The sequence below is a fragment of the Mya arenaria genome, chromosome 3, assembly GCF_026914265.1.
Source record: "Mya arenaria isolate MELC-2E11 chromosome 3, ASM2691426v1".
Classification (NCBI taxonomy): Eukaryota; Metazoa; Mollusca; class Bivalvia; order Myida; family Myidae; genus Mya; species Mya arenaria.
In genome coordinates this window covers 26,874,695-26,946,783 of record NC_069124.1, presented here as the reverse complement: position 1 = coordinate 26,946,783, position 72,089 = coordinate 26,874,695, and the positions used below count along the sequence as shown (strand labels likewise).

At 33.7% G+C, this 72,089-nt stretch overlaps 3 protein-coding genes across 3 annotated transcripts in view; 2 read left to right on the top strand and 1 right to left on the bottom strand.

Annotated features, from left to right (window-relative positions):
• LOC128225900 (uncharacterized) overlaps positions 1–11,711 on the bottom strand; it is a 108,475-nt gene extending 96,764 nt beyond the window's left edge. Inside the window, exons 1-4 of the mRNA XM_052935799.1 lie at positions 11,561–11,711; positions 11,289–11,379; positions 10,942–11,137; positions 1,642–2,029 (exon numbers count right to left, since the gene is read on the bottom strand). Coding sequence (XP_052791759.1) covers positions 1,642–2,029; positions 10,942–11,137; positions 11,289–11,379; positions 11,561–11,711 — 826 coding nt within the window. The remainder of the gene's footprint in view (positions 1–1,641; positions 2,030–10,941; positions 11,138–11,288; positions 11,380–11,560) is intronic.
• Positions 11,712–21,556: 9,845 nt separating this feature from the next.
• Positions 21,557–42,363, top strand: LOC128225899 (interferon-inducible GTPase 5-like). The gene is made up of 17 exons (XM_052935796.1): positions 21,557–21,563; positions 23,432–23,476; positions 25,428–25,472; positions 26,244–26,288; positions 29,045–29,089; positions 30,658–30,702; positions 31,435–31,479; positions 32,485–32,529; positions 33,261–33,305; positions 35,033–35,077; positions 35,855–35,899; positions 37,208–37,252; positions 37,977–38,021; positions 38,714–38,758; positions 39,370–39,414; positions 40,471–40,508; positions 40,839–42,363. The coding sequence occupies exons 1-17, from the start codon at positions 21,557–21,559 to the stop codon at positions 42,054–42,056; spliced, it is 1,893 nt and encodes a 630-aa protein (XP_052791756.1). The 3' UTR covers positions 42,057–42,363.
• An 18,598-nt stretch (positions 42,364–60,961) lies between these two features.
• On the top strand, positions 60,962–61,447 carry LOC128225898 (interferon-inducible GTPase 1-like). Its single transcript, XM_052935795.1, has one exon. It carries the CDS (start codon positions 60,962–60,964, stop codon positions 61,445–61,447), a length of 486 nt encoding a protein of 161 aa, XP_052791755.1.
• The last annotated feature ends 10,642 nt before the right edge of the window (positions 61,448–72,089 follow it).

Genomic DNA, 72,089 nt, shown 5'->3' with positions numbered 1-72,089 from the left:
CTTAAAGGGAGGCAAAATCGAACGCGGTTTAGAAAGACATGTTAGTGTTTGATAACTTGTGTGGACCGTTAGGGTGGCGTTTTTCATTCTGCGTTGACATTCAAAAACAAAACAAAGGAAGCGGCAAAATTGAATTAACTTGAAAAACAGCAACTGCTCATATAGTTGACATCAATAATACGAGGTATTAGTTTATTTAAGTACAAACAGTCGTTCTACTTGCTAAGTGTTCATGTTTATTGAATTGAATTCAGTTATTCAGGACATAAACAGACATATGTCAGTGATTCGTACAGAAAAGTTTGCATAGACGTTGTGGATTGTTCAAGTGGATCAATTGAAATTGGAATGGGAACATAAACATGACAACAAAATGTTGTTTGCCTGTTTTGAGTTAAGTCATCGTTGTCAAGCCAGAACGAAATGAGAATGCACAACTGGATTGCAGGTAAACTTTAAAAAGCAAACTTTAAACTTGCAAAATAAAAAAATAGTAACAAATGTATTAAAGATACTACGTCTCAGGCCATTATGAGTCACTCGGGCCAATTATCACTCAATTATCAATTATCACTCGGCTACGCCGTGTATTAACATCTAGGTAAAATACAGGTCAAATAAAATGTGATCTTATTAATTAACTCAACAACCGTGTGCAGTCTTTTACATTTGGCTGTACTGTGATTATATGTAACGTTAATGTTCTGATTTATTAAATGCCATACCCTAACCCAAATCATGTACATGCATGTTTTAACTCATGGAACATGGATATTTATTAACCTTCATATTAGTATAATTTAGAATTTTCATTTTCTTGAAAAACACTTTTTTCTGAGAAATACTTGTTTAGAAGTGTTATTAAACGTGTTGTCGCATAAGTTTAATGTCGAGTAAGGAAACGTGCCCATGTAAGCCATATTTATTTACTTTGAAATATAAAATCGGGCAGCAGATCTGAAATTTGTTTATTGATTTCCTGTCTCTCATTCAGTTTGTGTTCCGGTCCTGCACCAAAGTATCCTGACTGTGACAAGGATAAACTCCAAATATGATTTCTTAATTCTTTTGAATCGCTCAGACCCGAGTCAGCCATAGCGGATTTCCTCCGCACTAAATGATGTAAAGCCCCTGACCTAGCAACCTGGTCGAGGGATTTAGCATTTATGGCAAAAATGTCCCGCACACAATGGCACTATCAATGTTGCATTGTTTGTCTGTAAGTTTAGACAACAAGTTACGCAATGCTTGTTGTATGTATACATTGATGACAATACCCATTCTGGCTGCATGTTACCCCTGATATGCAATTTTCTCCAAGTCATTCATTGGTTGAGAACACAGATATTGTGATTTTACTGCTTTCTGTCCTTATTTCTTCAATAGTAAATTTCCCACAATGCTGTCAATACTCGTTACTGCTAATATATTCTCTCCTTTGTCTGATATAGGAAAAGCTGACCTGTAACTGTCTTTTTAAGCTTTTGTTGGTTTTTCTGTTCTCCAGGACAATTTAAAAACAGATATTTGACTGTCATCTAGAGAAATACCATTGTGTTTTTTTCAGACTTTGTTGTGGCGCCAAAATTTCTTGCAAAATATTACAAGTTTTCGAACTATACGTTAGAAAACGATCATCACTATCATCACTATCAGAGTCAATTGGTACTGTGTGTGCCTTGCGACCGTTGGTCTCCGATGCGCCATCCTCGCCTAACAACTCCGAACGTTCTCTTTCTCCAGGCATCAACGATAAAGTGTCATCATCCACATCATGTGTAAACACAGTATCCTGTATCGGTGAGAGGGGAATACCCACCAATGTGGCAACCCTCTTTGGGTTTGTGTTACCAGTTACTGTACAAGTAGTAGCAATGGTTACTGGTCTCTGCCTGGCGGAGATAGCAGTATCCACTATACTGAAAAATCTGTCCAATTTCGAGCCAATGCTCTCGAAACATGACTTAACATCTTTCCTCAAGGAATCTAGCTCTTTCCTGCTTGCTCGCGGGGTACGATAAGATTTCTTCTGAGAAACATGTGACCGAACCGATTCAGTGTCAAACTAGTTTTCTTCCGTTTCTTCTAAAAACAAGCTATCTTTCTCAACACTATCGTTGCCTTACGAAGTGTTGGCCATAATAATCCATAAAAATCCAATTTATAATCCAAAAAAAAACTATAAAATAATTGTTAAAGCACTACTAAATTGTCGTTAAATTATAAGAAAACTAAACATGCTGATGTTTCGACGCCGGAAGTAAAACTGAAGATATGGGGTTTACAGGTGTTTATATAGAGCGCTTGTATCACGTGACCATGGTAAGTCACATGATCGCTGTATATAGCGTATTGTTGATGTTTAAAGGAGGTAATATCCTTATGTTTATTTCACCAGGCAAGTATAAATCATGAAAAGAAAATGCGGTATTCATGAGGTTAAAGGCTATTAGGAGATTACAAATTGAACAAGTTATCAAACAAAGTCTATCTTTATAATGGATATTGACATGGTATTTGTATATGGCAAATATGGGCAAAAAATAAATAAGATAAAAAAATATATTGGAAACATTATTTTGCAAGTGCCGACTGGGCTTTTCGAAACAAAATAAAACTGGGATATATGATTATATCTAAATCACGTTTGAGACAAGTGAAAAGCGATTGTGAATTCTGAACTTCACCAACAGTATCTGCGCAGAATAACAATTTAAACAGATAAAGCCGACATCGAAAGACAGGGAAAACCCACGAAGGAAAATGTGAAAAAATAAATGTTTTATCGCACCAGCGTTCAGGAAATTGTACGAAATAAGACATGTACACGTAAGTTAAAGTTACATTTGAACAATTCAAACGTTAAAAATGTCTTTACAACATCAACTAAAACCTTGACAGTGATGGGCTGGGTAATGCCTTCAGTAAATTGCGCTTTTGATAAAAAGTCACTTTTTATGTTTTTACCCCTCGTAGATCTTCCGAACAAACGATTATGGAATGTGGATAGTACATTTAATCACTTCTTTTGGTTATGAATTGTTAATATGTCCGACTAAAGTAAAAACTATATTTGTACAGACATTTTCAGACACGCTTATCTCCAAAGGGATGAAGGGATGATAGCCTTGACAAGCCATATGATAAAATGAGATTCAGTCTTTTTTGTTAAAGATCATCAAATATTTCAACAAATTAAAAGTTATTATATTCCGGAGTCCTGAGTAAACAAGTGTATGTCGGGGGGTTCCATATTCAATTCCTGCTTTCAACGGCTTCTTGCTTTTACTGAATACTAATGTTCGTTTTGTCTGCGTTAATCTCTATGTTTCACGTCCGGAAGTGTTGGTAAACGATATTAATTAAGCGCTGGAAGCAATAAGGTGATGTATAAATTAGGTATAAGCCGGGCTACTACTTATGGTGGACATGACCTTTGACCTAAATAAAGCTTACATTGAATTTTAAAAGGAGTTTATCAACATAAACAAGATATGATCACTTCGACAATATATCGAATTATTTCGGCTTGGCTTGATACATGTCCTGCATATCTGACGAAATCAGAAATCAAAATATTATAAGACGTTTGAATTATTTAAAAGATATCGGTTTATTCTATTAAGAATAAGTTGCTCATTCTATTTTGAAAAAGGACCGATAACCAGTGGGGTCGGAAGCCTTTATAAATAGGATGATTATTCTCGTTTGTCCTTATATGGGGACTCTCATGAACGGTAGGGTATGTTATTTAACAAGATAACGGGGATCAAAGAAGATACATAATTCATAACAAGTTCATTCAGTATGCAGTCGACCTGATGATTGGTGCAGCCTTATATTTTTTTAATCACTTCGGTTACTTTGTCGAAACTTAAAGATTCAGAGACGCCAGTAAGTATAATACTTTGCTGATTTTAGTATTCATCTAACTCCAGCGATGAGTCTAAATCCTTTGCGTTCTGTACAATTGCATTACTAAAATACTTCGAGATGAAATATTTGTAGCATTTAGTAACGTTTTCATCAGTAAACAAATTTTCCATCGACAATTAGCGTATTGAAAAAATCTATAGTATTGCCATTTTGCCCTCTATGTAGCTTCTAAAAGGTTTTATAACTAGGTTCTGTGGTCGTATTAATATCGTCGTAAACTCAATTTCCATGATCTCATCTACACTGAAGATTTATTTGATTGAAATTACGTTTTGCATTGGTGTAATAAGTGCATGAAAATTGGATTGGGCCACGTGGAATGCCTTTATTAACCCAGCTCTGCTAATTACACATGACCATGTATAGGCGTGCATATGGCTGGGCGTGCTCATTAAATATTCTAGTCGGAAAGTATTGTAAAGCCTCATGCAAGATAGTTTTCAGATGTTCATTGAGTGTTCTCTGTTGATGCACGTACATACCCTGTACATTACTAGGAATATGCGATGCACGTGCGAGAACTGCCAAATGCACCCTCTTACACTTAATCCAGGATATACTGTGACTGCGTAGAGACTCTTGAGGGTCCGATGTTGTAAGCAGTCTCGACAACGATTGTGTAGATTGTCAACAACATATAGAACATAGACTTCTCGATTAGCACATGGCCAAGAACGTTGTGTAATCGAAAAACCGTGTAGTATCAAATTGTCATACTCAATAAAAACAACAAAAAATGTCCAGTGAATATAAAAGCCTTTATAACTTTCGCTACATGCTTATATTGCGCGTTACCACAAAATTTTATTGATCACTGTGATTATATATTTTTTACATTTCTTGACAGTTTCATATTACATTACTTACCAATGGTAAGTCGGCTTTTGAAGTAGAAACGAAAGACCTAAAGATGACTATCCAAAGGTCAGGCAGGAAAACCTTGGTTAGTCTGAAAATCCCGTTAACATGAGTATATGTAAAGGATTAAATCGGTGAGGGATCTAGATTCCCTTTATTTGTTTCGATATCCTTTAATTAAGTATAATTTTTATTGACTTTACGTTCTAACGTGCATTTCCATCCATTGTAAGAGTTTAAATGTTATCGAAACAAATACTTGCTTTCCACCATCCGAATGTCCACTACTTGTTATTACGACAACAGCAGCAACATCAACCCAATCAAGATCTACTGCTGTTACAAATAATTGGGGAGTTCTCAATCTAATCAAAAGTACACGTTTTGTCATTTTTTGGCAGAGATAGTATTTTATATATATCCATGGCCTTTACCAATACAGGTCATTGGTAGATTCAATGCAGAGAATGAAGTGGCGCAATATGGTATGCAAGCGGCAGAAAAAATATCTGACAATAGTAAACCTAATAAACGTTTTTAAGTGAAAAAGGTTCCTTTTTCAATTAAATAGAATGATTCGAAACTACGGCTAGTCAATTTGAGTCAAAATGTAAAAGTCCTTGCTTTAACTTAATTAGCAATGCCATGAATAGCAATTTTGGAAATCCAGATCATTCGAAATATTATACATTGAATAGTGTATTAATATATAGTCACCCTAAAACAAAAACTCAATAACTGCACAAATAAATAGAAGCATTATTATTAAATATTGAGTTTCTGCACTAAGGTGACGAATTATGCTAACTTAAAGCAAAATATCAAGTTCTTAAGTCACATTGGGGGAGTTCTTAAACTAATTTTTGAAAAATAACAAGGCAAAATAAGTTACATAATTGTGTTTAATCTTTCCTGAAAACACACAGGAGAAGGACATATTCACTGTGTCAACTCGTTACCAGGTGAAATGGTTGACATATGTTATTTGACTCGTCCCTTCAATGACGTTGGCGCAAGGGTAACGCACCACGAGATGAGGCGGACGGACCTGAACTACTTCCAAAACGGATTTTCAGTTGGTATGTTTTCAGTTTACTATATCCGATGTTTATTTCCTGGAATACATATCATATATCAGTCATATTATGAACAAAGCAATTGAATTAATGGTTGTTAATCTTGCATTAGATGCCAAAGTGAAGAAATTTTCTGGATGTCGTAATATGAAATACTATTCTATCTTAGTTTTTAATGAATGCGACCGATAACAACCATTAAGTTAAAACAGACATAAGCTCAATCAAATCTATTCATGCGAATGCTGAACGTAGTTGGATATCTTACCTGAACTATGAATTTAACAAGCATGAAGTATTTTATTCAATACTTTGCTTTATGACATCGAGTACTGAAAACAAGAAAATCAGACATCAAAATTTTAGTACATGTATGAAACACATTTTTTTCTTAATTATGCATCAACAAAATAAAGAATGCCATTACTATTTGAGTAGATGATTAAAAAAACAACACAATATTGAGTATGATTAACTGGTTTAATTTCAATATATTCAGATGGAGCAACTGTGAACATGGTTCACTATTAAAAAGCAAATGTTTGACTGAATTTCTTTAAAAATCATTCTTAATTTTATAACTTAAATAAAGCTATGATGTACTGGTTTAGGGCAGAATGAACTACAGAACAAGAATTTAAAAAAAAAGATGCAATTTGCGTTGCACGGCAACACAAATACATCACAGCGAATAATTGGTGATTAGCAGGATTGCGGAGGAAATAAAATTCATACATGGAATCAATGATATAGATGGTCATCTTGCACATATCTTTGTAAAGAAATCATTTCAAATGTTCGATAACATAAGTGAAATTAGCTTTCTCTGGTTTGGTTTACCATCACAACCCTTAGTTATTCAACCACATACTAACGCTTCTTCGACCACATCACTTTAAATAATACGATTTGACACGATGAAATTTAAAAAAAACTTTTTAAACATTTTTTCTAGGATTAAGCCTGAAACTCGATACATATTTTATATCTGTACGTACATTTTCCGTAAAGGTCTGAATTCCATGTATTTTAGCGCAAAAAGCGGGTATATGAAACAAATGTCTACAAAATATTGATTATATTTGCAAATGTATACTTCGTTGTCATTTTCAAGTGATAGTTCCGTGTTTAACAAAAGTTCATGTAAGTAAGCACTATTTTATATGTTTATTATGAAGTTCCTTCGATGTGTATTTTAATATAAATATTCTCTTTTATAAGAAAACCCCTTTACATCTTTAAACAATTTTTGATGTGCAAAGTTAATGGAGTACATTTTTGTATGATATTACATGTACTATGTATTGTATATGTGGTATACTATACATACAATAATAATATAGTACAAAACATATCCTATATTCGATTTATATTTTAGAAATCCAGTAATTTTAGTTTATTACTACATTATACCTGTATCCCAGCAGGCAAGGCTCAATGGGTCCCATATGGGCTGAATCTGGGCAAAAAGCCCATATGGGGCCCATATAGGACCCATAATATGGTTAAGAATGCCCAGATGGGACATTTTGCTCACAAACACTCACCTAGTTTCAAGAATTGTCGATTTTAAATAAGTGATTGTTCGTACAAGATATAGACCCAATATTCTTTTATTTTAAAAGGGAGTTATCGAGGGTATTTACTACAAGCAAATATGGTACAGACAATATTTCGACATACACTGGTATCATGGTTTATCACGATGGGATTATAAATAATCTAATTTTTGTCTGTTCAAGGTTTTGGCTGACTCACCCGCCTCCGAACGTTACCAACGACAAATGATATAATTATCATAAGTCGCAACTTTGAATGACACAAAGGAAACTAAATTACTGTCGCCTAAATGTAAAACAAAATTGTTGAGATAACCCCTGTTTTTCACAGGTATCATGGCAGTGATTTACATGCGAATGGGGGTATATATATAACCTACATCACGAACGCCGCCTGTAACCTGACTTGGAGTGACGCTTAAAAGGAAACACAGATATATTCCGTGCAAAAAGTAAGTTATTTTACTGTTGTTTAACAATTATTTTGATACTCATTCGTATTTATCATTAAAGAGAATTGGGGAATATTAAAACTCGGCTCATAAACTTACATATTTAGAACACGGAAGTAGTGTGAATGATTAGTAAAAATCTCATTGAAATCTTGACTATAAATAGTCGGTGACAATCTTGGTAACATTTTAATGCAAACTTTTGTGTAAAAATGAATGTTATTTTACGTTGATACTCTCTTGCATAGCTGAGAAAAAAAACCAAGATGACGTGTAAGAACGCCGTCATTTCAGCATACCATCAGTTGATATAAAGGACAAATGATATATTTAAGTTGAAATATGTGTGGTGTGAACTTTTTCAACATATACAGTACATTGCAAAAGAAACTATTTGAGTGGTATGGTCATTTAAAGGTCAACGGTAAAATTGTAGACCCAAAATACTTAATTTAAGCTAAATCACTATTTATAATTAGTTATTAGTCTACTGAAAAAAAAGTTATTGTAACCTTTTGTCTATGGTATTCACTAAAATAATGAGGCTTCAAAGACACGATTGTCTTATTGTATGTTTTCTTAAAATAACAACATTCCAATTATGTTTACGAATGTAATTTAAGCCATTCTATCACTGCACATGTAAAAGCATGTTGAAAACAGTGTACTTAATTGATTGTACAGTGTTTAATATGCACGTATACATGTTAAATTCATAAAAGTTTGCAGCTGGTTAGATTAGCCCTATCCAACGGCTGTTGGGTAGATACTGTATTTCAACAGGCATTTAACTGTATATGTCTTTATTGTTAATGGTGGTATATATTTGTTCATACTGATAAACGTAATATTGTAATTTTTTCAAGAGGGGAATTTGAGTAATTAGTCTGTTTTTTGTTTTTTTTAAATTTGACAATGATCTCAATGATCTCTTGAAAGCTGTAAATGATTTTAGTCACCATAGTGTGATGGGTATCAGTACAGTTCATTTAGAAAGAAGCATTGCGAAGGTCATTTAAAGGTCAATAGATACATTTAGTCCCGAAATGCTTAAATTAAGCTTCATAACTGATATATTTAGCCTTAAATCAATGGACATGTAAAAGCATGTTGACAACAAAGTATTTAAGTTATATGACAGTGTTAAATAAGCATAAACACATGTTTAAAGGATACATAACTGGTGAGATTTACCCCACCCAACGACTTAATCATGTTGGGTAGGTACTGATAAGTCTAAATGCTCTTCCAATCAGTATGCATGATTATTTGAAAGTATGAAATTGATATGTTAGTGGCATAGTTGAAACTAAAACACTCAGTTTACCTGTTGATGTACATACGTAGTTGTTTGATATGGTTATGGTTGAAATGGGAACCAGCACTATTGAAAAAGAAAGGATTTATTCCTGAACATTATTTTTTGGGGTAGATTTGGTAAACAAAACAAAACGAATACAATTTTATAACAAACTGTATAATTTACATGATAGAAATATTTTACATTGTGAATGAGTTGCCAAGATAAAAAAAAATCCTCCCGGAGTAGGAATGTTTAAAAAAACTGCACAGTGTTTTAATAACTTAGTTTGTGAAATTGGATTGAAATTAGAAAATTATTTTTGATGAAAATTAGAAAAGAGTCAAGAAAAGGGTGATTTGTTTTCTTTTTAATTGTAGTCATTTTATCGCTTAAAGTCACAAATATGTTAAAAATAACCATTATTTATCAAAGCATTTTTTACTTTGAAGACTTAATGATTAAACTAATGAAGATATGTTGATTAAGCTACGAAGATATGCTTAAATCATAATACCGAAATTTTATTTTGTCTTCTTGCTTATTCATATAGTGTCTTTTTTGTTCTGTATTGACTTAGCGGTGAGTATGTATGCTCATCCTTCAAGATTTTCATCATTTTACCATACGTTTAGAGTACAAAGACAAGCTGAAACTTGAAACTTGGTTTTGAAAAACTTATGTGCGTAAAACGTTTAACATTTAGATCATATATCAGCTCTTCGGTTGGTGGTCGCTACTTTAAAGCGACATTGTGCTACCATTTTAGTTGAATTATTGATGAGAGTCCAATAAAGTTAGACTTGTATTCGACAGATCGTTTCCTAACAGTAAACCACATGAAAAAGTTAATTGTTCAAATAATTAAAAGGTTGTTAAACACAAAAATATCAATTTCTGCTGACGAACACGTAACCGCACTTTTATCAGTCATCATTTTAATATATCATCGATATAAATGCCTGAAGTGAGCAATGGCCAAAAATAGCGTTCCCGTATATAAACGTGCCAAAAGTATAAATTCTGAAAATAAATATGATTGCAGTTTATTTTCTGTAAATTCCTTCAATTGTAATAAACTTTACCATTTTATTCTTACATAATTCATTCATTTTACGAACTCTTTAAGCGTAAATATGCTCCGATCGAAAGCTCAGTAGGGATTGCCTGCCCAGAAACATTGTGACGCTTTTATAATCTCTCAGGAACACTACAATGACTTACCTTTGAATAACGAAAGTGTCACTTAAAAGGAAAGCATTAGACAAAATAATGATGACAGTGCAAATCAAATGAAGTGGGGGTCAAATGATTGTCTCAGAAAGGAATGTTATGAAAACAAATGCCAGCCATATTGGAAAAAGGCTTTAATGAATCCTTAAAAACTTTTGAATGTGAACCAAAAAAAAGGTCTCTGAATTATGAGTCGTCGTCTTCTACATTTAGAATCTAGACCTTCACCAACGGATGTTGTGCCGATTTAAACAGATATGGCCAAACTATTGTGTACAGTCATTACCTCCTCAACAATGAATACTAACACGAGTGCCAATATATCATATTGGTTGAAAATGTCCGGCCATATCATTGTGCTCAATCCCGGCCAGCTGTTTCGTGTTTTCGTCAATAGTCAAGTGTCAGACCAGCTATTTTAGGAAGGTGTGCAAAACGTGCCATTTAAAACATTTTTAGCGAACCGGTGGTTACAAAACATTCCTTTCTTACGAAGCCACAGAAACCATTAAGTGTATACTGCTCACCAGTGAACTTCTTTCGTCAGTTACCATCTTAGCTTTCTTATTGCCTGACGCTGTTTCGTCTCGCCGTTTTTTCTTCTTATTCCTCTTCTCCGTAGCTACACAGCTTCCTAAAATAGCTGGTCTGACAAGTCCTACCTGGTAGAAAGGTGGAGTATGCATTGCTCTTTTCTGTTGGAACCCTGAAGCGTCTGTGTCTCTGATCATTCAGAATATCAAAAGTCTTTGACCGGCAGGCATTGACATGTTAGAGCACTTTCAGATGCCGGAGTGAATGGTAAGTGATGGGGCCTGTGTCGTTAATTCAGCCTATCGCACAAAGAGTTCAAATATGTTCGGTTGTAACTGACCTGTCATCTGGTTCGTAGGCATTGAACACACGGCATCTCTCATCTGCAATATGGTGGTATTGGAAGTTGGTTGGTTGTCTTTCTCTTACATCTGGACAAAGCCATCAGCTATGGTTTCATAGTGTGCTGGCAGATAGATGTCGTTGGCGTCCACTACTTTCCTTCCCTTTTGTTGGTTATCCCGTCGCAAGCTACTTTTATTTTTTAATTACGACCACTGTGAGCTTTTTTGATGTCCAGGCGACCAAAGGTCACTTTGAATGTTTCTTTACCTAACTTTCGAATTGAAGCCCCGCGAAGACAGGTTAATCCCATCAACACCATATGATTGTCATCGTTGTCCCGTGTCTGCTGGAAAGTGACTGGAACGCCGTCCACCTGGCCGCGGATGTATATACCGTCGCCAAGATCCCTGGGCGTCATATCATATTTATGAACCTCGGACTCCGTGCTTGCATCGCCAACAAAAGTTTGACCCGTGACAGTATTTCACTCAGACTCCCTGCCTGTTTAATGGCACGATTCATACTTCTCATTGATCAATACACTCTTCTCTTGTTTGGTGTTACTTTTGTTTTGGCACTCCCTTGCGAAAGGACCCCGCTCGGGGCAATGATGGCAAAGTTGATTCTTCTCGGCAGCTTACCTTACCAAGCCTTTTTTTAGTGTTTCTAGTTTTTGCAGCAAGTGTTCTAAAATTTGAAAAAGATGTCAGGCTGGGCAGTCGGAATTTCCTCATTTATGTAAGCCATCTAGACTGCGACTCGCGGTCTCTTCAGGACTGAACACGTCTTAGTTGCTCATCGCTGTTCACTTCTGGTTTCCGGATTTCGACGTCAAGTGCGTCTAGCTGCATTACGGCACCTTAATCCAGCTTTTACCTTGGTACAGCTCACGACGTTGAACTTGGCCTCGTCTTTGTTGCGCGCCTCCTTGTTAAACAATACCGCGTAAAGAAACGTATTGTAAAGTTTTTGTCTCTCGTCCGTCTATTCCAGTGCCGAAGGGTCTTTTCATACAACCTTTTTTCAATTCTGTTGAGAAGTCTCCAGCACTCTTACAATGTTCATTTTACCTTCCGCTACATTTAACTGCAAATAATTGATTTGTTACAATAATACGGTACCTACCCGTCAGTTCAGTAAACAAGGTCTCTTGTTTGCTAAACACTTCTGCTATAATCTGGGAAAATACGAAATCACTCGATGCCCCTCTATTTTCGGCAATGACTTGTTTAAACGCTTTTCACTATACAAGGCGTGATTGAAAGCGATTGATTCGAAGTGCGCCAACCAAACGTTTCAATTCTCTATGTGTTATAGGGGCCACGACCTACCAACCACCTTATATAGATCACCACTTTAGGAAAACTCCTAATCACGCTTAAAATACACTCAAAGTTGGCCATAAAAAGATAAATAAAGAGTATCATGGCTGGGTCTAGTACTCACTAGACTGTAGAAGGCTGGGTGTTGTAGGGAACATTACCTACCAACCACCTCAAATAGGTCACCACTCTAGGCAAACTCGTTCGCTCGCTTAAAACACACCCAAAGTTGGCCCCAGTAAGATATAAAAATAGCTTTATATAGTTACGTGATATTTTGGCGCGACAGTTAAACCGTCCAGTTTCATTAAATTAACGTCGGGTGATAGTGAACTTTTTCGGGGTTGTGAGTTATAAAAGCAAATAATATGGATTGACGTTTGTACAAAAAATAGAAAAACACCGAAACATGGTACTATGTTGATATTGTTGATATTTAGATTGATATAATAACCTAGGTATGTTTGCAAGGTTTGAATATTGATACATAAATATTTCAATTTTGCACTGAATAGTTGTCAAAATGATTTGATCTATTTCAAATTCGGGTTAATGACGTTAGCTTTAACTGCCTCCAGACATGCAACCTTTAACTGTCAGTCATAGTTATTTCGCGCATGCGCAGATGGCAGAGCGATCTATGAAATGTAGACGACTAAAGTATTTAGACCGACAAAATACTCTCTACGAAATAATGTTGATATTCATCGTCAATTCCGCTCTACACGATATGGATCTTCAGTTAATAGGGTTAATCCTCAATTGCAATTGACCCACAAATAAGTGCAAACACCAAAGTATAAAATTATTTAACTCATTTAGACGAAAAAAGATCACTACTGATGAACGGTCAACCAATACAACTTTGATTTAATTAGATCTTTTTCTCGAAATTTGTATTTGCATAAATTTTAATACTGATTAATGTGACCTGTCTAAAACAGCATGTGAACAAATAAATATGAAATAAAGTGTTTTCAGGTGAGGCATATATTTAACAAAACTTAACAACCTAAAAAAAAAATATCGATAAGCATATACTTCAACTTTAAGTTCTATTAATTGAATTTACATGTCAATAACTTTATATTTATAATCACTAATAAGTGGAAATAAAGAGTATACACATTAAATAGTTGTTTTATGATGACAGATATATTTGGAAATATTAGACATCCTACATCGGACAACCTATAAAAAAGGAATATAGGGATACTAAGGTTAATCACTTAAACATTAACATTTACTTTTGTAATAATAGCCTTACCTAAATCATGTTAGATTAGTTCGAAAATGTGTCGCATACTACAGCAAATTGTTGAATATGAAACTTTGAGTACATATTCAGTGTAGTTACACTACTGACACAATGTATGTGTCAAAGTGAAAAGTTTTATTTAAAACATACCTATAGATTTAAGCAATCATGCGTAATTTTAAAAGCGTACTCATTTTGATTCGGGTAAGAATTACTACACCAGAAGTATTTCCATACACTTTTTGCCGAATTAGTTTTACTAAATAATTAAAGCTGAATACTCACTTATGTAACAGTATATCATAGATGTTTGTAAAATAACTAAACATTCGTAACTAATGTAATAATACAAAACGTTACATGATAAACGATAAGACTACAATACACATGTAATAATAAGAACGCATACATGCCAGCTGATCTAACTAAAATGCATTGTTAATTTATATACTATTCTTTATATTATTAAAAGGTCTTCGTTATCAGATGTAATTATTTAGATAACAATTTGCATGTTTGGTCGACGTCTATAAAGTAGTGGTATATATTTACGTCTTATATCAGAGTAAAGGACACATTCCATAACAAAGTGATAATCGGCTTTTTGACATGTGTTTAATTTCCTCTCATTAACGGGTATAGTTGCTATTGCCTATCATCCACTCTCGATCATAAGTCTTTGTGCAGATACATGTAGCCTTGATAAACTTAATTGAAACCTTTTAATACTTCGTGAGATTAAGTAAGGTTGGAGTTTAAAACGTGCTATATTGTTACAAAACAATGCTCTACTGGGGACTTTTAATCTTCTATTCCAGTTTTGGATGAAATTTTCATTAAGTCTCTGCTTAACATAAACAAAAACCTAATTATCATTCCCTACGTCTTTGAAGAGCCATATATCAAAGAAACCGAGTGAACTTTGCTTGTTCCCAATGTACCTTAAATTCACACGCTACATTCACTACCTCAAGGACAAGGTCAGGAACATTATAGGGTCAAGGAACGAAAGTTCCACAACATTCGATAGTTGTGTGCATCCTATTTGAGATGACAAAAATGTAAATTGAGTACTTGTATGTTTTTATTTAAATCAGCTTTCTTTTTCTTGAATCGTTTACATTATTAAGTAAACTTCAAGTGCTATGGTAAGAGCAAGAACCCTCTCGGGATATGTCCACCAATCTAATACGACCCCAATGTTTAATTGACTACTTGTGTTAATTATAGAGTTTCACATTTGTTTGGTTGGCTTTAAATGGCCTTTATGCTTGCCAAATATGTAGTTGTTGGCTATGAAAAGACCTAATGTGAAACAAACATAGGTTACTTTGGCTCTAAATGAGGTAAATTGCCAACATGTGTTCTAAAAACTGAAAAGGATAAGTGACAGCTGCATATGAGCTTGTTTGGCTTAGAATGGGCATCATGGCTGCCAAAATCTGGACAACCCAGCACTGACTTGTCGTGATAGACAATCGGCTTGGACTCTCATAATCGGTAAATCGGAGGCCCTGATCGATCGATGATCGGACAGTATCATTTTCTGATATAATTCAATAAGGGCCTAAATTTTCCCGAAGTCCGAAAATAGGTATTACTTCTGGGACATTGAATAATTCTAAAAAAAAAATATATATTCTAGGGTTTATGAACTTAAAAAAAAGAAATTAAATTGAAAAGAAAATAAGACACAACAAATTGGTTTTGGATGGCATTAGCTATCAAAAATAACGAGTAATTGGATTTTAAAATAGCAAAGCTTTTCTCACGTATTTTTTGGAATAAGAAGGCAAATATTTCCATTCTTCAAGGGTTTCTGTTTTTACATCGACTGACCCTAACGTTCATTTCAATATGTGAGCTAGGGTCGATCAAGCCTAGTTTAATAAGATTATGAGCTTGAATGACCCTAACCATTTCGCTGGAAAATAATTGCACTTTTCCAGCACCTGTACGACCGATTACCAGGGTAATCAAATATGTTGAGATCGGGGTGGCTGACTGGATTGTCTGCCATCATAAAGCGATTTGAACACAATACAAAACTTAAGGAAAGAACTGTTAAACTCAAAGTAGCGGTTACTTCCCTTAGCACTAAGTTAATGCGCTATATGAAGTTGGAAATTTACAAGATTCAAGCAAACATTTTTTTATTATCTGATTATCGAACGATGAAGGTCGCCGATCGCCGAGTTACGAATGTCTGCCGATATTATTGATTATCGGCTATCATCGGCCCATCACTAATGAGTAGGCTGAAGAGAGCTGCACATAGGTTTGTTTAGCACTGAAAGGCCAGAAATGATTTGATCTTTAAGTCTTAATCAGAGCTGCAAACATGTTTATTTGGCTCTGCAAAGGCGCTATGGTCGCTAAAATTAGTTTAGTTGACACAGAATATGCTTAATAAGAGATGTGCATGTGTTTGGTTTGCTCTGAATGATCTTCATCGTCTTTGCCAATATATGATATAATTAAGTCATTATGAAAGAGCTGCATACATGTTTGTTGGGCTCTGAATGGGCTTTATGATTGTCAACTGTGTAATTTTGCACTAATTTTGCTAGATATAGGTTTCATATGTTTTTCTTTGGCTCTGAATGGGGTTCATGGTCGTCAAAGAGTGTCGCTTTTAGAACTGATTAGGCTTGATCAGAAATGCACATATTATTATTGAGCTTTAAATAGGCTGGTGGTTCCCGACCTGTAGTTTTGGAATGATAAGGCTTAATTAAAGCAATTCATAAGCTCGTTTGGCTCTCATTGAATGCGCTGTATTGTTGCCAAAATGGAATCTGCTTGACGACGAGAAGGCTTTATTGGAGCTGCATATGTGTGGTTTTGGTCTGTATGTGGGCTGTTTGACTGCCATCGTGTGATCCTTTTGGTACGGAGTAGTCTTAATTAGAACATGGCATTGTTTTGCTCCAAATGGGCTTATAGTTACCACATGTAGATTTTCTGGCACTGCAAAGTCTTTATAAAAAAAAATCTTGTTTTATTTTGTGTGTACTTCAATCTAGCGAAAATGTGGTCAATTTGGCACTGTGAAGTTACAGCCAGCTGCCTTTGTTTTGCTCTGAATGTGCTTTTATTGTATCAACATTGAAATAAAAGAGAACTGGACTGACTTAAGTATAGATCCTCTGAGGTTTGTTTATATATGAAAATGATTTACTGTGATCACAAAGGGAATTGTCAGACGTTGAAACATTTTGCGAAAAAGCCTTATGTGATTTAGAATACCGATATAATCGTGCTTTGGTGTTTGCCTGACACATGGTGGACTTAACTGTAGCTGCATTTGTGTTTATTTGGAACTGATATAGATGTGGAAGAGCCCTCCTGTGGTATTTTTTACTCTAGATTATTTTTTGCAGCATATTTTGGATTGATTGGGCACTGAAAACCTTTATAGAATATATTTACATTTAATGGCCACAAGTTAAGCAAAACTAGTCTTATTTGGCCCTTGATAGAGCTTCATAGCCTCCTTGTTATAAGTTCGGCACAAGTTTTTTGGACACACAATGGACTTGAGAACAATCAGTATATGGTGGCTATATAGCAGAATTTGGTAGATTTTGCCAATACTGAGGTTGAATGAGCTCTGACTTAACTTTTGTACCCCCCAGATGGTGCTTGTTTGATAATGTGTAAGCTTGACTGTAACCTTAATAGGGATACAGAGGAATACTGGGGACCCTACTCAGGGGAGATACAAACACTATTTGGCTTTCTAAATATTTATTTGACCTGGAATAGATGTTGTTTTGGGGTTGTTTGGAAGAAGACATCAGGTAGGGAAAATACTGAATAAACTTCAAAAGTGATAGTGGATAGGACTACAGAAAGCTCACAAAATACGTTTTATATGAAGCTTACTAAGCCCTGCATGCGCTGAAATAGGGCCATTGTGTGGTAAGCCTGATTTTGATGTTACAAAAGAGATAAAATATAATTAAAACTGGTTGACATTTTAATAATGTTTAGACATTTTCAAATGAAATGTAGAAATAAGTAAAAACGCTGTCGAAATCGGTCCTATTTGCATTTTGACATTCAAATGATTTTGAACTTGACTTTAAAATGCGTAAGTGCATCATCAAACAGATATATCATATATCCATAAAGATATATTTTAATGCCACATGGGAAATTTTGCACCTAAGGTATTCTTTGGGCGCGTTCATATGGTAATTAGGAACATTAAATTCATTTAATAAAATGCAAATAATTTGTGTTGGAAAGAACATTAGACATTAATGAAGCTTATATTACTAACGTACAATATCAATGTCTGTATTTAATACCGTTCTTATTCACTAAGCGATAATACGTTGCAGTAATTTAAATAAAGTAAAAAGGATATATGTCTTTCTAAACAGAAATGTCATAAAAACTGCACGTATTCACGTTAATATTATTCTTAACGAAAAAATAACCAAGAATTTGTTTAAAGTTATCAACTTCTGAAGTATCAGGTGAAAAAGGATTGAAATACCTTTTATGATTAAAAATATTTGATGTTTAGAATTCCATTTTGATAGCATATGAGCGTTCAAGAAAAACCAAATAGCTAAACTTGAAAACAAAATATTTATATAAATTATTGACATGATATTTCCAACATTTCAGTCTTTTGTAGTCTTTCGAGAAATTTCAAAAAAAAAGTTTTACAGAAAAAGTTGTATTAATGGCAATTCCCCATCTTTACTTGTTTACCGTAAATCCATGCGAAGTTAAAATAAATAACCCAAAATCATTTGTTATGCTTATATGACATGACATACCTGGGGTAAACAAGATCCCATCTCCAGACTTGGGGCAAGTGTGTTCCCATTGCTAAATTTTCGCTGTATTTATTTACGTTCATATCATCATATTTTATGTTTTCATAAAATCTTAAAGGCATTTCATTGTAAAATACTCAATATAGAAAAATATTGAAAATTTCACTTTGTGAAGGCAAATAAACAAAAGAAATCTCAGCTGTTTGCCTTTTTCGTATTGAGAGGAAAGTAATGTAACGGTCCCCTGTAGGCGGCGGATGTGCGTTCATAATAATGTACCGGTCCGCTGTAGGCGGCGGATGTGCGTTCTTAGTATAACATTTCGTTATAGACGGAAGTACTTATGTTTACTTGGTTGGTAGTATGCAATTTAGCAAAGCCCGGGCTCTGTGTGGATTGAGAATTTACTGTATATAAAGTACAAGCAGACCCCTTCAGGGTCGAGCATGCTTTTCTCTGAAGGGTTCTGTTGGTGTTTGTTGGTCTCGCACGTTGCAAATGGTGGCAGCGGTGGGATGTTGACAACTGCCGAATCGGAGTTGCCTTACTCACGAGTTTCCCAGACCAAGACTCTGAACGAGTCTTTGCGGAGAGAAAAGTAATGTAACGGTCCGCTGTAGGCGGATGTGCGTTCTTAGTATAACATTTCGTTATAGACGGAATTACTTATGTTTACTTGGTTGGTAGTATGCAAATTAGCAAAGCCCGGGCTCTGTGTGGATTGAGAATTTACTGTATATGAAGACCAGCAGACCCCTTCAGGATCGAGCATGCTTTTCTCTGAAGGAACTGTTGGTGTTTGTTGGTCTCGTATGTTACAAATGGTGGCAGCGCACGTTACAAATGGTAGCAGCGGTGAGATGTTGACAACTGCCGATTCGGAATTTCCTTACTCACAAGTTTCCCAAACCAAGACGAGTCTTTTTGGAGTGGAAAGTAATGTAACGGTCCGCTGTAGTCGGCGGATGTGCGTTCATAGTATAACATCCCGTTATAGACGGAAGTACGTATGTTAACTTGGTTGGTATTATGCAAATTAGCAAAGCCCGGGCTCTGTGTGGATTGAGAGTTTACTGTATATAAAGTCCAGCAGACCCCTTCAGGGTCGAGCATGCTTTTCTCTAAAGGGATCTGTTGGTGTTTGTTGGTCTCGCACGTTACAAATGGTGGCAGCGCACGTTACAAATGGTGGCAGCGGTGGGATGTTGACAACTGCCGAATCGGAGTTGCCTTACTCACGAGTTTCCCAGACCAAGAATCGGACGAGTCTCATTGAAGCGGAAAGTAATGTAACGGTCCGCTGTAGTCGGCGGATGTGCGTTCATAATATTGTAACGGTCCGCTGTAGGCGGCGGATGTGCGTTCATAATAATGTTACGGTGCGCTGTAGGTGGCGGATGTGCGTTCATAGTACAACATTCTGTTATAGACGGAAGTACGTATGTTTTCTTGGTTGGTAATGTGCAAATTAGCAAAGCCCGGGCTCGGATGTATATGGACGGTTTACATTATCAGAAATCTTTATAATAAACTAAGCTGCATGTAGATCGCATAGTAATTTTAATTCAGCAATTATACTTTTCACTGTACTCATGGGATTTTAATTGTTTATGCAATAACTCACTTCTCTATTAATCGATTAAGACTTAATTATACAAAATATTCCTTAAAACCCAACAATAAAATAATACTATTATTTAAAGTTTTATGCTTCATATTATGTACCGGCATATATCCGAGATAAGTTTCAATGGTAAATGGTCGAGATGTTCCGAATGAGATAGAATAAACATGAGACGTTTGTTTATGTTCAATTTCATAAAGGAACACGCAGCACCTTTGTAATTGTTACGCGGTATGAATATTAAAGTGTTTGATAATAATTGATTTTAGCATGACTTTTAAAAGGATTATTTACTTAAGTCTTTCGATGTAAACAATGCTGAATAGACTGCAAGTTCGCTATACAAATGAGATAACATTCATAGCGCATTTGAAATGAAAACAAAGGATTTAACTACAAATACGCCGTCTTCAATTTTATTGGTTGATTGATCTGCTATAATGGAAATACTGGAATTGAGCCGAGCTATATCATTTTAAAATAAAGACGATTTTGTTGCCAAAAAGGTGAACACTATCAAGGTGCTTTTTCAAATTTATGCGGAATATTATGAATACCCGTAAAAAAATCTTTACATTTATACAGAAAGAGAAATTCGGAAATTGTTCTAACTGATTCTGGTTTCATTTAGTAGAAAACCGTACTTAACAGACGTAAGTTTTTACATTTTGTCACTTTTATTTTAAGATAACCTTTCCTTTTGCCTATGTTCGATTGCTCATGACGGAACATATTTCTCAAGCTGTTTCGCATAGTAATGATGGCAAGTTTCTGAAGTGATTGTCGTTTTCAACATAAAAGAGCAGACAAGCTCGGTTGTCGTTTCCTAAGGTGGCACTATATCGAAAGATAACGATCTATATAGAGTATAACGGCTAAAAATAGGAACGGGTTTTGCACATATGTATAATATACTTAACAATTCCACAATGGAATTCCACATGGACGCAGACTTATTTTTTGCTCAATGGGCGAACACAAGACGAGAAGATTCCACAAGCTTGGCAGCAGAAGCATAGATTAAAAACAATATCCAAACGGTCTAGAAGTATGGCAACGGTATCATCGGCTTGCTAGATAAACTGTAAAAGTCTGATTTGCTTTCAGATAGATCAACTTTAATTATGTTATTAAAAAGCTAAGGCTGTCACTTAACGTATATTTCAGATGTTCGAGTCGGTACTGTTGACACTTTTATTTGGAATTATCGGGTTGGTTTTATACGTATGGCTAACAAAGAAGGACAATGCTAGAGAGTCACCTATGCCAGGTAGGTAACGCCCTTTATATCACAAATCACACTCAAAATGAGTGCTACTCCTTTTAAAAGCAAAATATATTATACTGTCATAAATACCAGACAGACAACACATTTACTTTCATAGAAATCTTTATTGGTTATACCCAAGGGACAAAAGTAGTGCACAGCCTTTATTACACTATGTTAGCTTAAATACATAATCCATTAATTATTGATATTGTATTATATTTGTTCGTTTCAAAGCGGGTCTGCGTCTTGAAATACGTTCAAGGAACACTTTTTGTTTTCATAAAACGGTAGATACCTGACTTTGCTACAAACTTTGGCGAGTTCAAACCATGCCGTATGTCGAGAGTGAGTGGACGCGACATCGCTATTATCCGTGTCAACGGTAGTATCGTAAATCAAACAATGTTCTTTGGAAGCGGGAACGAAATTACTTTGTCCTAGTTAGTCGTTGTTATCCATCTTGCACGTCAATATAAGAATATGTAGGACGTTAATAATTGTAATGAAATGGTTTAAAATGATCGCAAGCACTTCCAGCTATACTTGTATGCGAAACATTTCAAACAAGTTTGACTTAAAATATCGCATCTTGTCGTCAATGTGACAATGTGACAGTCTATTACGCCGTTAAGCTAAGCTATCATTGTCAGGACACTGATCATAATCGAGTCTTCGATCAGTCGTGGAAGTGTTAATCCTGTTCAATGAGGTGGTCATGGTCCATACTTTCATTGCTTATGGATAAATACTTAATCAACGAGAGTACGAAGGGAATCTAAAAGGTTCGACACAAGGATACGTTTGATCTAGTACACCCATAGTCCATTCGGAGCTCCTCGGCAATATTTTGTGTATGCCGGTACATCAGTTAAAGAAGTTCGTAAATTTTGAATAATATCATTAACTAAATGTGGTGTTTAAGAGTTGTATTTATTGATTTTAGTTTAAATTGATTGCCAGTGAATTGTTTTATTGCAAACATAATTAAGATTCCGAAGAGTTAACTCATAAATTTAACTGCTTAATAAGATTACTACGCAATCTTTTTGCAGCGGATTTAAACGTACATATACCACTTTTTGAGTATGTAAACCGTAAAAATACATCCGAGGTTGTTTTCGATAAAATGGCCGAGGAGTTCTGAATGCCGAAAGTCGGGTTAAACACGTTAGGGTATTCCACTATCATACTTTGCCAGCGTTTTTAATTGTTTTTGATTGTATAAGACTACTTACGACCTATATCATTTCAATCATTCGAATGCAATAGCCTGCGACTTAAGTACACATTTTGGGTTGTCATATTGCAGTCGTTACAAAATTCACTCCATTCGCACACAATCTTATACAATATAAACGTCGTGCTACAAACCGAATAAACTGTAACAGTCCCAGGTTTGGCAGCCATGTTTCTTGACGAATCGTTATGACGTAAACAGCTTTTTTTATGGACGGACACCCAATCCAAGTTTTACTAGTTAATATATACATCTTCTAAACGACATCTTAATGTACTTTAGATGACAGTAGTGCAAAGTGAAGCACTCATTTACTGATTTTAACCCCCAGTTTTCACTTAATTTACACTGAGCGTGCCAATGCAGTTATAACCCCTACATTTACCAACGACTACAGTTTGGATTGTGTGTTTGATCCAGTTTGTGTTTGTTGTCTTGTTGCTTTGTATGTGTCTTACTTAGTGTTTGTTTGGCATTGATCCTTGTGCGTTAGGATCATTGTTATATTTTGAGGTACTGGAGTGTCCCTGTTGTTTCCAATGGTAATTAATTGCAGAGTAAAAGATATGAAATTACAAACATTAAAAATAAGTTAAGCAATGCGTTGATAATGAGGACGTTTTCCTTTCAGCTCACTATCAAGTAGACACTGAAGCCATTCATAGCTACAACGAAGGTATGTATAATACCACTTTACCAATATAAGTGATCCTGTTTGCAACAGAAAGGCAAAATAATAATGCCACTGTGTAGAGTAAAATATACTGACGGCATAATGTTGTATCAAGAAAAATGACGACACTACGTATAATAAAAGAAACAAGAATACTGACGTCATTATGTAAAATACAAAAAAACAGACGCCATATATAGATTCAAGAATACTTACGCAACAATGAAAAATGAAAATACCGACGCCACTGTGTCAAATTAAGAAAACTGATGCCACTATGTAAAACAAGAATACTAACGCCATTAGGTACAATCAACAATACTGACGCCACTATGTAAAATCTAGAACGTTGACCTAACAAATTAGTTTCCAAGAATACTGACGCTAATGTTTGTCGAATCAAATGTTTTAGCTCGACTATTCGAAGAATATGGAGGGACTATACTACTCGCCAAATCGTCGTCACCTATTTTTAATTCACTTCATACTTCACACAGTTGTGAAGGACCATTACACAATTAAGTAACATATTGCCATCATCCGTTAATGCACGAATGACACATTATTTACTTACTAACAGTTTAAAGTTTAGGGGCACATTATGTCTGGTTTGAACATGCACTCATACTCTCAAAAAAGATTTACCAAAATTAGAATTATTGTTTAAACATTCAAAAAAATAATAATAAATGTCGAAAACAATGGTTGGATATCGAGTAAATTTGAAAGAAAAACGCATAAAATACGGTATTTCAACCTTAACTGTCCATAAATGCAAAATTTATTGATCAATTAAAGGTTCATCAGTCAAAATTGATGTTTGTAATACATTTGAATGTTTGATTTTGAATAACAGTGTCACTTTAAGTTATATGGCAAGTTTGAGGTTTCACTAATAAACTACTATTTCCCTTCATTCAATTGACTTCATACTTCAAATTATTGTTAACGGCCATCACACAATAAGGTTAAATAACTCAATTATCCTAAATACAATTTATGGCCCTTGATTGTCTTCGAAAGTTAAGTTGATATATAAAAGCAACTTATGTCTTTTAACTCAGATCTCAAATTCCTATCAGTCAATGGACTTCATACCTCATACAGCTTTGCACGGCTATCAAAAAATGGATTTAATTACTTCATATTGCCCTATATACAAATCAAATTATTGATCGACTTACAAAATTTGGTTTAAGTTGTATGGCAGCTTTGGGATTTAATTCTGATCCAAAAAACGGTAATTCAATTAACTGCATACTTTACACAGTTGTCCACGGCTTATACAAAATAAGATAGCGTAACTTTATATCCACTCAAATTATATTCCATGATTTGTTTTCCTTTTCTTTCCTTTTCAATTGATATTGACAGGCACATATTATATTATTGATGTGTTCATTTCAAGGAAAAGCGGTGCATAGTTGAGCGCGCTGTCCTTGGATAGCTCTTGTTGCAATTATTCTTCTTTCTAACTTAAGACTAAATCTTCAGCTTACGACTTATTTGTCACGTCCAGTATTGGAAAATCTACATCAGTATCAAAAGTCCATTTATCAAACTTTCATCAATCACTTAAGAAAAGAAATAAATGTGTTTAATAACCTAGAAGAAACATATCTATTCTATTATTATTTGGCTGGCAATTGATAATATTTGGTTTCGTTATATCTCCTTTTTTCATATTTAGGTAATAACTGGTACATTCAAGATAAAGATGTCAAATATTGAAACGGTGTTTACGCTTTTCTCTACAAAATTCATGCAAACCATTTGCAATCGTGTTTTACACGAAAAATAGGTGAATAGATGTCACATTTTCAAAAACCATTTAAAACATATTAATATGTAGTTTTTGTATTGGTTTGATAAATCTCAGTATTCCATTCAATCAACCATTAATACCATTTGATGAGGATGTTCAACTTATTTTTTAACATTGTTTTCTTTTAAGGTCGTAAAGAAGTAGTAACTGAAGACGTTCGGACAGTCAATGGAGGTACATGTTATATTCAATACCGATATACGTTATAGTTGATTATGGTAATATGAACGAGTAAAAACAACAGAATAATAAGTTAATTTGAAATGAAGCATTATGAATAAAATGAGCTAAGTTCATGTTTATTCAACAGTTATCAACATGTTTTGGAGATTATTCATCCGAGCTTGACAATCATTAACTATTTATCATACAGCACGGGAACATGTCGGCGGTTTTTAAACTCACTAACAAAGACGATTGTCGTGTGATTATCGCCACTCATTTAGCAATTGTTCGGCGGTAGTCCACAACATATGTCGACAAATGTCCGATGATACTCGGTAGTATGTTATTTTATACAGCTGCGTCGCTTTTTTCAAGTTTTGTTACCAGATCCGGCGAGCTCTCGTCCCGAGGAAGTCGAATACCTTTCGCTATATGTCGTATAAATTTTAAGTAATGTCGCATAAGGTCAGATGGTGCCTATGTGAAAATTTGCTGTTTAAAAATTCTCAACATCGATTAAGCCTCACGTACGATGCAACGTTGTCTTGTTGCTTTGTATGTCTCTTACTTAATGTTTGTTTGGGATTGATCACTGTGCGTCAGAATCATTGTTATATGTTGAGCTTCTGAATTTGTCCCTGATGTTTCCAATGGTAATTTATTGAAGAGTAAAATCCTGTGCGAAATGATAGGAAGTAACAAACATTAGGCATACAGAAAGCATTTTTATACTATTCTTTATATTATTTAACAATGTATATTTAGGATGGTCTTTTTCAGCTCAAAATCAAGAAGTCACTGAAGCCGTTCAGAGAGACAAAGAAGGTAAATGTTATAATATAACATCGGTATAAGTGATCCTTTTTTATTAGTAATTGTGTAGTTGAATTGTATAGGATCACGACTTCTGACGCCGCTACGTAGAATGAAGAATTCTGACAGAACGATGTAAAATCAACGAAAAATGACGACACTACGTAAAATAAAAGAATAGACGATACTATGCAGAATCAAGAATACTAACGTAACAATGTATAATCAAGAATACTAACGTAACTTTGTAGAATCAAGAATACTGACGTAACTTTGTAGAATCAAGGACACTGACGTAACTATGTAGAATCAATAATACTGACGTAACTTTGTAGAATCAAGGACACTGACGTAACTATGTAGAATCAATAATACTGACGTAACTTTGTAGAATCAAGAATACAAACGTAACTTTGTAGAATCAAAAATACTGACGTAACTTTATAGAACGAAGAATACTGACGTTACTTTGTAGAATCAAGAATACTGACGTAACTATTGAGGATCAAGAATACTGACGTAACTATGTAGAATCAAGAATACTGACGTAACTTTGTAGAATCAAGAACACTGACGTAACTTTGTAAAATCAGAAACACTGACGTAACTATGTGGAATCAAGAATACTGACGTAACTTTGTAGAATCACGAACACTGACGAAACTTTGTAGAGTCAAGAACACTGACGTAACTGTGTAGAATTAAGCATTCTTACACAACTATAACGAATCAGGAATACTGACGTAACTTTGTAGAATAAAGAATACTGACGTAACTTTGTAGAATCAAGAATACTGACGTAACTTTGGAGAATCAATAATACTGACGCAACTATGTAGAATCAAGAATACTGACGTAACCAAGTATTATCAAGAATACTGACGTAACTTTGTAGAATCAAGAAAACTGACGCAACTATGTAGAATCAAGAATACTGACGTAACTTTGTAGAATCAAGAACACTGAAGTAACTATGTAGAATCAAGAATACTGACGTAACTTTATAGAATCAAGAGCACTGACGCAAGAATACGGAAGCAACTATGTAGAATCAAGAATACTGACTTAACTATGTAGAATAAAGAATACTGACGTAACTTTGTAGAATCATAAACACTGACGTGACTATGTAGAATCAAGAATTCTTACGTAACTTTGTAGAATCAAGAATACTGACGTAACTTTGTAGAATCAAGAATACTGACGTAACTATGTGGAATAAACTGACGTAACTATGTAGAATCAAGAATACTGACGCAACTATGTCGAATCAAGAATACTGACGTAACTTTGTAGAATCATGAATACTGACGTAACTATGTAGAATCAAGAATACTGACGTAACTTTGTAGAATCATGGACACTGACGTAACTTTGTAGAATCAAGAATTCTTACGTAACTTTGTAGAATCAAAAATACTGACGTAACTTTGTAGAATCAAGAATAATGAGGCCGCTAGGTAGAATCAAGAATACTGACGCCAATATGTAGAATCAAGAATACTGACGCCAATATGTAGAATCAAGAATAATGACCAACTATGTAGAATAAAAAATACTGAGGCCGCTATATAGAATCAAGAATACTGACGCCATTATGAAATATAAATAAACCATCACCACTGTGCAAAATAAAACATAATCCCGCCACTATGTACAATAGAGATACTGATGCCACTATGTAAAGTTAAAAACAATTTGTTATTCAAGAATACTAACGCAGATATGTGTATAATCAAAAACAAAAATTCAAATTCATGCAAACCATTTTCAATTATGCTTTGACATGAAAAATGAGTGATTAAAATGTCACGTTATCAAAAGTCATTTTAAACATATAAATGTGAAGCTGTTGTATTGGTTTGATAAATCTCAACATTCCTTTAAATAAACCATTAATACAAATTGATAAGATGTTTGATTTTTTTTAACATTGTTTTCTTTTAAGGTCGTAATGAAACAGCAACGGAAGAACATCGGACAGAAATTGAAGGTATATGTTATATTCGATAACGATATACGTTATAGTTGAATATGGTAATATGAACGAGTAAAAACAACAGAATAATAAGTCAATTTGAAATGAAGCCTTAACTAAGCTAAGTTCATGTATTTTCAACAGTTATCAAACATTTTTTGGAGATTATTCATACGAGCTTGACAATCATTAACTATTTATCATACAGCACGGGAACACGTCGGCGGTTTTTAAACTCATAAGACGATTGTCGTGTGAATATCGCCAATTATTTAGCAATTGTTCGACGAAAATCCACAACATAATTATATCGACAATTGTCCGATGATACTCGGTAGTAGTTTATTTTATACAGCTGCGACGCTTTTCTCTAATTTTGTTACCAGTTGCGGCGAGCTCTCGTCTCGAAGAGGCCGAATACCTTTCACTATATGTCGTATAAATTTGAAGTAATGTCGCATATGGTCAGATAGTGCCTATGATAAATAAATTCGGCTTAAGAATTCTTAACATCGATGAAGCATTACGTAGGATGCAATTTTGTCTTCTTGCTTTGTATGTGTCTTAGTTAGTGTTTGTTTGTCATTGATCCTTGTGCGTAGGGATCATTGTTATATTTCGAGCTACTGGATTTGTCCCTGTTGTTTCCAATGGTAATTTATTGCAGAGTAAACTCCTGTGGGAAATGATACGAAGTAATAAACATCAAATAAATACATGTAGCAAACACTATTTTTATTCTAGATTTTATAGTTTTTAACAATGTAAAATCAGATCGGTTTACTTTCAGCTCAAAATCAAGTAGTCACTGAAGCCGTTCAGAGAGACAACGAAGGTAAATATTATGATATAACACCGGTATATGTGATCCTTTTTTCATAGAAAATCGTGTAGTTAAACAGTATAGGATCAATACTTATGACGTCAATATATAGAATAAAGAATGCTGACGCCAATATGAAGAATCTAGAATACTGACGCCACAATGTAGAATCAGGAATACTGACGCCAATATGTAGAATCTAGAATAATGACGCCAATATGTGGAATCAAGAATAATGACGCCACTATTTAGAATCAGGATTACTGACTCAACTATGTGGAGTTAAGAATACTGACGCCGTTTTGTAGGATCAAGAATACTGACGCCACTTTGTAATACCAAGAATACTGACACCACTTAATCGAATCAAGAATACTGACGCCATTATGTAGAATCAATAATACTGACGCAACTATGTAGAATCAAGATTACTGACGCGACTGTGCAGAATCAAGAATACTGATGCAAATATTTGGAACCAAGAATACTGACGCCTCTATGTATAATCAAGGACACTGACTCAAATATACGGAATCAAGAATACTGACGCCACTTTAAAGAATCATGAATACTGTCGCGCTTTTGTAGAATCAAAAAAACTGACGCCACTATGTAGAATCAAGAATACTGACGCACTAAGGTTGAATGAAGAATACTGACGCAACTTTGTTGAATGAAGAATACTGACGCAACTATGTAGAATCAAAAATACTGACACGACTTTATAAAATCAAAAATACTAACGCAAATATGTAGATTAAAGAATACTGACGCATTTATGTTGAATGAAGAATACTAACGAAACTATGTTGATTGGAGAATACTGACGCAACAATGTTGAATGAAAAATACTGACGCCACTATCATGTTGAATGCAGAATACTGGCGCAACTATAGAGAATCAAGAATTCTGACCTCATTATTTTAATTAAGAATACTGACGCCACTATGTGGAATCAAGAATACTGACGCAACTATGTAAAATCAAGAATACTGACGCAAATATGTTGAATCAAGAATACTTACGCAACTATTTAGAATTAAGAATACTGACGGAACTTTGTGGAATCAAGAATACTGACGCCAATATGTAGAATCAAGAATACAGACGCCAATATGTGGAATGAAGAATCCTCACGCATTTTTTTAGAATCAATAATACTAAAGTTACTATGTGGAATGAAGAATATTTACGTCCTTATGTAATATCAAGAATACTGACGCCGCTATGAAATTTAAATAAAATATCGAGACTTTGAAAAATTAAACAGTCTGCTGCCATTATGTATAATTAAGAAAACTAATGCCACTATGTAAAGTAAAAAACAATTTGGTATTCAAGAATACTGACGCAAATATGTGTATAATCAAAAACAAAAATTTAAATTCATGCAAACCATTTTTAATTATGCTTTGACATGAATAATGAGTGATTAAGATGTCACATTATCAAATGTCATTTTAAACATTTAAATGTGAAGCTGTTGTATTGGTAGATAAATCTCAACAATCCTTTATATAAACCATTAATACCATTTGATGAAATGTTTGACTTATTTTTAACATTGTTTTCTTTTAAGGTCGTAATGAATCAGTAACTGAAGAAGTTCGGGCAGAAATTGAAGGTACTTGTTACATTCAATACCGATTTACGTTATAGTTGAATATGGTAATATGAACGAGTAATACAAAAGGATAATAAGTTAATTTGAAATGAAACCTTAAATGAGCTATGTTCATGTATTTTCAACAGACATCAACATTTTTTTGGGAGATTATTCATACGAGCTTGATACTCATTAACTATTTATCTTATTGCACGGGAACATGTCGGCTGTTCGAAACTCATTTAGCCATTTTTCGGCGATAATCCACAATATATGTCGGCAATTTTCCGATGATACTCGGGAGTAGTATATTTTTTAACAGCTGGGGTGCTTTTTTCTACTTTTGTAACCAGTTACGGCGATCTGTCGTCTCGAGGAAGTCGAATACCTTTCGCTATATGTCGTATATATTCGAACTAATGTCGGCTATGGTCAGATAGTGCCTATGAGAAAAAGTGCTGCTGAAGAATTCTCAACATCGATAAAGCCTCACGTACGATGCAACTTTGTCTTCTTGCTTTGAATGTGTCTTACTTAGTGTTCGTTTGTCATTGATCCTTTTGCGTAGGGATCATTGTTATATTTTGAGCTACTGGATTTGTCCCTGTTATTTCCAACGGTAATATCTTGCAGAGTAAACTCCTGTGCGAAATAATACCAAGTAATTAACATAAAACAAAGAGCAACAATCTTTTTTATTCTAGATTTTATAGTTTTTAACAATGTAAAATCTGATCGGTTTACTTTCAGCTCAAAATCAAGGAGTCACTGAAGCCGTTCAGAGAGACAACGAAGGTAATAGTTATGATATAACACCGGTATACGTGATCCTGTTTTGATAAGAAATTGTGTAGTTAAACAGAATAGGATCATACTTCTGATGCCACTAAGCAGACTGAAGAATTATGACGACACAGTGTAAGATCAAAGACAATTGATGCCACTAGGTAAAATAAAACATAGAAGATACTATGTGGAATCAAGAATACTGACGCCACTATGTAGAATCAAGAATACTGACGCCACTATGTAGAATCAAGAATACTGACGCCATTGTGTAGAATCAAGAATAATGACCTCACTATGTAGAATCAAGAATTATGACGTTACTATGTAGAATCAAGAATACTGACGCCACTATGTAGAACCAAGAATACTGAGGCCGCTAAGTAGAATCAAGAATACTGACGCCACTATGTAGAATCAAGAATACTGACGTAACTATGTAGAATCAAGAATACTGACGTTACTAATGTAGAATCAAGAATACTGACACGACTTTGTAGAATCAAGAATACTGAGGCCGCTATGTAGAATCAAGAATACTGACGCCAATATGTAGAATCAAGAATACTTAGGCCGCTATGTAGAATCAAGAATACTGACCAACTATATAGAATCAAGAATACTGAGTCCGCTATATAAAATCAAGAATACTGACGCCATTATGAAATATGAATAAACCATCACCACTGTGCAAAATAAAACATAATCCCGCCACTATGTACAATCAAGAATACTGACGCCACTATGTAAAGTCAAAAACAATTTGTTATTCAAGAATACTAACGCAGATATGTGTATAATCAAAAACAAAAATTCAAATTCATGCAAACCATTTTTAATTATGCTTTGACATGAATAATGAGTGATTAAGATGTCACATTATCAAATGTCATTTTAAACATATAAATGTGAAGCTGTTGTATTGGTTTGATAAATCTCAACATTCCTTTATATAAACCATTAATACCATTTGATGAAATGTTTGACTTATTTTTAACATTGTTTTCTTTTAAGGTCGTAATGAAACAGTAACTGAAGAAGTTCGGGCAGAAATTGAAGGTACATGTTATATTCGATAACGATATACGTTATAGTTGAATATGGTAATATGAACGGGTAAAAACAACAGGATGATAAGTCAATTTGAAATGAAGCCTTAAATAAGCTAAGTTCATGTATTTTCAACAGTTATCAACATTTTTGGAGATTATTCATACGAGCTTGATACTCATTAACTATTTATCATACAGCACGGGAACATGTCGGCTGTTCGAAACTCATTTAGCCATTGTTCGGCGATAATCAACAATATATGTCGACAATTTTCCGATGATACTCAGGAGTAGTATATTTTTTAACAGCTGTTGTGCTTTTTTTCTACTTTTGTAACCAGTTACGACGATCTGTCGTCTCGAGGAAGTCGAATACCTTTCGATATATGTCGTATATATTCGAACTAATGTCGCATATGGTCAGATAGTGCCTATGAGAAAAAGTGCTGCTTAAGAATTCTCAACATCGATAAAGCCTCACGTACGATGCAACTTTGTCTTTTTGCTTTGTATGTGTCTTACTTAGTGTTTGTTTGTCATTGATCCTTTTGCGTAGGGATCATTGTTATATTTGGAGCTACTGGATTTGTCCCTGTTATTTCCAACGGTAATTTCTTGCAGAGTAAACTCCTGTGCGAAATAATACCAAGTAATTAACATAAAACAAAGAGCAACAATCTTTTTTATTCTAGATTTTATAGTTTTTAACAATGTTAAATCTGATCGGTTTACTTTCAGCTCAAAATCAAGGAGTCACTGAAGCCGTTCAGAGAGACAACGAAGGTAATAGTTATGATATAACACCGGTATACGTGATCCTGTTTTGATAAGAAATTGTGTAGTTAAACAGAATAGGATCATACTTCTGATGCCACTACGCAGACTGAAGAATTATGACGACACAGTGTAAGATCAAAGACAATTGATGCCACCAGGTAAAATAAAACATAGAAGATACTATGTGGAATCAAGAATACTGACGCCACTATGTAGAATATAGATAACTGACGCCACAATGTAGATTCAAGAATTCTGACGTTACTATGTAGAATCAGGAATACTTGCGTTACTATATAGAATCAAGAATACTGATGCCACTATGTAGACTCAAGAATACTGAGGCCGCTAAGTAGAATCAAGAATACTGACGTTACTATATAGAATCAAGAATAATGACGTTACTATACAGAATCAAGAACACTGACGCCATTTTGTAGAATCAAGAATACTGACGCCACAATGTAGAATCAAGAATTCTAACGTTACTATGCAGAATCAAGAATACTGACGTTACTATATGGAATCAAGAATACTGACGCCACTATGTAGAATCAAGAATACTGAGGCCGCTAAGTAGAATCAAGAATACTGACGCCACTATATAGAATCAAGAATACTGGCGTAACTATGTAGAATCAAGAATAATGACGCCACTATGTAGAATCAAGAATACTGACGCGACTTTGTAGAATCAAGAATACTGAGGCCGCTATAGAAAATCAAGAATACTGACGCCACTATGTAGAATCAAGAATACTGACGTTACTATATAGAATCAAGAATAATGACGTTACTATACAGAATCAAGAACACTGACGCCATTTTGTAGAATCAAGAATACTGACGCCACAATGTAGAATCAAGAATTCTAACGTTACTATGCAGAATCAAGAATACTGACGTTACTATATGGAATCAAGAATACTGACGCCACTATGTAGAATCAAGAATACTGAGGCCGCTAAGTAGAATCAAGAATACTGACGCCACTATATAGAATCAAGAATACTGGCGTAACTATGTAGAATCAAGAATAATGACGTTACTATGTAGAATCAAGAATACTGACGCGACTTTGTAGAATCAAGAATACTGAGGCCGCTATAGAAAATCAAGAATACTGACGCCACTATGTAGAATCAAGAATACTGAGGCCGCTAAGTAGAATCAAGAATACTGACGCCATTATGTAGAATCAAGAATACTGACGTAACTATGTAGAATCAAGAATACTGACGTTACTATGTAGAATCAAGAATACTGACACGACTTTGTAGAATCAAGAATACTGAGGCCGCTATGTAGAATCAAGAATACTGACGCCAATATATAGAATCAAGAATACTGAGTCCGCTATATAAAATCAAGAATACTGACGCCATTATGAAATATAAATAAACCATTGCCACTGTGCAAAATAAAACATAATGCCGCCATTATGTACAATCAAGAATACTGACGCCACTATGTAAGGTTAAAACAATTTGTTATTCTAGAATACTAACGCAAATATGTGTATAATAAAAAAAATCAAATTCATGCAAACCATTTTTAATTATGCTTTGACATGAATAATGAGTGATTAAGATGTCACATTATCGAATGTCATTTTAAACATATAAATGTGAAGCTGTTGTATTGGTTTGATAAATCTCAACATTCCTTTATATAAACCATTAATACCATTTGATGAAATGTTTGACTTATTTTTAACATTGTTTTCTTTTAAGGTCGTAATGAAACAGTAACTAAAGAAGTTCGGGCAGAAATTGAAGGTACATGTTATATTCGATAACGATATACGTTATAGTTGAATATGGTTATATGAACGGGTAAAAACAACAGGATGATAAGTCAATTTGAAATGAAGCCTTGAATAAGCTAAGTTCATGTATTTTCAACTGTTATCAACATTTTTGGAGATTATTCATACAAGATCAACATTTTTGGATATTATTCATCCGAGCTTGACAATCATTTACTATTTACCATATTGAACGGGAACATGTCGGCGGTTTTTAAACTCATAAGACGATTGTCGTGTGAATATCGCCAATCATTTAGCAATCGTTCGGCGATAATCCACAGCATATGTCGACAATGGTCCGATGATACTCGGTAGTAGTTTACTTTCATAGCTGCGACGCTTTTTCCACATTTGTTACCATTTGCGGCAAGCTCTCGTCTCGAAGAGATCGAATACCTTTCGTTTTATGTCATATAAATTTTGAAGTAATGTCGCGTATGGTCAGATAGTGCCTATGAAAAACAGTGCTGCTTAAGAATTCTCAACATCGATAAAGCCTCACGTACGATGCAACTTTGTCTTCTTGCTTCGTATGTGTCTTACTTAGTGTTTGTGTGGCACTGATCCTTGTGTGTATGGATCATTGTAATATTTGGAGCTACTTACTGGTAATTTCTTGCAGAGTTAACTCCTTTGCGAAATGATATTAAGTAATAAACATTAAATAAAAACATGTAGCAAACAATATTATTATTCTAGATTTTATAGTTTTTAACAATGTAAACTCGTATCGGTTTACTTTCAGCTCAAAATCAAGTAGTCACTGAAGCCTTTCAGAGAGACAAAGAAGGTAAATATTATGATATAACGCCGGTATATATGATCCTGTTTTCATTAGAAATCGTGTAGTTAGACTGTATAGTATCAATACTTCTGACGCCACTACGCGGACTGAAAAATTCTGAAGACTAAGTGTAAAATCAAAGATAATTGATTCCACTACGTAAAATAAAACTTAAAATCAAGATTACTGACGCCACTATGTAGAATCAAGAATACTAACGCCACTTTGTAGAATCAAGAATACTGACACCACTATGTAGAATCAGGAATTCTGACATTACTATATAGAATCAAGAATACTGACGCCAATATGTAGAATCAAGAATACTGACACCAATATGTAGAATCTAGAATTTTGACGCCACTATGTGGAATCAATAATACTGACGCCAATATGTAGAAACTAGAATACTGACGCCAATATGTGGAATCAAGGATAATGACGCAACTATGAAAAATCAAGATTACTGACTCAACTATGTGGAATCAAGATTACTGACGCCACTATGTAGGATCAAGAATACTGACGCTATTTTGTAGAATGAAGAATACTGACGTAACTATGTAGAATCAAGAATACTAACGCGACTTTGTAGAATCAAGAATACTGACGCAAATATATGTGGAATCGAGAATACTGACGCCACTATGTTGAATCAAGAATACTGACGCAAACATGTAGAATCAAGAATACTGACGCCACTATTTAGAATCTAGTATACTGACGCCACTATGTAGAATCAAGAATACTGGCACGACCTTGTAGAATCAAGAATACTGACGCAACTATGTTGAATAAAGAATACTGACGCAACTATATAGAATCAAAAAAACTGACGAGACTATGTAGAATCAAGAATACTGACACACTTATGTTGAATGAAGACTTCTGACGAAACTAATAATATGTTGAATGAAGAATACTGACGCAACTAGTTAAATAAAAAATACTGACGCCACTATGTTGAATGATGAATACTGACGCAACTATGCAGAATAAAGAATACTGACCTCATTTTATAGAATCAAGAATACTGACGCCACTATGTCAAGTCAAAAACAATTTGGTATTAAAGAATGCTAACGAAAATATGTGTATAATCAAAAACAAAAATTCAAGTTTCATGCAAACCATTTTCAATTATGCTTTTACATGAATAATGAGTTATTTCATGTCACATTATCAAAGTCATTTAAAACATGTTAATGCGAAGCTGTTTTATTGGTTTGGTTAACCTAAAACTTCCTTTAAATTAACCATAAATGCCATTTGATGAGGATGTTTTACTTATTTTTAACATTGTTTTATTTTAAGGTCGTAATGAATCAGTAACTGAAGAAGTTTGGACAGTAGTTGAAGGTACTTGTTATATTCAATACCGATATACGTTTTAGTTTAATATGATTATATGAACGATTAAAGAAAAAAGGATAATAAGTTAATTTGAAATGAAACCTTAAATAAGCTAAGTTCATGTATTCTCAACAGTTATCAACATTTTTTTGGGGAAAAATCATCCGAGCTTGATAATCATTAACTATTTATCATACAGCACGGGAACATGTCGCCTGTTTGAAACTCATTAAGCCATTGTTCGGCGATAATCCACAACATATGTCGACAATTATCCGATGATACTCCGGAGTAGTTTATTGTTTAACAGCTGCGACGCTTTTTTCTACTTTTGTAACCAGATACGGGGAGCTCTCGTTTCGAAAAATTTGAATACCTTTCGCAATATGTCGTATATATTCGAACTAATATCGCACATGGTCAGATAGTGCCTATAAAATTTACTGCATAGAAATTCTCAACATCGATTTGACAATTTGGTACTCATGAATACAAACGCAAATATGTGTATAATCAAAAACCAAAAAATCTAATTTTATACAAACCATTTGCATTTATGCTTTTGCATGAATAATAAGTGTTTAGATGTCACATTATCAAAAGTCATTTAAAATATGTTAATATGTAGCTGTTGTACTTGTTAGTAGATTACACAACGACTATATATAACCCATTAATACCAGTTGATGAAGATGTTCAACTTATTTTTGTCCTATTGTTTTCCTTTAAGGTTGTAATGAAGCAGTAACTGAAGAAGTTCGGACAGAAAATGGAGGTAAATGTTATATTCGATACCGATATACGTTATTGTTGAATATGTTAATAAGAATGCGAAAAAAATAAAAAGAGAATAACTTAATTTGAGATAAAGCATTAGGTAAGCATAGTTCTATTCAATAGTTATCGACTAAACATAAATAGAAATGGATATATTGGTGTGAATTTTTTTTTAATGTATAATAATATAGTCTTAATGGAGATTTAGGCCAATAAACCTAAAATAAACAATTTTGACATAGAATCGAAACAATAAAATAGAAAGGCAGATGAGCGTGTTTCATGCAAGATGCGTATGAATTATAGAAGTATGAAGTGAGGCACTCGTTAATTGATTTAAATCACAGTTTTCCCTTTATTGCACTGACCGTGCCAATGCGGGTATTACTCCAGCATTTACCAACGACGACAGTATTGGATTGTGTCTAATCCAGTTTGAATTTGTTGTCTTGTTGCGTTGTGCTGTCTTACTTAGAATTAGCTTGACATTGATCCTTGTGCGTCAGAATCAATGTTGTTGTTTTTTTTGAGCTACTGGGTTTGTCCCTGTAGTTTCGAATGGACTTTATTGCAGGGTAAAATCCTGTGTTAATGATGAGAAAGAAAAGGGATTTAAAACGGCAAGCAATCTCTTGACACTTGTCTTTATATTTATAAAAAAAATGTATAATCAGGACGGTTCTTTTTCAGCTCAAAATCAAGCAGCCAGTAAAGCCTTTCAGAGAGACAACGAAAGTACGTGTTATAATATAACACATATAATAATACTTGTATAAGTGATCCTGTTTGCAACAGCAACCGTGTCATTAATTATACTGTGTAGAATGAAGAATAATGACGCAACTATGTAGAATCAAGAATACTGTCAATACAGTGTAGAATCAAGAAAAATGATGCCTTACGTGAAATGATAGAGTCAAGAATACTGACGTCATTTTGTAAAATCAATAATATTGACGCCACTATATAGAATCAAAAGTACTGACGCCACTATGGAAAATGAAAAACCACTGCGTAAAAAAGAATACTGATTCCACGATGTAAAATCAATAATACTGACGCAACTTTGTAAAGTCAAGAATGCTGACGCAACAATTTAGAATTCAAGAATATGTGTAAAATTAAAAAGATCTCATTTTGAAATTCATGCAAACTTTTTGTAATTATGCTTATACATTAATACAAAGTCATTATATATTACAAAATCACAATATTACAAGTCATTTAAAACATGTTCATTTGTAGCTTTTGTATTGGTTTGATAAATTTCACTGCTTTTTTAGATAAATCATTAATACCAGTTGATGAAAATGTTCAGCGTATGTTTAACTTTTTTTTCTTTTTAGGTCGTAATGAAGCAGTAACTGAAGACGTTCGGACAGAAAATGAAGGTACATGTTATATTCGATACCGATGTACCTTTAAGTTGAATATGGTAATGAAAACGCCCAATCCAACAGCTTCATAAGTTATCCTCTACAATTCATAATATAACACTCTTTTCATTTTTGAGGATTTATTCATCCGAGCTTGACCACCATTTAGTCATACCTAACGGGGACATGTCGGTGCTATTTAAAGTCATAGGACGACTTTCTTGTGAATATCGACAATCACTTAGCAATTGTTCGGCGATAATGCACAGTATATGTCGACAATTTTCCGATGATACTCGGCATATTTTTATTTTGCCACCTGTTGTGGCGAACTCTCGCCGCGAGGGACTCGAATATTTTCGCTATATGTCGTATGACATCGAACTAAGGTCGATGCATATGGTCGGATAGTGCCTATGAGATGATTTGTTGCTTAAGAATTCTCGCCATCGAGGAAACTCTACGCAAAAAAACTACTATACACATTTGCGCATGAAGTAATCAGTTTACCCAAAGTTCCTATTTGCCCAGCAATAAAAGAATCTTGTCATGGAATATTGAAGAACCATTTTCGTCATTAAACTATTCATTCTCGAGAAATACCCATTCGAGAAAATGCAACAGAATAGTTCAAATAAATCTACAATTATAATGTTAGTGTGTATGTCGCAAACTGCAGTATATAATAGTATTATCTTTAAAAACAACATAACTGATACCGGATCATGGTAAAGCATTATCAAACGACAACACATATGCATGAATATAGAAATTAGAAACTAAAACATATTTTCGTGAACTATGGGGCGTGGTCATCAATTTGTTCGCCAAACAACGGTCGTCGAGTGGTTGAAAGTCACTTGCAAAGTGGTTGTTGTCGGTTGTCCTTGTTTGGTCTGCTATTAACTGATGATGTTTGCCTCGTCATGTGCAGTCAAAGGTGGCGAATATCCTTATTTAGAAACGAAAGTGCTTAACGGAACGCTTAAGTGCATGTAAAAATGTGCTACATAAGAAAAGTTTATACTATTCTAATAACATATCTTCGCATATGAATGTTTTCTATTTTAGCCAATGCCGTGCTGAATGCTTTTGATGAAGATTCAATGGTAGGTTAATATTGTTGCTATATAAACACCTTTTACACGTAAAGTTTCAGTTTATCTAGTTTTTCATAATTTAACCCATCGCCTGATACCAACGGTATGTAATTACGCACTACCAATGTAATGTTAACGGGGCGTGCCGTTTTTTATTTTCATATCCAAGTAAATATACAGATTTTTATTTATTTAAATTTTCCAATATATATTGAAGCCTTTCTGTTTTGCTGTTTAAATTAACACCTCATCCTTACTCTAGATAACTAATATAGCAATTGTAGATAACTGACACATAAACGTGCCAATGTTTATTTTTAATGTTCCTACAATTTTTAGGATTCCTTCGAGGAAATAACAATGACGGAAGAAATGCAATACGAATATGAACAAACGCTAGGCAGAGGAGGAATTGTCGCTTTGCAGAAAAAGATAAACTCGCAGTTGAACGATTGGAAAAATACAGAGATACGGTTTGCTATCATTGGTGAATCAGGATCAGGCAAGTCCTCCTTTATAAACGCAATGCTTGGACTTAGTGGGGACGATCCTCAAGCGGCAAAGGTAGGCTGCAATGAGTGCACGACAGAATGTCAAGAATTTCAACACCCTCAAAAGAAGACATTATTTTTTAATGATCTTCCTGGTGTAGGAACCTCAAATTTTAAGAGAGAATCTTACCTAGAAACGGTGCAGTTTCAACGTTTCCACTTCTTTATATTGATAACAAGTTGTCGGCTTAAAGAAAACGACATATGGCTAGCTGAAGAAATCCTAAAGAATAAAAAGCACTTCTATTTCGTCAGAACCAAAATAGATGCCGACATAAGATCGGACAAAAAAGCCCATCCGTCAACACACAATCAAGACAACTTGATTCAAGCCATTCGAACCAAAACAGCCGAACATTTGAAAACAGCACACATGAGTCAAACCAATGTTTTTCTGATAGACAATTATGATACAAGACGTTTTGACTTTGATAAACTGAATGAAAGATTCATTCTCGACGCATCGTCACACATAAAGAAATCAATGATCTTTTCGATATCGACAGTAAGTTCTGGCATTCGAAAGGAAAAGGTCGCTGCTCTTCGTTCGCGGATAAAACGACAGGCATTGCTTGCTTCGATCGGCTCACTTACCCCGATTCCAGGAGTTGGATTAGCTTGTGAAGTTGCAATACTTATGACGGAAGTGACATTTTACAAATTACAATTAGGAACTGATGCAGAAACCATGGAACAGCTGGCAGCAAAGATGCGTATATCTTTGGAAGCGTTGTACGCGAAAACCGGTACGACTTCACACATTCTCTTAGCATCAAAAGAAAGCTTTCTTAGAGTTTGTGCTGAAATTGTTTTGTCTGAAACGTCAGAGACCCTACTTAAACTGACTATTCCTATTTTAGGAAATTTAGTGTCTGCAGTGGGTACCTTTCCTGTGTGTTGCTATACATTGAACAGCTTACTGAACATGTGCAATAAAGAGGCTAAGAATGTGAACAAGGCGTTCGAGGAAAGTATGGTTAACAAAACATGTATCGAAATCGAGTGATTTTAAACGAACCAACACTGTCAAAAACAAACGTGTACAATGTATCGCGTTCATCAGCCCGGGATTATTTGGTGTTTGCAAATGGCTCTTAAGCAGCAAATCATGAGATCTTTTTGGACAGTATAAAGTACTGTCGTATGAATTATATTATTTTTTGGCATGCAAGTATAACATTTCCCCCAACCTCATATCAGTAGATCCAATAATTTAACCGTGCTAGAAATTCTTATCTTGCCCACGGACGAAGTCATGGAAACCTTGTCTTGTGGCAATATTTAGAATGCTTATTGATATTTCTCGCTTCAAGTGTCACCATTCAATAGTTTTCACGCATCTTTCATGAAAAAATGCTTCTCTCTCTTTGAACTATTTAAAGACCGATTTGCCTATTAACATAACCTGAATCAATGCGCGCACATCCATGACAACCACGAATTATCGCATTTACTTTTATTTATTTTCACAACGCACAAAAGAGTTCTAGCAAAAATACATTTTACTCAATTTTTTGTTAAGCTGGGAGATAAAACATCTACCATAGCCGCTTGTGATATACATGTTTAACCCAACCCTCGCGCAGGGTGTTTAGCGGAAACTCGGTTAATCTCGTTTCCGCAAAACACCCTACGCTCGGGTCAGAATGAACCTATCTTACACTCTCGGCCATCGAATATACTTAAAGAATAAACATTTAACCCCCCCCCCCCAACCTATATATTAAGGAATGAGTGCGAACGTTGGTCGTAAATCTGTTTGTACCATTATTTTATTTGCGTTTGCTATTTAGATATGTTTGATCTTTGTCGTGTTAAAAAGTGTAACATTCATTGAAAATGGGACATAATTCGGCTTTTAACATGTTCTATTTGATTATCGTCAATAGATATGTTCAGCATTAATGTGTTTTTGCACGAGTATGATGCCGCCGCCGACAACATTACCAAGATTATGAACTACTTTTACTAGTGTTTTAGTTGACGCCCGTGCCGTTTAGCTACCAAGATGTAATGTTTCAGTACCCGGTCTTGAACAAATCAAAATGAACAGGGTATACAGCTAATTGAAGCTATTTTGTAAGGTACAACCTATGTGCATTAATATATCTTATTATGTTTTCACAAAATGCACAAAAAATCACATGTGCATGCCTGTTTTAAGAAACTATTATTTAAAGTTTGGACCAAAAATGTGTCAGTTATCTACAATGCTGCTTCATATATTTGCACTAAGTACACTCAAGTGGAAATGCTGATAGAACAGACACCAGCAATGTTACCGAACAACTGTTTATATAACTAAAGACCTAACAAGAACAGTTTTGATATGTTTAAATAGAAATACCTGTCCTGAATATATATCCGTTACTGTAGCTATTAAAAACAAATGAATTAGATGATAAATTCCATTTCTACTTTAATCGATGGAAAAACAACAACAAATTCGTAGACTTAGCTATAAGACGTTAAACGTGTGATGGCATATCAGTGTTTATAAATGATTTAATGGCGTTACTAGTGACGGTCTTGCTGCTGCTGTCGTAAGCTGATATTCATATTTTCGTAATACCACAGCACCACTCATTTACCATGGAACGTCGCGTATTTCATGCTGGGAATTAACCGGTATTTGTTTGCCTTTGTTATCAAAAGACAACTTAAGCCTGGAAGATAATATGTGACTTATTTGTACTCATGACACGATATCGTGGAATTCGGATACCATAACTAGATAACCTGTTAGCGCCTGAATGCGGAATGTCCTTAGAGGTAACTGGTAATAAGAATCTTATCTAGTTAACCAGTTAATGCTGTACGGCTTAAAAAGGTAACAGGTGGCAGTACTGGGCACTTTCAAGCCAGTTTTTTGTCGTATGATATTTATCTTACCGAATCAGTTTCGCGAAGATTAACAAGATAGCTAGATAAATATCGCGATGATTTTGTTGTTAACACGAAAGAATTCGCGAACGTTTACAGAAAAGATAAGAAAAAAGGCTCGAAAACAAAATTGGTAGGTTTGGAAACATGAAACACGTATTTTTTTACAGCTTATATAAAAAGGTCACAAGCAGTATTGTAAAAAGAGGATGTTTATTCAAACAAGCATTCTTTAAATGTTTAAGCAAGAAGTGATATCGTGAAGCATGAATTACTTAGTCTCTACTAGCGGGAATATTTACAGGAGTAAGATCAGGAAAAACAATTTTATAAATATTAAAGAAATCATGAAGTTCGCGACATTGGTACATATATGCTAGTTCTGAAAAAAATGTTAATTAGACTCTGACATTGTCAACGCTGATTAGTTTTTGTTTTTAAATTAGGTTCTCTTTGGCAATCTTCAGCAACAAGATATGTTGAACCATAAAACACAGTGACTATAGAGTCTAACATTAAAATGATGTCCTCTACAAATCTTGGGAAAATGTTGTGAAATAAAGCCGAACTGGTTTAATAGCTGTTTCATCATTAACAGCATCTATAAAAGTGTAATGCAAGTTTGGAAACTTGGAACTAATCAATTCTAATTCCATTTTCATTGAATTAAAACTTTGACATTGTATGCTTCTGAAGTAGGTTATTGCGGGTCGAAAAGAACTAATCTGAGTAGGACCCCCAAACGGTTAATTTACTTCTGTATGGGTAGGTCTAGTTACAAAGTGCCTTCCCTAGGGGGTAATGTGTTTAAATGGAAAAGTCATTGCCCTGAAGCGATCATACAGCATAAGAAAGCAAGAAAAATGCGATCAATACTTATATTCACATTCTAAAAGAAATATTCATTGTGATTAAAAACATTAACAGTAGTTTCTGCAATTGCGTATTGTTTTTTAAAGAAGTGTAACATATAAGATACGTTTGTATAAACGAATGGATTATTTTGTAACGTCGTATACCATTGGTTAAATGACGTCGTGCTTATCCAACTTGAGCGTAATATCAGAATAAACAATAACATAAAAAAACTTGTGTGTTATACAATAGGCACGTCAAGTTTTATCTAAACAAAGGACTAGGCGAATGTTTATATTTATTATACATTTGTGTACCTCACTTCTACAGAACATATAGTAAAAACGCCAGGGCAATATTTTCGACTTTCACCCCGCACTATCACCCTCTGACGTCATGAAATTGAAAATACGCTACAAATACGCCGCCATGTTGGATTTGAATCTGAAAAATTATTATTAATATAAAACTGGCATTGCAACCTTAAATGCACTAATTATAAAACCTCACTTCTATAGAACATATGAAATTGGCAATACGGTACGAATACGGGATTTACTGATAGTATTTAACTTAAAGTCTGTATCACCTGAATGCTTTGTTTACCAGCCGACAATTCTTGCCAAAATGGCAGCAAGATTCGCAGCTGTCAGTGAAAATGGTCTATTAAATGAAAATTTTTAATCTTTAAAATACTACAGTTTTTGTTCGGTATAATAAAATAGATATTGACTGCCTTGAGAGTGACAGGCTTCGCCTCGGTCGACAGTATTTACCTCAGGTTGACAATATGCACTGTCACCCTCAAGGCAGTCAATATTTATATAATATTAAAAGATGCATGACGTTGATGTAACTTCCTTTCTATGAGATTTCTCTTAGATTTGATCCACTTCTTAAGTTTAACAAGATTTTTTCAAGGGCACATTGCTTCGAACCACAGTGTGAACAAAGTCTGATCAATCAATACCAATACTTGGTTCTGGACATGATTCATCAGTTTTTTATCTAGGAACTTAGTGTCTGACCCAATGTATACCAGTTTCAATTTAGACAAAGGATTTCATGAAGGAAAAACATTCTGATTAAGTTTCATATGATATTGGAACCAGAATTAAGTTTGTCTAAGAGAGCATCAACCATTCTTATTCTGTTTGATAGAAAGTGGACCAAATACAATGTCTCTAATGTGTTCCAAATAGTTTTTTAATATTATACCTTGTGACCTATATTTTACCCTATGTAACCTATTTTGCAAGCAGTCGATACTTGATTAAAGGGATAATTCTGACCAAGTTTAACACTTATCTGACTGATCCCTATCAAGATATGGCTCCAGAAGGACTGAATCCCAACCCGAAACCTTCGATGCAACGGGGTACAAGATAATACCAAGTAAAGTTTCAAAACAATATAACTACTTTTCAAAACTTTCATTATAATTAATTAAATTGAATTAACATTAAATTAAAATTAAGATTAGAATTAAATTCAATCTCTTTTTTTTAGATAAATTAAATCAAATTAAATTAAATCAAATTAAATTAAATTAAATTAAATTAAATTAAATTAAAATTAAATTAAATTAAATTAGATTAAATTTTAATTCTATTTTAAGTAATTATTTAATTTAATTAATTTTAATTATAATTTAATTTAATTTAATTTTTAATCTAAATATTGTTTTGAAACTTTACTTGGTATTATCTCCCTCCTACTCTAATAAAAAAGTCCTCTCTTTATATTAGTTTTTTTTCTTTTTTTTCAAGTAAACATACCGTTGAATAATATCAAAACACAATAACTACAAACCATTCCCGTTATATAATTAAACACATGACAAAATGATTTTTTTTTCTTTTTTTTTAAGTAAACAAAAGTAAAAAAGACTTACAATCTGTTAAGTATTCTTTCTATTTTCTTTTTATTTTAATCTGTATGATGGATTAATAGTTTTCTGAAATCAATATTTCGATATTTATTTTGCAAATTTACTATATTAGTTCTGCAAATGTGTTTCTGGCGGTTTGATATTTCTATGGAATTATTACAATCATTTGTTAAATTTGCGTGACATGCAAAACAATGTTTGAAAATCTCGACACATTTTTTGTAACAATTTGCATGAATAATTGAAAAGCAGCAGCTAGTAATTTTAAAATGATTTTTAAATTTGGAATAATGAAACACTTTTGCTACATCCTTACACATAACACAACTTTCTTTTACTATTTCACTGTGGTATTTTAATCGTCGTGTTTCATTTCTAATAAAGGTTCTTACTTGTGTAGCTGACGTTTGAACAAAATATTGCAATGGAAATGTTTTAATGTGTACTGGCAAAGGAATGTGATGCAAAAACGCTTTAAAATAAGATTCCATAATTGGTGTATTTTCATAGAAGTAAAATAACTTCTTTAGTATTAAAATAGAATTATAGTGATTGTTGACCATGTGATCGTATAATTGTTTATGCAAAATGTCAAATTGATAAAAGACAATTAAATCTATTAATACATCTAAAGGGATTTCAACAATCATTTTCAATAATAAATTCAATTGGCATTCGTAGTCTAACTCCTCTGAAGAATTGTTAAAAATAAAAAAGAATTGCGAAATAAAGTCTAACATTTGATTTCGAGTAAAAGTTTTATTGTGATATACGCATGAGACAGAGATTGTTGGTGGTATCTGAGTTATATGAAGGTTAGTTGGTCTTAAAAAATGCGTAAAATAATTAGAATACTTAGCAACCTTTTCCAAATCAATCAATATAATTGTTTCATTCATGTTAATATTTCTAGTGCACTCCGATACCGGATGCTACACTATAGCATGAATGAAAACAATAAATAACAATATTTAGTGTGATAGCCGAATTGATTTTTGAACAATTATAAACATCTCAAAAAATAAATAAACAATATGATAACAACATGAAATATAATTCAGATTAAAAAATAATATAAGGTATTCCTTTATATTAGTAAAACTAAGTTATGGTTTAACATAAAATATAATGAACATATTTAACAATCTAATTGTAAATCCGGATGTCCGTGATTTTGAATAAATGTATTTATTTTTTTTGTTTTTTATTTTTTTTTTTAAGATGTAAAAATGAAGGTATGCAATGATCCTTAATTGAATCTAATATAAAATGAAGAATAAAACGTTGTATAACACTATCAAACATGATATCATAAAAACCGTTAACAATCCATCAGAAATGCGAATATCATATCTAAATAATGAAAAATATACATTATCATGAAGTATGTACCTGAATACTATTGTTTTGTATTATAATGATGTGTGAAGAACAATCATGGGTATTTAATTGAAGTCCATATATCTACCCCAGATTTATCGTACCTTTTATCATAATTATTTAATTCTTCGTCTGCAATGTAAAAACGATAATCAAAAGAGCCAAAAGGTTCTGTTTGCGAAGAGTGTAATTTTGAACAAATTGGACAAGATGGTAGATGCTAAATATATTTCATACAACAAATATGGACCGTCTGTAAACAACAGTAGGTTTTGGCGAAAATACGTGCAAATTGATTTAAAATAAATAAATAAAATGTTTTTTTTAAATGAAAGCTTAAATATTATTTAGTGAACGACTTAATGTTATTCTGGGAAAAGCAACCATAACAATGAATCGATAGTAAAGCATAAGTATTTAATAGCTCTCTAAGATCTTAGCTTAGTAACAAATTCGTAAGACTGCTGAAAAATTATTCAATGAATAATAATATCTAGTACAGGTTAATAATCTCTGCCCGCAAGAAAAGTTCTAAAACAAAATCATATCCTGACTAAGCAAATTTCATCTATCGTCCAACCATTTTTGGTTAGGACGAAAGAAGGTTATGACTTACTTGTAAGATCTGCGCTCTGAGAGTAATTTACACCAACACGGGTTAAGTATAAAATGACCACTCTCGCGCGCCCACTCCAGAAGTCATTCTGGTTATCTTACAGGTAAGAGTACATTTTATTATTTTAGGAATATATTTCATTATTTTATTTAGATTCTTTTTCATAAATTGTTTTAAGTCTTTCTTATGAAAAATGTACTGAGTTGTTTATTGAATAAGATTAAAAGAATTATTTCGTCAATATGTTAAGTATTTTATTTGAATTTATGTTTGCTTTCATATTTCTTGAACTTATATAATTTTAGGAATTCCTCAACAAGTATTGATATGTTTTAGAAAAAATCATTTATATTTATTCTATTCACAATAATGAATTTTGTAATTTTTCGCTATGTTAAAAATTGTATCATGATATTCATGTGTTGCTTTCAATTAAATTCGTTATTTTATTGTATAAGGTGTTTATCACAAATTGTTATCTATTGTGATTTTTCTAATAAAGAAGTCATTCTGGTTATCTTACAGTTTTGTCTTCTGGTTGTGTTTCGGATTGAGAGACATAACCTGGTACCTCTCAATGAAAATTGAAAAATGAATATGAGCTTCGCTTCCCCAGTTGGTACGAACACCAACATCAATAACGAAACCAATCCGTAACAAATAAATAACAAAAATGTAAAATTGATAATGCTCTCAGGTCAGCCTCTATGAATCTGTATTTGAGTTTTCCATACACATGTTCACGATCACTGAATGTCTGGTGAAAGTCACTCAAATGAGCTATAAGGCAGAGAAAGCAATTAACAACCATAATCGTTAATTTTAAAGAAACGAACATCAATATTTATTTCAAGTCCACTCGAATTTTTATCTTCGCTCTTTCCTTAATAAACTGACATACTAGTCTGAGGGCTGCATGCATCTCATGCTTTTTAACGGTTCTGGAACCCGAGACTTCTATCTATGCCCCGAAATGGGTGGTTGCTTCGATAGGAATTTGTGATTGCGGGGGTGACATTTGCATTTACGATGGTAAAGGAATGGCTCCAATGTATTTCCGCAAGCCTTGCCCCATATCGTGAAGATACATGGTAAATTGCAGCTCGCCAACGAGCATTCCAATTTATTAAAGTCAATGCAAAAATATCGTGTAGACGATCGTGTTCGACCTGTTTGCCGCCATGCACGTGGCTGCGTCTCTTCCTGAACATTTTCTACTTTTTCTACTCTCTTTTGTCTCCCTCTATGGTGTCCTCGACCCGGCATTGTTTAATAAGGCATATTAAATTAGGCATATTTATAATTTAATAATTAAATAAGTCCAAGTTAATCTGAAAGAGATTTCCGAATCATAGACCGGTTTAATCTCGTTCAAAATTATATTTTAAATAATTGTAAAATATCGTGAACCAGTCCGTATTAACTTTAAAGATAGAGACCGGATTTTTTAACTGAACAACATAAACAACAACCATTAAGTCAGTCTCGCGAAAATAATGAAAATAATTTCTAATCAAAATAATAAACTTATTATTTTGTTTCAGAATCGGCTGATAATTGCACGAATGACTTTGATACAAACACACGAAATAACTAACAATAGAAAATACCTCATTTGTTTGGTAAACTGCAGAAAAGATAAGACATAACACATCAAATTTTGAACTTTAATATAATAAACTGCGATCTGATTTTTTTAGCAGTGTTATATTACATATTCCCAAAAGTTTGATCATTTAAACACAAAATAAAAAAAAAATGTTGTTTAAACGATCGTTTTTTTTTTAAATTCTTAAGATTGATTTGTACATTTTATAATGATAAGTTTATATCGGTTTAATATATAATGGTCATGGTTTATTATACGTTCCTCCGCATTACATTACATGACTTGTTTTGTATGTATTAGATAACATGAATCACAGTAAATATTAACAAATTAAAAGATATTTGTTAATTTACTTAAAATAAAACACCTTTACGTCATGACATTCATATTCGATTTAAAAAAAAATGTTTTGAATTGCAAAGTTTTAATTTACCTTACAGTTTTTAAACACTCAACATCTCCTTAGATAAAACAAAAGCTGTTTGTTTTGAAGTTGAAAAGTTGAAACGATTTGCATGGAGAAGGTGTTATTTGTGAAAACCAAATGCAGCATGAACGATTTTTTTTATGTCTGTATTGATTTGGTCACACTAAAGTGGCAGTTACACATTAAAGGGACTATACACCAGATTGGCACCAAAAAAAGTTTTTCTGTAACAAATCTCAGGACAATTATTGAATAAAATGTTTTACTCTTTGGTATCATAATTGTAAAAAAACATACCAAAAAAGGTAAAAACAAAATGAGTCGGAGACCGGCTTTAACTGGTGTCGCCAAAATTGCAGTGCAGTGTTGTATCCACTGTGCTACGAAGGCTTACCCTCAGAATATTTAAGCTATATTCCTAACATTGTCATATCACGTGATAATATCGATTAGCCAATCACTCATAATGAATGAATTCTACTAGGTAGACATACCTAGTAATCTTTTTAATGGAAAAATACGAAACAACTGCGAAAAATAAATTAATTGTAAACTATGTGGTACTTCAGTGAGTAAGTTTTAATGCATTGTACACATGGATACCAAGTTTATGTTGTTTTCGATAATTTTCTTCTTTTTTTTCGCTGTTTCATCATACGGAGTACAGCCCCTTTAAAACTTTCAATATTCATGCGGCTTAATAATGTTTTCGCATGATGTTCTAAAGTATGAGATTAAGTGTTTTGAAACAATGTTTGTAAGCGTTTTATAAACTCAATTTCTATTTGTCAACTTTCCTCCTACACCATCAATTTAATAAAGGCAAAACCTGTGTTTGATGTACTAATTTTAAATCTTAAATTTCAATTGATGATTTTCTTTTTTAATTTTAATGAATTATCAATTTGAACTTATTTGACTACAATAATTATAAATGAAGAATATGATTTGTGTTCAGATTATGAAATACTAATTAGAATTTTTTGGCTATTTTTAACTTAGAAATTTGAACGAAGCTTGTAAGTAGAAATGATTATGATAGATTATGAATATTAAATGAGTTTAATGCTTAAAACATGTTAAAGATGCACCCTTATTCCCAAATAAGATTAACCACAATTAATAATATTGTTTCAATCTTCCAAAAAGGATGAATAAATGTTGAAAACAATGGTTCTTACGAAGGATACCGAGTTGAATTTGAAAGAAATGAACATAAAACACGGTATTTCTACCTATAGTAGTTCACAGTAACTTACTCACTGAAGTACCACATAGTTTACAATTAATTTATTTTTCGCAGTTGTTTCGTATTTTTCCATTAAAAAGATTACTAGGTATGTCTACCTAGTAGAATTCTTTCATTATGAGTGATTGGCTAATCGATATTATCACGTGATATGACAATGTTAGGAATATAGCTTAAATATTCTGAGGGTAAGCCTTCGTAGCACAGTGGATACAAAACTGCACTGCAATTTTGGCGACACCAGTTAAAGCCGGTCTCCGACTCATTTTGTTTTTACCTTTTTTGGTATGTTTTTTTACAATTATGATACCAAAGAGTAAAACATTTTATTCAATAATTGTCCTGAGATTTGTTACAGAAAAAATCGTTCATGCTGCATTTGGTTTTCACAAATAACACCTTCTCCATGCAAATCGTTTCAACTTTTCAACTTCAAAACAAACAGCTTTTGTTTTATCTAAGGAGATGTTTGAGTGTTTAAAAACTGTAAGGTAAATTAAAACTTTGCAATTCAAAACATTTTTTTTTTAAATCGAATATGAATGTCATGACGTAAAGGTGTTTTATTTTAAGTAAATTAACAAATATCTTTTAATTTGTTAATATTTACTGTGATTCATGTTATCTAATACATACAAAACAAGTCATGTAATGTAATGCGGAGGAACGTATAATAAACCATGACCATTATATATTAAACCGATATAAACTTATCATTATAAAATGTACAAATCAATCTTAAGAATTTAAAAAAAAAACGATCGTTTAAACAACATTTTTTTTTTATTTTGTGTTTAAATGATCAAACTTTTGGGAATATGTAATATAACACTGCTAAAAAAATCAGATCGCAGTTTATTATATTAAAGTTCAAAATTTGATGTGTTATGTCTTATCTTTTCTGCAGTTTACCAAACAAATGAGGTATTTTCTATTGTTAGTTATTTCGTGTGTTTGTATCAAAGTCATTCGTTCAATTATCAGCCGATTCTGAAACAAAATAATAAGTTTATTATTTTGATTAGAAATTATTTTCATTATTTTCGCGAGACTGACTTAATGGTTGTTGTTTATGTTGTTCAGTTAAAAAATCCGGTCTCTATCTTTAAAGTTAATACGGACTGGTTCACGATATTTTACAATTATTTAAAATATAATTTTGAACGAGATTAAACCGGTCTATGATTCGGAAATCTCTTTCAGATTAACTTGGACTTATTTAATTATTTAATTATAAATATGCCTAATTTAATATGCCTTATTAAACAATGCCGGGTCGAGGACACCATAGAGGGAGACAAAAGAGAGTAGAAAAAGTAGAAAATGTTCAGGAAGAGACGCAGCCACGTGCATGGCGGCAAACAGGTCGAACACGATCGTCTACACGATATTTTTGCATTGACTTTAATAAATTGGAATGCTCGTTGGCGAGCTGCAATTTACCATGTATCTTCACGATATGGGGCAAGGCTTGCGGAAATACATTGGAGCCATTCCTTTACCATCGTAAATGCAAATGTCACCCCCGCAATCACAAATTCCTATCGAAGCAACCACCCATTTCGGGGCATAGATAGAAGTCTCGGGTTCCAGAACCGTTAAAAAGCATGAGATGCATGCAGCCCTCAGACTAGTATGTCAGTTTATTAAGGAAAGAGCGAAGATAAAAATTCGAGTGGACTTGAAATAAATATTGATGTTCGTTTCTTTAAAATTAACGATTATGGTTGTTAATTGCTTTCTCTGCCTTATAGCTCACTTGAGTGACTTTCACCAGACATTCAGTGATCGTGAACATGTGTATGGAAAACTCAAATACAGATTCATAGAGGCTGACCTGAGAGCATTATCAATTTTACATTTTTGTTATTTATTTGTTACGGATTGGTTTCGTTATTGATGTTGGTGTTCGTACCAACTGGGGAAGCGAAGCTCATATTCATTTTTCAATTTTCATTGAGAGGTACCAGGTTATGTCTCTCAATCCGAAACACGACCAGAAGACAAAACTGTAAGATAACCAGAATGACTTCTTTATTAGAAAAATCACAATAGATAACAATTTGTGATAAACACCTTATACAATAAAATAACAAATTTAATTGAAAGCAACACATGAATATCATGATACAATTTTTAACATAGCGAAAAATTACAAAATTCATTATTGTGAATAGAATAAATATAAATGATTTTTTCTAAAACATATCAATACTTGTTGAGGAATTCCTAAAATTATATTAGTTCAAGAAATATGAAAGCAAACATAAATTCAAATAAAATACTTAACATATTGACGAAATAATTCTTTTAATCTTATTCAATAAACAACTCAGTACATTTTTCATAAGAAAGACTTAAAACAATTTATGAAAAAGAATCTAAATAAAATAATGAAATATATTCCTAAAGTAATAAAATGTACTCTTACCTGTAAGATAACCAGAATGACTTCTGGAGTGGGCGCGCGAGAGTGGTCATTTTATACTTAACCCGTGTTGGTGTAAATTACTCTCAGAGCGCAGATCTTACAAGTAAGTCATAACCTTCTTTCGTCCTAACCAAAAATGGTTGGACGATAGATGAAATTTGCTTAGTCAGGATATGATTTTGTTCTAGAACTTTTCTTGCGGGCAGAGATTATTAACCTGTACTAGATACTATTATTCATTGAATAATTTTTCAGCAGTCTTACGAATTTGTTACTAAGCTAAGATCTTAGAGAGCTATTAAATACTTATGCTTTACTATCGATTCATTGTTATGGTTGCTTTTTCCAGAATAACATTAAGTCGTTCACTAAATTATATTTAAGCTTTCATTTAAAAAAAACATTTTATTTATTTATTTTAAATCAATTTGCACGTATTTTCGCCAAAACCTACTGTTGTTTACAGACGGTCCATATTTGTTGTATGAAATATATTTAGCATCTACCATCTTGTCCAATTTGTTCAAAATTACACTCTTCGCAAACAGAACCTTTTGGCTCTTTTGATTATCGTTTTTACATTGCAGACGAAGAATTAAATAATTATGATAAAAGGTACGATAAATCTGGGGTAGATATATGGACTTCAATTAAATACCCATGATTGTTCTTCACACATCATTATAATACAAAACAATAGTATTCAGGTACATACTTCATGATAATGTATATTTTTCATTATTTAGATATGATATTCGCATTTCTAATGGATTGTTAACGGTTTTTATGATATCATGTTTGATAGTGTTATACAACGTTTTATTCTTCATTTTATATTAGATTCAATTAAGGATCATTGCATACCTTCATTTTTACATCTTAAAAAAAAATAAAAAACAAAAAAAATAAATACATTTATTCAAAATCACGGACATCCGGATTTACAATTAGATTGTTAAATATGTTCATTATATTTTATGTTAAACCATAACTTAGTTTTACTAATATAAAGGAATACCTTATATTATTTTTTAATCTGAATTATATTTCATGTTGTTATCATATTGTTTATTTATTTTTTGAGATGTTTATAATTGTTCAAAAATCAATTCGGCTATCACACTAAATATTGTTATTTATTGTTTTCATTCATGCTATAGTGTAGCATCCGGTATCGGAGTGCACTAGAAATCTTAACATGAATGAAACAATTATATTGATTGATTTGGAAAAGGTTGCTAAGTATTCTAATTATTTTACGCATTTTTTAAGACCAACTAACTTTCATATAACTCAGATACCACCAACAATCTCTGTCTCATGCGTATATCACAATAAAACTTTTACTCGAAATCAAATGTTAGACTTTATTTCGCAATTCTTTTTTTTATTTTTAACAATTCTTCAGAGGAGTTAGACTACGAATGTCAATTGAATTTATTATTGAAAATGATTGTTGAAATCCCTTTAGATGTATTAATAGATTTAATTGTCTTTTATCAATTTGACATTTTGCATAAACAATTATACGATCACATGGTCAACAATCACTATAATTCTATTTTAATACTAAAGAAGTTATTTTACTTCTATGAAAATACACCAATTATGGAATCTTATTTTAAAGCGTTTTTGCATCACATTCCTTTGCCAGTACACATTAAAACATTTCCATTGCAATATTTTGTTCAAACGTCAGCTACACAAGTAAGAACCTTTATTAGAAATGAAACACGACGATTAAAATACCACAGTGAAATAGTAAAAGAAAGTTGTGTTATGTGTAAGGATGTAGCAAAAGTGTTTCATTATTCCAAATTTAAAAATCATTTTAAAATTACTAGCTGCTGCTTTTCAATTATTCATGCAAATTGTTACAAAAAATGTGTCGAGATTTTCAAACATTGTTTTGCATGTCACGCAAATTTAACAAATGATTGTAATAATTCCATAGAAATATCAAACCGCCAGAAACACATTTGCAGAACTAATATAGTAAATTTGCAAAATAAATATCGAAATATTGATTTCAGAAAACTATTAATCCATCATACAGATTAAAATAAAAAGAAAATAGAAAAAATACTTAACAGATTGTAAGTCTTTGTTACTTTTGTTTACTTAAAAAAAAAAAGAAAAAAAATCATTTTGTCATGTGTTTAATTATATAACGGGAATGGTTTGTAGTTATTGTGTTTTGATATTATTCAACGGTATGTTTACTTGAAAAAAAAGAAGAAAAAAACTAATATAAAAAGAGGACTTTTTTATTAGAGTAGGAGGGAGATAATACCAAGTAAAGTTTCAAAACAATATTTAAATTAAAAATTAGATTAAATTAAATTATAATTAAAATTAATTAAATTAAATAATTACTTAAAATAGAATTAAAATTTAATTTAATTTGATTTAATTTAATTTAATTTCAATTTAATTTAATTTAATTTGATTTAATTTATCTAAAAAAAAGAGATTTAATTTAATTCTAATCTTAATTTTAATTTAATGTTAATTCAATTTAATTAATTATAATGAAAGTTTTGAAAAGTAGTTATATTGTTTTGAAACTTTATCTTGTACCCCGTTGCATCGAAGGTTTCGGGTTGGGATTCAGTCCTTCTGGAGCCATACCTTGATAGGGATCAGTCAGATAAGTGTTAAACTTGGTCAGAATTATCCCTTTAATCAAGTATCGACTGCTTGTAAAGTAGGTTACATAGGGTAAAAATTAGGTCACAAGGTATAATATTAAAAAAAACTCTTTGTAACACATTAGAGACCTACATTAATATATTTGGTCCACTTTCTATCAAACAGAATAAGAATGGTTGATGCTCTCTTAGACAAACTTAATTCTGGTTCCAATATCATATGAAACTTAATCAGAATGTTTTCCTTCATGAAATCCTTTGTCTAAATTGAAACTGGTATACATTGGGTCAGACACTAAGTTTCTAGATAAAAAACTGATGAATCATGTCCAGAACCAAGTATTGGTATTGATTGATCAGACTTTGTTCACACTGTGGTTCGAAGCAATGTGCCCTTAAAAAAATCTTGTTAGACTTAAGAAGTGGATCAAATCTAAGAGAAATCTCATAGAAAGGAAGTTACATCAACGTCATGCATCTTTTAATATTATATAAATATTGACTGCCTTGAGGGTGACAGTGCATATTGTCAACCTGAGGTAAATACTGTCGACCGAGGCGAAGCCTGTCACTCTCAAGGCAGTCAATATCTATTTTATTATACCGAACAAAAACTGTAGTATTTTAAAGACTAAAATTTTTCATTTAATATACCATTTTCACTGACAGCTGCGAATCTTGCTGCCATTTTGGCAAGAATTGTCGGCTGGTAAACAAAGCATTCAGGTGATACAGACTTTAAGTTAAATACTATCAGTAAATCCCGTATTCGTACCGTATTGCCAATTGCATATGTTCTATAGAAGTGAGGTTTTATAATTAGTGCATTTAAGGTTGCAATGCCAGTTTTATATTAATAATAATTTTTCAGATTCAAATCCAACATGGCGGCGTATTTGTAGCGTATTTTCAATTTCATGACGTCAGAGGGTGAAAGTGCGGGGTGATAGTCGAAAATATTGCCCTGGCGTTTTTACTATATGTTCTGTAGAAGTGAGGTACACAAATGTATAATAAATATAAACATTCGCCTAGTCCTTTGCTTAGATAAAACTTGACGTGCCTATTGTATAACACGCAAGTTTTTTTATGTTATTGTTTATTCTGATATTACGCTCAAGTTGGATAAGCACGACGTCATTTAACCAATGGTATACGACGTTACAAAATAAGCCATTCGTTTATACAAACGTATCTTATATGTTACACTTCTTTAAAAAACAATACGCAATTGCAGAAACTACTGTTAATGTTTTTAATCACAATGAATATTTCTTTTAGAATGTGAATATAAGTATTGATCGCATTTTTCTTGCTTTCTTATGCTGTATGATCGCTTCAGGGCAATGACTTTTCCATTTAAACACATTACCCTCTGGGGAAGGCACTTTGTAACTAGACCTCCCCATACAGAAGTAAATTAACCGTTTGGGGGTCCTACTCAGATTAGTTCTTTTCGACCCGCAATAACCTACTTCAGAAGCATACAATGTCAAAGTTTTAATTCAATGAAAATGGAATTAGAATTGATTAGTTCCAAACTTGTATTAGACTTTTATAGATGCTGTTAATGATGAAACAGCTATTAAACCAGTTCGGCTTTATTTCACAACATTTTCCCAAGATTTGTAGAGGACATCATTTTAATGTTAGACTCTATAGTCACTGTGTTTTATGGTTCAACATATCTTGTTGCTGAAGATTGTCAATGAGAACCTAATTTAAAAACAAAAACTAATCAGTGTTGACAATGTCAGAGTCTAATTAACATTTTTTTCAGAACTAGCATATATGTACCAATGTCGCGAACTTCATGATTTCTTTAATATTTATAAAATTGTTTTTCCTGATCTTACTCCTGTAAATATTCCCGCTAGTAGAGACAAAGTATTTCATGCTTCACGATATCACTTCTTGCTTAAACATTTAAAGAATGCTTGTTTAAATAAACATCCTCTTTTTACTATTATTATACATGTATAGTAAAGGTTGACATATGAAGGCCCTCTTACGTAGGGTGGTGTTTGTGGGTCCTGTCAACGTAACTGCTGTCTGTGGGTTTTTCCAGCACTGGTCACATGACCGGAGAATGAAGAAAATTGTCGTCATTGTATAGGTCCAAGAAAAGTCTGATGCCACGCTTAGGAATCGAGAATCCTGATGCTACAATGTATAATCAAGAATACTGACATCTCTTTGTCGAGTTAAGAAGACTAACGTAAATTCGTATTATCAAGTATACTGACGCCACTATGCAGAATCAAGAATACTGACGCCACAACGTAGAACCAAGAATAATGATGCCACTTTGTTGATTTAAGATACCCGACGCCGCGGTGTAGAAGTTAAACTTCTAACGCCATTTTTTAGAATCAAGAATACCGACGCCACTCTATAGAATCAAGAATCGTGACGCCACTATGTAGAATCTAGAAATACTGACGCCACTTTGTGCAGAAAACACAATTATTTCTTTTATTCTAACTCGAGTCTTAATCTCCAGTCAAACATTACAAGTAGTGTGTTACGATCAGTATCAAAATTTAAAAAGTCCATTTATCAGCCTTACGATTTGTTTGTTTGCTAGTAAACATTACCTTAAATTGAAATATGTTTATTTGTAGCTTTAAGCTATTGTAATAAGTGAGTGTCCGCCGTCCGTCCGTCCGTCGTCAACATTTTTCTTCAAACAAATACTTTTCCTAAACCACTGGGACTATTTCAACCAAACTCCACAGGAACTTCCTTGGGGTCCTCTTCAAGATTCATTTCAATAAACGTGGTTCCATGCAGAACTATGGTTGCCATGGCAATCGAAAGGAAACACTTTGAAAATTTTCTTTTCATAAGCCACTGACCCGATTTTAACTTCACAGAGAGTTTTCTTAGATGACCCTGTATCAAATTCCTTCAACTTTTGTGCCGGTTTATTGCCGATTCGGCTTGCGCCTCTTGAAATCCGAATCTGCAAAAATTCACTCGCGTCGAATACAACCTCCCGGATCAAAACGCAGTACTAATAACCCTATTTTAATTCATGTTTTCTGGTGGTTTATAGAGTTGGTCAATTAAATAAATTTGATATATCACTGTTTTGAAACAGCTTTGGCTTTGCCACTCGTGGAAATATGACTTTCGGTGCTTACTTGATGAAATAAAATCGATATATCACTTAAACAACCTGTTATCCTCTATCTCGTATACGCTGTCCAATGTTCCGGTGGTTTATAGAAATTGATCAGTAAAATACATTTTGATATTTTTCACTATTTTATTTTTTTAACTCAGCGCGCACTGGGATGTGACGCAATTTCAACGACGGCGTAACGTTCGTATACAATTTGTTGCGCTTTTCTGAAAACCTACAATTCATCATAATTTTACTTATTTTAGGCATATGATAAAAAAAAGACTACAACACTCTTAAAATAAAACTTTTGGTGCTCGGTCGGTGATATAAATTACGATCTTACACTGAAACAAACAATTATTCACTATTTATTTAGAAACGAAAACTAATTGTGATATGCAACCGAAGACAAGGACATACTTGTACTCTATTACGATGTGGAGTTTTTCTCGCATATACATATTTTACTGTTTCAGCGAATGCCGTGGTGAATGGTTATGATGTGGATAAAACGGTATGTAAATATTATCTATATAAATAATATCATCCTATCGATTAATACACTGTCTTCATTAAACATTACTGTCAAGTGGACATCTTGGGCCAATCACTGAGATATCTTCTTTTAGCATAACTCAACCATGTAACTTATTGAATTGGTTATATATTACTACTTAAAGGAAAATACGCTTGACATAAATAATTGACACATCTATTTGTGCGGCGTATCTTTTTTGTAGCTGTTTTTAACTTTTCTACATCTTTTAGGATTCCTTTGTGCATATAACCATGCCTGACGAAATGCAAAAGGAATATGAGGAAACGCTTAGCACAGGAGGAATTTCTGCTTTGGAGAAGAAGATCAGCTCAGAGTTGAACCTTTGGCAAAATATTGCGATACGGTTTGCTATCATTGGTGAATCAGGATCAGGCAAGTCCTCCTTTATAAATGCAATGCTTGAACTTAGTGGGGACGATCCTACAGCGGCCAAGGTAGGCTGTAACGAGTGGACGATAGGTTGCAAAGAATTCCAACACCCTGAAAAGAAGACATTATTGTTTTATGATCTTCCTGGTTTTGGAACCCCAAACTTTCCGAAAGAATCTTATCTGGAACTGGAAGCTGTGCAGTTTGAGAGTTTCGACTTCTTCATATTGATAACGCAGTGTCGTTTTAAAAAAAATGACCTATGGCTGGTTAGAGAGATTGAAAAACGTAAAAAGCATTTCTGTTTCATCAGAACCAAAATAGACGTTGACATAAGCTCTGACTAAAAGAGCCCACCCACGTTCACACAATCAAGACAAGCTGCTCCAGGAAATACGAACCAAAACAGCAGAGCAATTGAAATCAGCAAATGTAAGTTCAAGCGATATTTTCCTGATAGACAACTACGATACAAGACGTTTTGACTTTGTAAACTTGATGGAGAGACTCATTGTCGAATCACCTTCACTTATTAAGCAATCATTGATCTTTTCCATATCGGCAGTAGGTTCGAGCATACTCGAAAAGGTAGCTGCTCTTCGTTCAAGGATACAAAAACAGGCATTGCTTGCTTCAATTGGCTCGCTTACCCCGATTCCAGGTTTTGGATTAGCTTGTGAAGTTGCAATACTTATGACGGAAGTGAGATTTTACAAGTTGCAATTGGGAAAAATAAGAAAACCATGGAACAGCTGGCAGCAAAGATGGGTATGTCTCTGGAATCGTTGTACAAGGACATCGGTATGACTTCGCATATTATCTTAGCGTCACGAGAAAGCTTTCTTAGGATGTGTGCTATACCACTTGTGTCTGAAACGTTGGAGAACCTGCTTAAAGGGAGTATTAACATTTTTGGACTCTTAGTGTCTGCAGCGGCTAGCTTTCCTGCTTGTTTCTACACATTAAACCGTTTGCTGAACATGTGCGAAGAAGAGGCTAAGAATGTGAACAAAGTGTTCGAGCAATGGATGGTTTACAAAACAAGTACCTCAATCGAGTAACTTGAATAGAATTCACACAAAAACTTGTACAATGTATCGTGTTTATAACTTCACCAGTTTGGTTTACAAACCGCTGCACTGTAGAATAAATTATATATCACCTTATTAATGCAAGTTATATATCCTTTGTGGTAGACTGAGCAAAATAATACATTTGAGCCGTCAATCAGCTTATTCATGAACGTGTGCGATTGTTAGTAACTAGGCATCACTTCTTGTTTCAATATTTCAATGTGTTTGTGTGCGTTAATGCTGTTTTTCGTCGATCCTAACCATGCTCCTGTGTATAAATTTCATCTTTGTGATGTTTAATATTTGTAATATACACTTTTGTGTTCCATGTGTCGCCAGTTGATGCGTAGAAACTTTTGGACATAATTTTAACCTCGTTTTGGTCCATCTTACCAAACAAAATGTTCACCATCGTTGAAAAATTTATACAGTTCTAGATAATTTCAAGTTATGACGAACGGTTCATAAATAAATAGTTTGTCTGTGGGAAAAAGGTTTTATAAATGTCAAAACAGTGTTGTTTCTGATATAAATTTATTAAGAGGAAGAACATAAAACTTCTGTGACGAAAATATGTTAAGGCTTACTCTCACAGATTGATCGTTTAGACAATTGTTTTAGTTTTTGTCTCAGATTCAGCTGATTTTGGTATAAATGCATTTAATTCAGTCGTATAAGATTACTCACAACAGAACTGATCTCAATTGTTTGGAAAACCGCCGAAAAATAGATTTTTTTCTAAAAGCGTTAGTAACGCTTTTAGCCATAAATCATCAATTAACAAACGTGAATATGGTAAACTGCGATCTGATATTTTGTCACCAGTATAGTATCACTGGTGTCCAGACATTTAATAAAAAATAGGCTCATTCCAAGACAAAAATTGTCAAAACTTCAATCTGTGAGAATGCAGCTGAGAATGCAGCTTTAAATAGCGGACTCTATTAAATGGTACTTTGTCTATAGTGTAGCCATTTTTGTCCTTCTTGGTCTGGTTTGTCTTATCTTGAAACAAATATAAAACCGATAAAGTGACTGCCAGGTGGTGATTTAATTTTTGTTCGCGATACCTTGCTCTGGTCGCAGACCTCACTGATTAATTAAAACGCGTTGGTTTTCTTTGGCACTGTTTTTTGAAAAGGGTATTCTTTTTCTATGTTATGGTTATTGTTTTTATTTAATACCAACTAAATTTATCTTTATTTCCACCTCATGGTGATATTCAAATACAAATACATAAAAATGATAATTAATAATAAATTGTCAACACTACAAAATAAGCCGATTAGCTATTTACTTTGGCAATGCATACAGTTCTTTAATGCAAAAATCACTATGTCGCATACATTGTTTAAATAAACTTAGCTTAATGTCTTAGACACTCGGGCACCTATACATAAGCATGTAGGATAGCCTCAAGAACTGTTTGCGAGTCAAGTTCTGTGACGTCAGCGATAAAACACCACCTATCATGTTCGTGTATACTACATTCATATACGCTGTGTATTAATCATAGCTCGTTCATTTTCTTAATTGGTAAGGGGGCATAACTCGACTTGCAACGTCTAAGTTACATGTTAATAATCTTGGGTCGATGCCTTCGACGACGTCATTACCACGGAAATACGAAAACCTATCCTTTGTTGTAAAATAAGAGGTGGAGAGAAGTGAAAAAAGCTTTGTTCGAACTAAATATCTTAAAGTATAAGTTAAACTTCTTCGTTCTATTAAGCTATCGAATATTCGATCGAACGTTTGGTATTCGAATGTCAAAATCGGTATTCGAATATTCGATGTTTTTGTTGAATTAATAAATTAATAAACTTTTTGCCTACAACTGTCATCTTCGTCTGTCTTGTTTTTACAACGATGGACCTGTAATGCCAGAGGTGTGAACTTGATGACACTATACACGCGCCATATCGGATATATAGTCGGGAACTATAAACAGTCCCCGTAATTTTGCATTTACTGGCTGTTAGACAAGTGACATCAAACACATTCTAATTATTTTGGGAACATATAAGATCGGCCTTTATACCAATGTGTTGTCTTCACTGCTAATCAAGCTTGACGATATTGCGCAAATCGCCTTGATGATTCGAAGGACATGTGCTAGTTATGTGCTTTAAACTGTTTTCCATGTTTCGATACAACGCTCTTGCGTTGAAAAGTAATTGTATGGTTTACGTTTAAGGATATATGTCCTGTATTGCTGTACAATACATCAGTCAAAATCGACGTTTGGCCATGGTTGGTGGCGTTTTCTATAAATATATTTCGTAAACATCAATCCCAGAACGAGGCTGCAAGTAACACGTTGGCGCATATTGTCATTTAACCGGGAAAAAACGAAATTCCCCGATCTTATTTTGCATTGTTTAGAAAGGTGAACGCAGATAAAGTTATTTATTTATTTATTTATTTATTTATTGATTAAGTTCGTTTTTTTTTTAAATATATCGCTTTTTCTTGGGATATATTCTGAAAAAGGGGAAATTCAGAGGCTAATTTGTGAAACAATAAGTGTCAGTCGCGTGTACCGAATACGACAAGGAATGGTAACAGGGCCCTGGCTATTACGTTAGTGAATATTAGTTAACTACAATTCTTAAAGGATCATTTTTTGTATTCGAATATTCGATCGAAAGAATTACCGAATATTCGAATATCAATTTTGCCATTCGTTTGCATCCCTACATTGAATCAATCAAACCATGGTTATACCATCTCAGACCATTGCCTACCATCTATATTAGTAGGTTTCGAAGCTGAATTGTAACACTGGGCACACGTATTTTTTCTCTTAAGAATAGACTGGATAGCAAGACATGTAGATAAAAACTGCGACCAGTTGCATAGATTACAAGACAACTTTTATTTCTACTTGAATCGATGGAAAACAAAGCTGTAGACAATGCTGTCGTTGGCAAATCGGGTCCTGGAAAGTCGACGTATATTATTGCTTCTATTGAAGTAACAAGTGACGATATTTGCGCTGCTGCCGTTGGTTGTGAATCAATATTTTGTGATAACAATGACCATCATTTACCTTGGAAAATCCGCATTTCAAGCTGGGAATTAACCTGGAAGTGAATATGCGTTGATATGACTTATTCATTATCACAACCAGTTATCGTCTAAGTGAAAATGACATTTGGGTGTACAGGAAGGTTTTAAGTGACACTCTAATTCATAATCAATATATAACAAATATATGTTTTGAATGATAAACCTACTAACTAAATAGTGCATTTATTGAAAATATTAATTGCTGATAACAAGATTGCAACCGTGTAATGAATAGCTGAAAACGCACACAGATTAAATGATTGGTGAGTGCTAAAATATTTACTGCGATCTACTCATCTCAAGGAAGACATATCGTGTTTTCTGCATTTTTCTTTCAAATTAAACTCGGTATCCTTCACGAGGACCATTGCTTTCGATATTTATTCATCCTTTTTTTGTATATTAAGACAATTGAATTAATTCTGGTAAGTCTTATTTGGGATTAAGATTTTTTCTTTAAGGTAACAACACCCCCTTGAACTTTGAGCGAAGAAAATAATATGAACGTTTCTGCAAACAAGCGAAGCATCCCGAAACACACAGTGCTGTACATTATATATCGGATATTAGAAAACAAAATAAAGCGGTGCCAACAGGGAAATGGCGTTTATCTTGACGAACTATTCTTGATAAGCAGTAACGACACATTAAAATATTTTCGAAGAGGATGTTAACTTTCAAGGCAATCATCATAAAGCGTGATAAACTTTCATGTCATTGTTCGGCTGTTCATTTATTCAAGAAATGGTGATAAATAAATATATAAATATTGGGTCACCTACCCACCCCGTTAGATATTTATCACGCCGATAACCAGTTTATATGTATAAATGTTTCATTTATTCATCGATATCGGAAAATAGACGTCATTTTGGTACGATATAAATTTGGTGAAGCTTGACCAGTCCAGGACCAATGGCGTTGCGTCATTTATGTGAGTGATATTATTAGTTACGGGGTTAGTAGTTGACCCAATATGGGATATACATGGCAAAGGAAACCATATCGGGTGAGAGCGTAGAGGTAGCAGAATCAATTAGATACACAACATTTGAGCATCATATTCAAATGGAGTTTTATTGGTTATATAAAAATCCCTCCATCCCCTCACCAGTTTGAAAATGTTTATCCGAAATTTTATTCAAACAATGCGGCAGTTATTGGCACTCTCAATGACAGTCGGGGAGAGTCATCGAGAAAGAAGATTCTCTGGTACATTCTCACCAGTTGCAACGTACAGACGGAAGAATGGGTAGAAATCATCTGAATAAAACGCAGCAGGCCGGTGTTGGAAAACGGAGCCGCACACCTTTAGTTTAAACCCTAAACTTTTGATTTGACAATACTCGCTCATAAATTGATCCCTAGTTGCATCTCCACAAACGAATAAACTCATTATTATCATACAAAAACAAATGTTTAAAACTTTCACACAGGTGAGCGATTAAGGGCCATCATTACCCTCTTGTTTATTCAAGTTACATATGCTTAGTGGAGTTTAAAAGTTCAAGCATTCCTCCCAAAAAAAAACAGAATTCAAAATGGATTGTTTGGGTTTCTAAATGTTAAACTGTTAAGTGTTGGTAATATTACTTAAGATTTCATTGTATTTACGAAGCTCGAAAATACGAAAATAGTAATCATTCGAAAATAGTGTTCGCAGAAGTTCATAATCCAGTGTGGACATACAACACATTTTATGAAGTCACATTTGATTGTAGGTTGTTCCTCCTTGAACTAGAAACTTATGATTTGATGTTCAGATGTTTGTTATTGGGATCACATTGATACGGTAAGATGCCAAATGAAATTGGTATTTAAAATCAAAACCATGCAGCGTTCATCGTTTATACCGTATTGTCAAGTGCTATTGCTGAGTAACTTGTCTCTAAGAAGGCTGACTCATCGAAATGATTAGGTATGAATTGCACACATGTAATATAAGGCTAAACATTCTAGATCCAGCGAAAAATAACTAACAAATCAATGCGTGAAAGATGTTGGAGCAGAGCGTGCGGATCACTTAACACAGTTGCTACAATTGCGGTTGAGTGTAGTTTAAAGGTGGCGGTCTGTCCGTCCGATGTTGCCGGTACGTAAATTTGCTTAAGCATATGCTGGTTCTAAAATAAGAAATAACATATTTTCAATATAAGTACCAGGCTTGTCAATTGTAAGACGCATGTTTGTATGCCAGAGGTCAGCATCTCTCCTAAAGAATCGTAGGTCGATATTCAGGTACCTCAGCTATTCAGTAACAGTCTACTCTTCCATCATGTACCTTAGCTATTCTATTACAGTTTACTCCATGTGAGATACCTCAGCTATTCTATAACAGTCTACTCAATGTCAGGTTCCTCAGCTATTCTATAACAGTCTACTCCATGTCAGGTACCTTAGCTATTCTATTACAGTCTGCTCTACCATAAGGTACCTGCTATTTTATAGAAGTCTGATCCATTCAGATACATTCTGCTCCACCATCATGTACATTAGCTATTCTATTACAGTCTGCTCCTGCATCAGATACCTCAGTTATTCAATTAAAGTCTGCACCACCACCAGGTACCTCAGCAGTTCAATTACAGTCTGCACCATCATCAAGTACCTCAGCAATTCGATAACAGTTTGCTCCACCATCGGGTACCTTAGCCATTTTTTGACAGTCTTCTCCACCATAAGGTACCTCAGCTATTATTAAGCTGTCTGCTCTATCATCAGGTACCTCAGCTAATTGAGTACATTCTGCTATACCATCAGGTACCTCCGCTATTCTGTTACAATCTGCTCCACCATCAGATACCTTAACTATTCATTTACAGTCTGCTCCACCATCAGGTACCTCAGCTATTCATTAACAGTCTCCACCATTAGATACCTTAGCTATTCATTAACAGACTGCACTACAATCAGGTACCTCAGCTATTCTATTACACTCTACTTCACCTTCAGGTACATTAGGAATTCCATTTCAGTCTACTCCACCATCAGGTACCTCAGGTATTCGATTACAGTCAATTCCACCATCAGATACCTCAACTATTCGATTACAGTCAATTCCAACATCAGATACCTCAGTTTTGCGATAACAGTCTGCTCCACCAGCAGATACTTCATCTATTCTTTAACTGTCTGCTCTATGTCAGGTACCTCAGCTATTCTATTACAGTCTGATATAACATAAGGGACATCACTATTCGAAAGCAGTTTGATCTACCATCAGGTACCTAAGCTATTATTTTACAGTTTGCTCCACAATCAGATACCTCAGCTATTCCATTACAGTCTGCTTCACCATCCGATACCTCAGCCATTTTATTACAGTCTGCCTCACCATCGGATACCTCAGCTTTTCTATAACAGTTTGTTCCACCATCATATACCTCAGTTTTTCCATTACAGTCTGCTCCATCACCAGGTTTTTCAGCTATTTTTTCAGTCTGCTCCACCATCAGGTTCCTCAGGTATTCTATTAATCAGCACCACCATCAAGTACCTGAGCTATTCTATAGCAGTCTGATCCACCATCAGGTACCTTAGCTATTATTCCACAGTCTACTCCAGAATCCGGTACCTCAGCTATTCAATAACAGTATTCTTTACCATTAGGAACCTCAGCTATTTGATTACATCCTGCTCTACCATCAGATACCACAGCTATTATAGTATAGTCTGCTTCACCATCAGGTACCTTAGCTATTTGATTACAGTCAACTCCACCATAAGCCATCGCAGATTTTCGATTACAGTCTCCTCCACCATCCGATACCTCAGCTATTCTATTACATGATATACTCTGCTTCATAATTGGTTTCCTCCACAATATCATTTAACCAATGTCGTGCATAAAAGTACTCGGAGCAAGCGAACACTAGACACACTCCGACAAATAACAAACATTTAACACAAACTACTATATAGTTTTTACTCGTGAATGTGCTATCTCCTTCAAGGTATGATCATCCATACAGTGGAAGCCATCTGTCGCCTAAACATATTTAAAACAAAGCCGTCTTAAAGTTTAATATTTTTAACTCCTATATAAATGACACAATCCGATTGGTATACATTCATCATGTGGAGGGAGTGTATAATACATACACCCCTAATATTTTGTTTTATGTAATTATTTATGTAATTATAAAATTTGTATAACTAAAAAACACTCGATGAGATTTAATCGTCTCGCAGATAGAAGCTGGGGGTGTATTGAATATACAACCTTAGTGCTGTCATACAACATGGGAGCTTCGCTCGTACATGGTATAAAAATACTGAAGTGTATATCCAATACATCCCCAGCTACTTACAGTGCAACTGATAATACATGGCTGTATCCAATGGACAAATACTAGTGTGTTTTTTTTCTTTATATAAACATTGAAAAAGTTTAAATGATCCTTTAATGTAGCATAGAAAGCCAAGAAATCTCATTTACCCGCCCCCCCCCCCCCCCACACACACACAACCCTTAATAAGAGTATATAGACGCATTCAAATAAGATTAAAATTTGGCATGGTTGTTGCATGCATTCAAATTTGAGATTCCCACTAGGCATCTTTTTCATTTAGCTATATACGTCATTCTAATAATGATGTGAAGAAAAAGCAATTTCTTCTACACAATATCTGAGTAGCCTCCCTTTGAGTGTTTTCTTAATATAGTATACATTTAAATCGAAAGTTAATTTTTCGAAAACGGGTTACACATATGGTCAGGTATTTTACATAGTGAGCATGGACATAAATTATACTTGTTAAACATCAATAATTATTCAAAATTTACATTAACAAATCTATATTTGTAAGCAGGCATATGAGGGATTTTAGCTCTATTCAAAACTGTGTGAAAGAAAAACGAAAAAAAACGTAAGTTCGTTTGTATGTACGCTATGATTGTATCAAATGTCGTGATTGACTTGTGTATTAAGCTGGATATAAGTACATGTATGTACATTTCAATATTTAGCACATCGGTTTGAGGATAGGTCAGGAATTTATGGCCTTAAACTAAGAATGGTTCATGTTGTTCTTGTTCCGATTATTGTATTAAGGTATAATAAGGTATAATATGATTTAAGTTGTTTTCCATGAGGCCGTTACTCATTAAACTAATATCAAACCACTATAATCAGTTGAACAATAATATGGTTTTGTTTTGTTAATAATTTAAAGCACATGGTTTCATTATCCAATGTATTTACTAGAAGCGCCTTGCAAAAAGCAATACTATCATTAGCTCGTCAACTCACTTGAGCTTGGTCATTAAAGAAATAATATGGATTATACAACAATGTGTTTTCATTTGTTCTAATACAATCCCTTTTTTGGTCAATATTGAAATACAGGGATGTGTTTTTATTCCAAAATTGTGTTTCTAATACAGTGTGCAGCGCATATTTTTGCTTCGCAAATTTATTTCCGTGCAGCTCTCTCACTGTTTCTTGTAAAGGATCGATACTTTGAAACTTTTCATTCCCATCTTGGTCTTATATACTCGAACCGATTGTGTTTTGTTTTTCGTTTATTTTTGTCAAATCTCTTTTTGTCGATTTAAGTGTCCTGGCAACGTAGTTTTCATCGTTGTTTGGTGTTCATTGTAGGCACCTTTGTTTGCTTCGTAGCTGATTTCTTATGGATTCTTCCTTCGTTTTTATATGTAAATCATTGCTTCTGATGTTTCGTCGGCGTGGTTCAAAAAGCAGCACAACATGGTTTTGGTCTTTCTAATTTTTTTAAGAAGTTGCCCCTTTTGGTGCCTACCGCCTTTGATATGCATGTATTCTGCGGCACATAACAAACTAATTCAAGCGATTGGTTCTCCAAATATAACGAAGCAAAGGATGAAATTGTTTTTGGCATTGTCTATGGCTTTAATTCTCCTGTTCGATCCTATGCTGTGTTATAATTGTTTTTCGCTTCATGTACACACATTTTGCGACCCCTTATAGCACAACTTCAGCGGTTGGGTCTCCTAATTTGACGACACAAAGGATTACTGTTTTCGCGACATTGCCTATAAATTTGATTCTCATGTTCGGTCTCTTGGTGTGTTGTGATATTTATTTTCCGTTTTTGATGCTGTACTTGGTCATAAAACTATTTGTAATTCCTGCAAATACCGGAGATGGATGCCCGACGATGCACACTACGGATGTCAAAGGGCCCGGTGTATGATAATCAAACAGGACTTTGCCGCACTATAGGAACTATAGAATAGGTATATGTGTTAAGATGAAAATCTTTGTCTGATTAAATGGTGTTCATTTTGTTGTGCTCCAATCCTGCCTCGGCAGACTTTGTGTATCATCCGTTATCTATAATTGATGATAGGACCTCATTCGCTACAGCGGCGCTCGCCAGTTTAAAGCGGATTATAATCCAAATACATGCAGGTTGAATGCAAAAACTATATTGATACTGAAAAAGAAGACATAGATGGAAGAAACATAATACTTTTTTTTTTCAATGCGTACACCTATCACCATTGTACTTGTTACGTGGTATAATGTTTAAAGTATTAATCATTCATTCTAACATCAGACCTTAAGAAGAATATTTACATATGTATTTCGAAGTCAAAATGGTGAATTGACTACAAGTAGACCATGCAAATAATAAAAAAAAATACAGCGAAAACATTTGATTTTTTTCCAAAATAACTTTAAACTTTTAGCAGGGAATACGTTTACGAATCCAAGGCCAAGTCTACAAGGTACGGGCCGTTTTGCATGGATTATACCAATTTCACTTTAATTCTGAATGCAAACACAATGTATAGAATGACTCCGACTATGTATTGGTTATTTGGTCTACTTAAATGGGATATTGGAATGCCGCCGAG

Bases quoted from the DNA above. Each gene is read 5' to 3' on its own strand.
- LOC128225899 (XM_052935796.1), top strand. The intron at 30,703-31,434 runs GTACTTGTTACA...GTTTACTTTCAG, and splicing joins AGTTCGGGCAGAAATTGAAG to CTCAAAATCAAGGAGTCACT. The intron at 39,415-40,470 runs GTACATGTTATA...TTTCTATTTTAG, and splicing joins CGTTCGGACAGAAAATGAAG to CCAATGCCGTGCTGAATGCT.
- LOC128225898 (XM_052935795.1), top strand. From the start codon at position 60,962: ATGCCTGACGAAATGCAAAAGGAATATGAGGAAACGCTTAGCACAGGA.